General features: G+C 41.0%; 1 protein-coding gene across 1 annotated transcript; it reads left to right on the top strand.

Annotated features, from left to right (window-relative positions):
* The first annotated feature begins 4703 nt into the window (after positions 1-4703).
* CILP2 (cartilage intermediate layer protein 2) lies at positions 4704-22643 on the top strand. Its single transcript, XM_075190074.1, has 8 exons — positions 4704-4809; positions 11699-11968; positions 13658-13840; positions 14653-14802; positions 15824-16093; positions 19330-19438; positions 20018-20175; positions 20257-22643. The coding sequence occupies exons 1-8, from the start codon at positions 4704-4706 to the stop codon at positions 22641-22643; spliced, it is 3633 nt and encodes a 1210-aa protein (XP_075046175.1).
* Positions 22644-72089: the final 49446 nt, after the last annotated feature.

Raw genomic sequence — 72089 nt, forward strand, 5'->3', positions numbered from 1 at the left:
TCCTGCTCTCCTGTTGTCCCCAGTCAGGGACTCCTGCTCTCCTGTTGTCCCCAGTCAGGGACTCCTGCTCTCCTGTTGTCCCCAGTCAGGGACTCCTGCTCTCCTGTTGTCCCCAGTCAGGGACTCCTGCTCTCCTGTTGTCCCAGTCAGGGACTCCTGCTCTCCTGTTGTCCCAGTCAGAGACTCCCGCTGCCTCAGTCCGGGACTTCTGCTGGCCCAGTCGGGGACTCCAGTCCAGCTAGTTCAGGTAATTCATGTTAATGTTCTAGGATCCCCAAGTCTCATGTTCTGTGCTCCTGCCTCTTCTTCCACTAAGGTTTCTACTACTCCATCATCTAAAATTGCCGGGACTACTGATTCATCCTCTGTTCCAGAATTCCAACCACCTTTGATGGGGACATTACTCAATTAAGTGCCCTTATGAATATTTGTTTATCCTATTTTCTCTCCATACCAGATCTTGTCAATACCCAACGCAAGTAAATATACTTACTGTCCAATTTTAGAGGGAGATCTTTAGAATGGGCAAATCCCTTTTTTTGAGACCAGAGATCCTATTCTCACAAGTTTACAGCTTTTTACTGATGCTGTGATTGAACAGTTTGCTCTATCACAGGTCCTACCTACAGTGCTTCTATGCCATCTTATATTTCTCCAGTTATCCCAACCTTTTAATTGTCTTTGTGTTCTGTCCTATTTAACCAGTCCTTTATTCCCAAAAAGGCTCACAACAATAGATGGAAAAGGAAGAGTAAAGGAACTTCTGGGTCTCAGTATTCCTTGGGTGCCGTCTCTGTACTCTTTCCGTTCCTAGACGAGGACTTTGCAGGTACATTCCTAATTCTGGACTATGAAGAAAGAGCACAGAACTTGTGTAGTCCCAATCGTTTTCAAATCAAAGCGGATCTCAAAATGCTTTTCAATTTAAATCTGGGTGTACGTACACTCTACCTAAACAGTTTTGTATGCATCCTGATGTGACCTTATATTGCACATACACCTATCTGTATAATGCAGTCTGTTCTATCTATGTAAGGCAATTGCCTTACATAGATAGACAGAGCAGACTGTGTGAAGATACCAGGTTTTCTGACCCAATTCTACCCACTTCACTCTGGCTGGCCACCCACGGGTGCATTCCTATGCCAGGGAAGTCTACCCAGTACCCTCTAAGGTTCTTATTAGTCACACAGGCAAATGCAGTTAGAAAAGTATAACAGTACATTTATTGTAATAATGTGGCAACTGGCTTCTAGTGCTAACTGCTTTGCAGAGCCCTGGAATGTATCACAATATAGTTCCCCTGCAGCTCTACCCAGAGAGGACCTGAGACTGAGTGATCCCACTGCTGCCACCAAAAATGTGAAAATACCAGGTTTATTTGGCCCAATGTTACCCACTTCACGCTGGTTGGCCACCTACGGGTCCTTACTATACCAGGGAAGTCTACCCAGTACCTTCTAGGGTTCTCAGTCATTCAGGCAAATGCAGTTAGAAAAGTACAACAGTACATTTATTGTAACAAAAGCAATCACTAGATTATTATATACACACAGTAAATAAATGCCAGACAGGTTTACCACATTATTATTATTATTATTATTATTATTTTTTATTTATAGGGCGCCACTAGCTATCCGTAGCGCCGAACAGGGACAGACAGAAACACGATACAGGGTGAGACAGCACGGTACAGTTAACAAAAAGCACAGTAACTCCGAAGCTCAATGTACAGCTAGATGAGAGGTGAGAGCCCCAAGCGGGGTAGAGAGAGGGGTAGAAGGGCAGGAAGACCTCGTGGAAGAGACAAGGAGCTGAAGAGCAGAGTTAAGGTGGTGGAGAACAGAAGGAGAGGAGGCCCTGCTCGAAGGAGCTTACAATCTAAGGGGAGGGTAGGACGGACAGAGACGCAATGGTAGGAAGAGGGAATGGGGAGAACAGAGGCAGAGACGGAGGAGAATGAAAAGGAGGGAGGTAAGAGGCGGACAGGAGGGAGGGCAGGAGTGGGAGGGGGGTAGGGGGAGACTGGGAGGAGGTCAATTAGGTGGGGGACTGGAGGGCTTTAAGGAAGAGGTGGGTTTTTAAGGCCCGTTTGAAGCTAGACAGGTTGGGGGAAGTTCTGATGGAGCGGGGGAGCTGGTTCCAGTGGAGGGGGGCAGCGCGGGAGAAGTCTTGGATGCGAGCATGGGAGGAGGTAACCAGGGGGGAAGAGAGGCGGCGGTCGTTAGCCGAGCGCAAAGGGCGGGATGGAGCGTGAATGGAGATTAGGTTGGAGATGTAGGGAGCAGTGGAGTTGGAGAGGGTTTTGAAAGTAAGAGTGAGGAGCTTGAACACGATTGTGTAGGGGATGGGGAGCCAGTGGAGGGATTGGTCGAGGGGGAGACAGAAGAGGAGCGGCGAGAAAGGAAAATGAACCTGGTGGCAGCATTGAGTACAGAGCGAAGGGGAGCGAGATGAGAGCGGGGGAGGCCAGTAAGGAAGAGGTTACAGTAGTCCAAGCGGGAGATAATAAGAGAGTGGACAAGAGCTTTAGTGGCATTATCTGTCCCTTATCCCATTAGCTTAAGAAGTTACAGTCACCTGGCTGTCCGGACTTGACAAACCGTGGATCTGCCGATATAATTCACTGGTAGAGAACGACAACTCTAAAACCAGCCACCCTGCAGCTTCCAGTCCCAGAATGAATATACCCCCCCCTTTCTGGGATGGCTCCTTATATCTAAGGTCTATTTTACACAGTGTTTTTCCCTCCCTGGGCAAACGCCTGGGTCTATCCTTCTTAACCATTGGTGGGTGCTGTTTCAGGGGGTTGGAGGGGCAGTGGAGATGATCTGTACTTCCACAGAAGGTCCCCTGCTGGGTTCTAGACAAAATGTCTGAACTAGCCATGTTGAGAACAATGGATACTAATTGACCTTCCCCTGTACCTGTATCTTGCAACCTGATCCCTACCCATAACCCCTCTGACTTCACTTTAAGGACAATGAATAACAACCTCACTGCTACATCAATATACAATACACAATATACATATTTACAATGAGCTATATATGAGATAGGGATCTGTACTGCAAATTACTTTGTCATTAATAGACATGGAGTTCTGGGAAAATATACAACCTAATATGTATATTCACCTCTGAAGAAGTAGATATGTTGCAACCACTCGCAGTTCTCTGCCCCTCCACCTGTGTATACTGTATATTAATAAACATGGTATAAACTGACTGTATATCAGGGCCGGATCTAGAAAAATGCTGTACCCGGGGCGATTTAGGGGGGGGGGCGATTTAGGCCCCGCCCCTTTCTAACATCTTAGGCTGCTGACGGCTGCACATTATGTGCAGGTCCGTCCAGCCGTGACAAGCAGGGACAGTGTGCTGCCCGGCTGCTCTGACTGTGTTTGTCAGAGCAGCCGGGCAGCACACTGTCCCTGCTTGTCACGGCTGGACGGACCTGCACATAGTGTGCAGCCGTCGGCAGCAAGTGTCTGCTAGGGGGGGCGATCGTCCCGATCGCCCCCGCCTGGATCCGCCACTGCTGTATATAGTGATGCATGCAATACACACTCACTGTATACTGTAGATTGATAAACATGCTACACATTCAATGTATATACTGATACATACTGTTAAAAATGTTAGACTCTCATAAAACTAAAATATAATTATAATCAGAAATGCATTGTCAATTGTCATTACTGAACTTGAAATGAACTACTATATAAATTCAAACCTTAGAAGAGCATGCATCCTGCACATGTTGCAAATTATTATTTCACGGCTTAGAATTTCATTTCACCAGAATACTTATTATCGTTTATTTATATGGTGCCAATCATATTATGTAGCATTGTACAGAGAATATGTAATCATTCACATCAGCCCCATTGGAGCGTACAGTCTAAATTCTATAACACATATACTTGTTTTTATTGCATTGTGAGGACCCATGTCTGGAACATAGCACATAGAGACACACCTTTGCCCTGTCAACAGAACAATCATATGGGTATGTGTTGGAGCTGTTTGTCACCAGAGTTACCACTTGAGATTTACAAGTTGGAGCGTATCTTCTGGGAGATGGTAATGCTGCCGGTGCATCCTGATGTCATGCCTACATAGTGCCCTGGGCGAGATAGGACATTGGCGCCCCCCATAGATGTTGTTGTCATATCTGTCGCCGCTCCATGGTGGTGGCCAGCCTACTGTAGGGGTGTGACTAGTGGTTTCTGAATACTAGACCACACTCAAACCCCTACCTCCCCATTCTTCATGCTGTGGCTTCTTAATGGTCTTTATGTAATTAGCCTCTGTGGAATCACATAACTTTCAATGCATCAGCAAACAGCAAAGCTCCATGAAAAGTCTGCACCAATTAGGATTTTGTGAAATACTTTTATCTATAGGAAACTCATTACAAACAACACACACACACATATATATATATATATATATATATATATATATATATATATATATATATATATATTAGATATACAGGGCCACCGAGAGAGGGGGGGGCTGTTGTGCCAGGGAGTCTGGGGCTGCCCTGCCGACTTCTAAATTTTTTATTTATTTTTTAATACTTTTTCTTTTCCACAACTTTTTTTTCCCACAACTTTTTTTTTCCATGTGCCTGGGGAGGGGGGGAGTTTGCGGCAGCAGTTTTGCCGCCCGCCCATTCCTCTTGCGGGTCTGCTGATGGCGCATGACTATGACATCGAGCGAGAGTGCCTTGCTGTGCTCTCGCGTGATTTTCAGGACTCCTGCTTGTTTACTGCAGCCTGTGACCGTGCCTATAAGGAGCGTGAGTCACGAGGCTGTCTTCGGTGCAGGCTGCAGCAGGGGACATCTGCTTATGTGAGTAAAACTGGAGGATTAGAGGACGCATCACATGACACGCGATGCAGCCGCATCCAATGACGTGGCCGCATAGCGTGTCATGTGATGCGGCCGCCTGTGCGCTGACGCGGCCGCATCCGGTGTCATGAGATGCGGCCCCGGGTCAAAATCAGGTAATTTGCCATCCTAGGGGCGGCCGACCGGCCTTCTGGCCGGCCCTAACAGCGCTAAAACTGAGCGGCCCGGGGGACTGATGCCCCCCTGCCACCCGGGCCAGCCTGCCCCTGATATATATATATTATATATATACACAAGAGTAGTAAAAGAAAATAGTTGTATTCCCTGGATCTCTAGTTGTATTTCTAGGATCCTGGCCTGCGATATATGGGTCAGTCATTCTAGAGGGAGGTTCTACAAAGCAGGTAAAAAAATTGGCATATATATATATATATATATATATATATATATATATATAGCTGGATTGATTGCCCCATCGTGCGTTACTATCTATCTTGTCTGTACATAATTACCACAGATTTTTTTTCAGATCTCGGGGTAACGGAGTTGGGAACTACATTATGGATCAATGCTAACCCTAGAATGGTTAGAATACTTTACTGGACTTTAGGTATAAGTGGGGAAGGGGTAAAAGGGAAGAAGCCTGCAATGTAAGCCTGGAAACCTGCACAATAAGTCTAGAGGCTATGCGTAACAGCATGGATTGTGATCATCACATGAGACCCTTTCTGTAGACCCACTTGTTTCTTGGCGCGGACGTGGGCAGTGGTGAGCGACATGGAGACTGCTCCTATATACTAAGCGATTGTCCCTTGGAGTGTGTTGCTGTTTGGTGGTAAGAATCTTAACCCTGCCTTGTTGTCCCATGTGCAGTGCTTTTCTCTGCTAGATTGGAACTTTATACATTATTGACAATTCCGTGTAAATACCATTCTGATTTGTAGGTTTCTCCATTTTATATTCCTTATGCATTTTATATTATCTCCTTATGGACACCAAATGTGTGTCTCTATTTTGTCTAATATAATACTGCAGATGCATACTGTACAAGAAAATTGGATGAATGTGTGTGCACACATGTTGTTACCATTTCATTTTATATGAAATGGTGTCTTTTTATATTGTATACAAAAGTGGAAGGGTCACTGGTCTTTTGTTTCTTAAAGTCTGCAACCCACAGCCCTCCTCAGTTATCCTTCAGTTATCCCCCCCCTCCTCTCTCCCCCAGGTGTAAAGGGGAGTGGTCATGGGCCTTTTGTTCCTGCAATTCTGTCACCACCCCATGTATCTCTGCCCTTTCCTCCAGCACCTCTCTCTCAATCCCCCCCGTCCAACCACCAACAACTCTCCCCCTCCGCTCTGGAGTAATTTACCTTCTCAGCTTCTCTTCTTCTGTATGCTTCTACTTGTCTGCTTCTCTGTTTATTCTTTATTCTTTTCTGCTTTCGCTTGCCTTTGTCTTCTTTCTGGCTCCTCTCTGTTCCTCTTGGTCCACAGACTGGTCCAGCTCTACTGCTGGGCAATGAGGCATCACCACTGGTGTCTGAACCACTCTCCTCCGAAGTGTCAGTGGCATACTTATTGCCCATGCTCTCCGAGCTATAGTTGGAGCCACCAATGGGCTCTGTCATGCTCCATGCTCCACTGTCCCCACTTTACTTTCAGCAGCAGAAGGATGTGCACGTGTCTTATTCCCGTTTGGTGTAAAAAGGCCAGGGAACCTACAATCTCCTCCTCTTCCTGTTCGTAGTGGGACATATGTATGGATGGTCAACAGCTCTCTAGTGGTGGCGTGCATACACACTCCCCTTCTCCATCGGATACACGCACACGTTTGGTCTGACAAAAGTGACTCTTGGGGACATGCAGGATTTTTATGCTGAGCATATCAGCAAGAGGTCCCCTGCATTGATTAGCCTTGAGAAGCTTTGTGGAGACCTCATTTTTTGTCCCAACTATGACAAAGGTCCTCACAGTGTTGGTGTGTAAACAGGTCAATGACCCCACAAGTATAGGAATGTAAGTACACACACACACACACACACACACAGACAGACACAAACAGATAGACACACACAGACTACGGTTAATTTTGTAAACAGCCAATTCACCTACTTGTATATTATGGAGTGAATAACCTGAATGCCGCAAAAGGTTTCCCCTTCAGAGCTGTATAAAGTGGAACGTACCTAATCTCCTGCTTTTCCTTGTAGCTTTGATTATCTGTTGCTGCTGGTGTCTTAATTGTAATTGTTGCCTGGACGGATTGTCTTCATAAACAATGAGAAGTTAGAATTATTAATATGACATGGAATACAAAGTGAAAATTCATTCAAAATGTGTTATCACCATTATAAAGAGTTTACCAGGGCTGTCATGTGTTACATGTCCATGTTTTAGAAGAATTATTGTGGTGCTCTCATTTTATAAACATACTGTTTAATAATAGTGGTTAGCGAGGCCAGATTTGGAAATTTCCATGAACTGAGAACAATTTCTAAAACAACGATCAGATGGTAGTGGGGAAAAGACATGAATCCCAAAGTGAACAAGATACCATCTAAAATATAGGTTATAGCAGTGGTTACCAAACTTTTTCAGTTCGCGGCACCCTTAGAGTCTCCATAGAGTCTGTGACAGCGCTGCGGCACCCACTTTGGGAACCGCTGGTTTATATTAATCTTTCATTTTATTACATATTGAAGTTTTAGGGAGTTTTGTACATATCAAAAGCTGGGAGACTTCTGGAAGTGATGCAGAGGTGAAGTCTCTGAAGGGCTCAAGGAGGGGGAAGGGAGGGAGGGAAGAGAAGGCACTTAGGATAGACCAGGGGCGAGGCCAGCCAGGAAGAGCAGCAGTATAGCCCAACCCCCTCCTAAGTGGAAAAAAAATTGAACAGGAGGAAAGCCCCAATTTTAATCAGGCCCCCCAAGTACTCCATAATAGGACTACCGTACCACCAGCCGCCCTTGCTAATTGGAGCTTATATTCTAAATTCACTACCACATACACTGAGAGAAGCCAATTAACCTATTACTTACAGAAAAACTGCTGATTTCTAGTAGATTTTAAATTTATACTGCAAACCTCTTGGAAATTTATAGATTTGAAAACTCATAGCTACTGATGTCAATGTAAAACCTCAGATCATATATCATGAATTTAATGAATAGATTTAGGTTTAAAGGGACATCACCTACAAACAATTCTGCTTAGTTTTAAAGTGTTACATTTGATGTGAATAGCGTGCAGCACAGAAAACTTGTGTGGGGGGCATTGCTCTAACAAGAGTGGAAGTAATGTGAACACAACAGATCATAAAACCCCCGCTATGGAGTGAAGTGAGGGGTATTACATTTGGGAAGCTGATACATAGGTATATGGATACACTAGTGTGACTGGATCACTTATAAGTAATTTATAGTATAAATGTATTTAAAGGAAATAGTGCAGGGCGCTTATTTATACAATTGTTAATGCACTTATTTTTGATATTGTGTATATTGTGGTATAGGGGACCAGAGCAGAAAATTTGTTTTTTTTTCTGTTTTAACCTAGCTATAGGAAATGCATTATTTCTGATACAATAAGCCTTTGTTTAGGAAGTCCTTTGTGTATTTTGGTGTAAGGAAATGCCTTGTTTGGGGGTTTGCAACTTTTTTTCTTGGGGAATTCTTTTCTTTGGAGGAAATGTGTATTCTGCAACTGTTGGAAGAAAGGACCCATGTTAATTATACCTTTTGATGTGTGAGGGTCTAGCACCTGAAGGCATAGGAAGGTTTCATTAGACTGCTATTAGATTTTCTCAGTGTCTGAAACAAGATCCAGGAAATCACAGCAAAGTTTTAAATATTGTTAGCTTTGCATTGCATGTAAATCCATGTTTGGGTAAACAAATTGTATCCTGATTCTAAAAATAGCCTCTGAAGCTGTGTCCAAATCTGTATAAAAAGCCCTGTCTTGTATTGAAAATTGTTCTTTTGATTCCATCTGACCTGAGCACTAGTACCTTCAATCAGGGTGACTGCAAATAACCATCACTTGGTAGAAAACATCTTCCATGCTGAAAATCCTGTGACTTACAGATTAGACCCAAAATCCAATCCGTTCCTGGCTGTTTCTGAGGTTTGGACCCAGCAACCAGTATCACCACTCTGCCCGCTACCCAGCAGCTCTGGCCAGTGTAATAGGCCAGGGGGGATCCATCCACAACAACCCTGATTCATAGGAAGTACCAGCCCAGGTACAACAGTAAGTCAGTTGCCAAGAAGAAACCCAGTACTGAATACCGGTAAAGGAGTCCAGTGGTGGCAGCATTTGTAAGCCCCGCCTACTGTGGCAAGAGGGCACAATTGTGATAACGAAAGGGAACAGTGGCAAAGTACGCCCAGCCAGTTCCCAGCAGCAACAGACACGTTGGCATAGGCGGTCCTCCCTGTAACAATCCGCCTGACAGATATACATATACACCTTGCAGTCTATAAGGCTTATTTACAACAATACAAAAGTGCAAACTTATAGTCCATATGCTCGTTTATGATGTTCAGCAGTAATTTTCACAGGGAATAGTATGACTCTGCATGCCAAGATAGTGGCTGAGGTGTGGACAAATTTTTACAGGAAAATCCTTTTCTAAGTGTGGATCATTGCCACAATCTGACTTCTACACTGAAGGGCATAAATTAGATTTAATTTTGTGAGATGGGATCATTTAAATTACATAAGGTGGAGAGAGCACATTTACAGGGGCGTAAATGTTTGTTGCAGGATGGAGTACAAAAGGTCTTCAATTTTCTGCCACCTCTGAAGACCCAGATATCAGGTTTTGTCCCTATACTTATAATGGAATGCATATTGGACATAGGTCTGGATGCTTGTCAGTGGGGCTGAACAATCAGTCCTCTATGCATGTGCACCATCATCCTATTTACTTTTACTGAGAATCAAAGTGACATTGTGGTTAGCATGGCTGTTTTGCAGTGCTGGGGCCTTAGGTTGGATTCAGACCAAGATCATATTTGCCTGGGGTTTGTATTTGTTCCATGTTTATGTCTTTTCCTCCAGGCACTCCAATTTCCCGGTACGGTACCATGAGATATTGTACTTGCAGACTTATTTGCTTCTAGCTGAACTGACCCTATGTATATGTGCCTATGTGCCTATGGTAGGAAAAATACATTGTAAGCTCCACTGTGGCAAGAATAGGTGTTCCTAAATAAAATTTTCTCATTGTATGTTGGCTCTATACACAAAAGGATAATGATAATAATGTCCATTTACCTTCTACAGTGTATGAGGTAGTATATTGAAATTTTCCTCAAGGTGGTATTTCAATGTTCCACATAATGTAATCAGCAATAATCTGAAGAGCAAAATTTCAAAAATTACATAGTCTAGATGACTGAATATACAGTTCAGATCTTGATTTAAACAAATTGAAAAATCTTGGATTTTGGTTATGCATAAAACCTTATTACTGAGCAACAGATGTTTCTTTGAAGCTGGTCTGTTTTGCTTGGTCTGCATGGACTGTCAGTCACTGTTCCTTCATTAAGCACATACCATTGAGATGAAGGGTTTATGCTCCAGCAGAAATGTCATCCTTTCTACTTGTAGAATGATGATTGTACAATAAAGTATTTGGGGGAGAAAAGCTAATCTAAAACATTTTAGTTCTGCATGCATGACATTTTCTCTGAATATTTTCAATGGTCCCCTCCTGTACTTCATAGAACTGTAGCAGGTTCTGGAGACTCTTAGGTGAATATGAGGAGGTCGGCAAGGAAGCCTTTGGGCCTGAGTCATTAAGGAACGTATCTGCCAGTTTTGTGCATATTGTTCGCAAAAATCACGCTGCGCATGCTCAGAACTGGGCGATATGCAACAGAATGCAGCCATGTGCAAGTCTAGTGCTAACAACACTTACTGCAGCCTACGGTTTAAGGGAGTGAACAGGGTGGGGAATGGGTGGAGTCACGTAGGCAATATACAGTAAGGACATTCCCGTGCAGCCACATCCAAGTTAAACTCATACACACAGCAGTCCGCTAGTTTTCTACCAGATCTCTTGCTCCAACAGGAGGACTAGTTTAGGTTCCGAATACAAGTGCTGACAGCTGAGTATGTATGGGAAGACATTTCTGCAATCAGGAGCAACTGTAAAAATGTATTTTATATAGAGATTACAGACAGCCTAATAAATGTTTTTTCCAAGGGAAAAGAAAACTAAATTTTTCAAAAAAGTTCCATGTATAATCATAAATGACTTTATTAATGACAGGTAACATTAATTGCTTAATATTTTTTTTCTCCGGTGTGTTCTTTTGAGATTTTATATTCCACACAGGTATATTGTACATATCCTGCAGTGTCTGGTCTAGCACAGTAGAGCAAACCTAAATACGTAGACAGCACCACACGTATCTTTAGATCCGCTCCTTGTTGACTTCGGGAGTATGCAGAGCTGATTTACTTGTGGTTTAAAAAAACGTGCAATGTGCTCATTTTGCCTTAATGAAGCAGGCGATTTGTCTGTATATTAGGATGGCAAAATTGCAACTAGAAAAAAATTATCCAAAAAATAATTTTGGTTTAATAAGTTTTTCTATTAAATTAATTTTGCATAAGTAGCTTAGTTATTTAAACTCCTCATGGAGGAACATGTTTAATACATTAAAAGTGTGCACTATTGGTCAAATATTATGTGTTAATAATAAACTTTCCATATGAAAAATGATTATACTGTTAGATACAAATGATGTGTGTGTTCGTACATCAGTGTGTCCCACCCTGATCTCTATATCAAGTCTTATGATTTCATTATCTCGTATCCTCAGGTGCTACAGAGTGGTCCTCTTGGTTTAATGTAGACCATCCAGGAGGTGATGGAGATTATGAAACAGTAGAGGCCATTCGCTTCTATTATCCACATCGCTTGTGCCTTCAACCTATTGCTCTTGAAGCCAGAACGACAGAATGGGCCACCCCAAAAGAAAAAAAGGAGGTTGTACACTCTAATCCAAAAAAAGGCTTCTGGTGCATCAACAAAGAGCAACTGAAAGGTCAAAACTGTTCCAACTACCATGTTAGGTTTAAGTGTCCACTCGGTAAGTAAGAGTTATGACCCAGACTTACCTATCAATTTACATGATTGTTTTCTTCATAGGGAGAAAGAGACGTTAGTTTTAGATGGGGGTAAGGATGAAAGGTGGGTTGAGGGATTTAATAAACTGACTGCTTCATACATCTCTGTTGAATATTTATTCAGGCTTACTTTTTACTTTTCTTTAATCTGAACCTAAGTGAACTATTATTATAATAATTGGTCCAGGATGGCAAACAAATAATGCAAACATTGTCTTAGGACAAGTAGGAAATTACATTACTACATCTACCAGTAAGGCAGCTGATAAATGTAATGGCTCATTTAGCGGTGGATATATATCTGTATTTTGTTTATTTTACTGAAGGTATTGCATTCCTGTACTGTGCATTTCTAGCTGGTGCAGTGATGCGAATGATGATTATAACTATCAGCAGCACTATCTAGCCGCTTTTGATTGGTTGATTACATAGTGACCCTTCCAGTAATTAGAATATTAATAATGTGGCTATATTATATAACATTGCAGAGGGTCTATTTGTATCACTTAATTGACATTTCCATTTCGACTACTGCAGATAGGAAGGAAAAATATGCATTTGATTTTCAAATGGGAAAATAAAATATGTTTATATTCAATTTAATTTGTAGTTGTGATTTTATTTATTTCATTTCATATTGAAAATTTGACTTTTGTATTTATTAATAGCAACCCAGACAAAATTATCTTGTCTATATGACATTTAATTATAAATAGGGAACTGCACCTTTCGCATTTGCAATTAACACTGCCAGTCTCTACCTTATTTTGGATCTTAAAGTATACACACTTGTACGCCTGATGTATGTCTTGAACAAATGCTTCTGTTTTACAGCTTGACGCATCTTGAGGTGCGTCAGACCTAACAGATACAGGAAAATACATATTATTTTATGTGTGTCTTTTCCTGTGTACGTTCTAAATGCAAAAGCATCCACCTCTAAATGAGTCCCTTATGTTTACTTATGAAAGCAAAATAGAACTCATACAGTAGCTTAAATACAAAACATTTAAATAAAAAACAGTGACAATTCTGAGTACTGTGCTGGGACCATGGACAAAAATCCTGGCATTTAATAATGCTATATACACAAAAGAAGAAGAAATTCCTAGATAAGAAGTTTCAATTGTGATGGGATGTCCAGTAAACCCTGTGGAAAAACAAAATCCAGGGCCAGAATGGTTTAGAAATCAATATGCAATGCAATTACACACTTCATTATGGTCTAAGCCAGTGATGGGCAAACTTTTTCAGGAGCGGGCCAAATAAAAAAGAAAAACATTAGGCGGGCCAATATAATTTATTAAAAAACTCAAATATCGAAATATATAATACAAATTTTTATAAAACTAATGTGATGAATGAAGCTGTGACTGCATTTCTATAAGTTCCTCGTATCTATTTTTTTTATTTAAATATAAAAACAAATAATTATATTTTTATAATTTAATGCATATTTTAATGAAATTTTTTAAAATATTGGTGGGCCGGATAGAACCTCTAAGTGGGCCGGATCTGGCCCGCGGGCCGTAGTTTGCCCATCATTGGTCTAAGCAAAACAGAGATTTGAATATAGATAATGTATGACTACAGTTGTATGGTCTATGGTTACAAAAGCCAATTTAACTTATATTCACATTATATAATTTCAGATGTGCTGTACTGGTCACATTGGTCTCCATGGAGTACCTGCTCTCAGACAGGCTGTGGAGCAAAAGGCATCCAGATCAGACAACGCTCCTGCACCAGTGTAAAACCAATAACTACACTGAGTTTAGAAAAATGTTTGGGACAGGCCATAGAACGAAGGGTCTGCATTACCAGCCCATGCATGGGTGAGAAATACAAGAGCTAGGAATCTGAGTAGTACATAGGTGATCCACAAGAGGTAGTGAGAGATAATTAACATAACTTAACTCTCAACTGTGAACAAACTGACTGCATGAACTGTATTTCATATAGTAATGACAACACAATCTTCCCACATAAGTTTTACAGGAGCCTATTCTGTCACCTGGGGACCTTGCTCCTCTTACTTGCTAACTCTCCTAACTCAGACTTCCTAGTCTGCTGCTTCCGGGTTGCCTTCATTCCTCTCATCCCTTCATGACACTGCTCCAGTCACATGCAACATACCGATGGACAATTCACTGTCTCTATGAATATCAAAACACTTATCTCCTGAAATACTTTGTACTGCTATGAACATTCCGATGGTCCACTTGGCTATGTGTTGTTTTATTGCTGCCCACTTCAAATCTGGGCACCACGGACAAGCAGGAAATGAAGATTGCTAACAAATAGCTGCTCTGATCCTACTCAAATAGACCTTAAAATGTCAAAATAATTCTCCACAATATTTTTAACCTACTTATAACTGAACTATTTGTCCATTCTGCCTAAGCACTGTACAATTATATAGAGGCTATTTTAAAGATTAATTATTAAGCAATCATCCAGTACCCATACAAAAAAAACTAACATCATATACATTTCTAAAAACCATGATCCACCAACTGTAAGTGTGCTTTATACAGATCAGTTGAATTTTATACATAACTGGATTGCTATTAAGGTAAAAGGCAGCCTGGAAATCTTGTTTTAAATAATGAATTTTATATTCTTATCTGCTTACTGTGTGTTATAGGAAAATGGTCATCCTGGAGTGACTGGACGCCTTGTGTAAAATCTTGTGAAGGGGGGAAAAGTGTCAGACGCCGTACATGTTCCAGTAATGCGATTCCTTGTTCTGGACGCTCTTATCAAATTCAAAAGTGTAGGAGATCTCCATGTACAGGTAACAAATTATTTCAAAGTATATCCTCTATGTTAATAATTATGCAAACCCAGTTATAATAATCTCAGTCAGTTTAGTAAAACTGGTTATGCCCCAATATTAAAATAGAAACCAGCATCAGTACAGTACATTCAACAGAAAAAAAAATGATGCAGAGGTTAGGGGGCCCCAGGCTCCCTCTTCCCCGCCTACCTGCACCAGGACCCACAGTTCACTAGTTCTGCCTCTGGCAATGTGGGCTGTTGTTCAAAGAGCATTTCTTTAAAAAATAAATAAAACAAAGGCCTTTGGTTTCATACAATGGCCATGTAGCTTTTTAAGGGGATCAAGGTACAATATTGAGTCACATATATTTTAGAGGGTGGCTACATAGACCCACCTTGTCACCGTAGATTCAGTATCTATACAGAATCCTTGTAGGCAGAAAGTGTTCAGTTTTCCACATATAAGTAGTGTCTCATGAGAAAGCATATTGAGCAGTCCCTGCAAGGATAACTGCAATTAATGCTAGAATGCAATAATCTTTTAGGCGCTTAATAGTGACTTACATATGTTATATTTTTCCTTGGTATAATAGTGGGTTGTAAGTGTACAATCTTTATGCGGCTTTGTTGTAAGTGTATCAAATTGTTTTTTGCACAAATTCAAAATGAAACATATATCATTAATCTATTGTAGTCAGATGAATAGTGTATTTTTAAAAAGTATCACCAAATACATTTTCTTTCTCTTACCAACCCAAAATTAAATTGCCAAAAGAGGGTGCAGTGAGTTCCAATCTCTGTAAGAAAATGCTTTATAAAAACATTAACAAATTAACACAATAATATGAATATATACAAGAGAGTGCAGATCACTCTATCCCATATAATGTTAATTTGCTTTATATGTCCACCTTCTGTTTTTACCTATTTTAGAGAATGTAAAAATGTAAGTTTATGTTTTATATAAATGCAAAACTAATGAGTTTTTTCCTCCTCTATGCCAACTTGTAATCTGTTTTGGCCAATGAAAAACAAAGAAGTATGCACTGGATGCGCATGTGTTGGTCACACTTTGGTGGGCAAAGTCCAAAGCACCCATGGGTATGTACTGCACAATGCCAAAGTGCATATGAATGACAAGATTGTGGGTACAACCGATCTGCACGGCAAGTTCAACTTAAAAGATGTCTGCACAGATGTTCACACAAACATCACAGTGACGATAGATGGATTCTCTTCTGTAACCTTGAAAAGCATTAAGAATGAGTACAACATCTCCTATTTTGAGGCCTTTTTGAAGAAATTAGGTAGGTCAAATATGCATGATGACTATATGAATAAGGTGTGCCTCGATTGGAAATTAAGGGTTATATATATATATATATATATATATATATATAAAATGTCATATTCCAAACCTAAGCATTTGGAAGCTCTCCTGATAAAGCACAAAATAATATTTAACACAGTGTAATATTTATGAACTTTCTAAATAAAGTTGTAGAAGTTCCTGCTTAACTGCCTGCAAATACTGTATTGATGATTCCATCAAGAAACATGTTTTTTATAAAAATATCTTGATTCCTGGTTTTCAAAGCTTGTAGAAGTGACAGCTTGGCCAGTTTATTTAAACTAGGGTTCCTCAAATCCTGGCATCAAGTACCCAAACAAGCCACATTTTGAAGGATTCTGCATAGGTCAGTTAATTTATTTATTAGGTCAATAATTATCCAATGTGTTTCCATATAGGAAAATCTTCTAACATGAACTCTTTTGGGTACTTGAACACGTGATTTGAGGAAACATGGTTTATATAACTCAGATGAACTTGTAGATCTGTCTTTAAACATAACACAACAGCTATATAGAAGGTGTATAACAGGTATAAGTGTACCACACCAGCATTCTAGCCTAAAAAATATTTCTGTAATTAGTGCTTACACAGGTATTTGCATATACTAGACATAGATTGCAAGCTGGTGAGCAGCGCCTTCTTACTTCTCTGCCTGTATTACCCAGTATTGTTTTAATACTGTTTTTGTTCCTATTTATAAAACACTATGGAATTAGATGGCAGTATATAAATAAACAAGTTAACCCGTGCATGATACTCATGCATTCTAGTCAAATCAAGCTACTTAAGGTGTTAAAAAGGTTCTTGTCATGCATTTGGGCCATAGCCCAGGCCTCCTCAGGGGAAGAGCGTTACTTCCCGACGTAAGCGCTCTTTTTTAACGTGGTTTTGTCCACATGTCACCACCTCATCATTCTTCTCCATCACCTCATCCTCCTCCTCATCCGCTCTGTCATCCCCGGCAACCACCAACCACTCCCCACTGTCACCCCCGGCAACCACCAACCACTCCCAACTGTCACTTCTTCTTCAAGAAATATATATATATTTTTTTAAATCTTTATAAACACTTTTAACAATTAACAAATGAAATTAACAAATTAAAAACATCTTAGTATACCAAATTTCAGCCCTTTCTGAATTTTTTTTTCCACACACACTAAGAATTTAGTAGGTCAGTGTATAACTCAGCCCAGCAGGTGGCGCTGCAGCTTGGTTTTATTTTTTCCACACACACACAGACAGACTAACACACGCCACTAGACATTTATATTATAGATGTTGATGATAGGTTCATATTACCTATGTGTACAGACTACAGGCTTTGCAAATTTAGGTGCTTGTGATCAGGGCTGCCAAGAGGAATTTGGGGCCCCGGTATAGCAACTTTCTGGGCCCCCCTCCACACATAGTAGGAGAAGGGATATTTGCGCCGTTGAAGGGGACGTGGTCGCATAGTGATGGAGGTGTGGCCAACATGGGCTGTGGCTGCGCCTCTTTACACATGACATTATGGAGGGAATTCAATTAGCCACAAAGTGTCTCTGGAACGTCTGTGAGATAGATTTGCGGCGGAAATTTTGTCAAAAATGTCTGTGTGCCACATCACTGAAATATCAGCAATCAACAAAATATGTGTGATAAAACTTATCACAGATACATATATGTTTGTAAATGGTCCGATAATGAAACACAATTGTAAGTGTATAAAAGAAATGGCTGCCTCTAGGGGCTCTGCAACCCCATACAAAGATAAACGCACAATAAAAATTAAGAGGCGCTCAAAAACCCTTAAACATAAATTCAATAATGAGAGAAATTTTGTGCTGCACACACTGCTGGCAATTAAAGTTGGGATCTCCGCTGTGAGGTGTCCCGTGAACTTTCCTATATATATAAAATTATGTTTTTTTTATAATGTATGTATTATATAAAAATTAAGAGGCGCCCAAAAACCCTTAAACACACACACACACACACACACACACACGTTTAAGGGTTTTTGAGTGCCTCTTAATTTTTAGCGTGCAATATATAAGACATACATTATAATAAAATATAACATTTAACACGCCACCCCCCAGCCACATCACACCACCCCCACAAAAACATTACACCACCGCCACATTACACCCCCTAGACACATCCTAGCCCCCCTAGACACATCCTAGCCCCCCTAGACACATCCCAACCCACCCCCAGACATATCCCAACCCACCCCCAGACACATCATAAGTCCCCCCAGCAAACATCATAACACCCCCACAACCCCAGTCCAGCTCACTTACCTAAGTTGAGCAGCGAATGCTTTTAAATTGCCTATTTTCTGCAGTTTGTTTCTGGACTCATGATCATTCCTCCCATAAGGTGAGGCGAGATCACCACAATCCTATTTATGGCAAACACAATATTTTAACCTTACCTCCTAGTCCATAACTTGTCCCCCAAGCTCCGGTCACCCTGATCTTCTTCCTGCAATTGATTGCAGAAAGTAGAGCAGGGTAACATGAATCATAGCAGTGAAGTGACTAACAGTGTGAGTATAGTAGGGACGGAAGAGGGATTCTTACTCATGCCCCTACTCCCAGAGGTTGGCTGGCAAAGCCTGGGAGGGGGATGTGAGAGACTTCCCTCAGCAGCCAATTAGAAACAGTGACCCAGCCTAAGGCAGCCCACTATGGGACTGACCCAGATGGCAGCTGCCCCCCAGCACTGCCAACCCCTGCCTACTCCACTCACTGTGTCAGTCACCATAGACCTTACATAGTGATAGTAGGAAGGAGTCTACCAACTTGTATCCAGGCCAGGTCTTATTGCTTCAATTTTAGGGAATTGGAAATGATTCTTTAATCTTAATAATCTATAAGTCCCTTGTATATAAATGGATCTGACTAATTGCATTTCATAGTAGCAATATGATCATACAAACCAGCTTGGTTTTCACATTCATTCAGTCTCAGTCATACAATACTGGCTGATCTGTAGTCCATACTGTAGTCCATACACATGTGTATGTTGGTATCCAAATGTGTGGGAGCACCACTCGATAATATAATAATATAGGAGATTATAAAATTAATAATCAGGTTAATGATAGCCTGGTGCAGTAGAAACTCCTTTGAATTGTAACAGGCCTTGTAGCTGTATCATAATGCTGATAATACTATGCTTGCTCTTATACATTATCAGAAAAGCCATTCATGGTGCAACATCCATACTCAAAAATCCGAAGAGAAGGACACAAGGTGACACTCTGTTGTGAAGCTACTGGAAATCCAGTTCCCTTTAAATATTACTGGTAAGGAATTAAATATTTTACTTGATTTGATGTATAACACTAGTATATTGCATTCAAATGGCGCTGAATTTCTGTTAAGTATTCATTACAAGGAAGATTGCTATCACTGTCGATTAAAAAATGTCCCCTTTTGTTATTTTTACTTTATACTGTGTCAAAGACTGCAATGTATTCTTACATGTATCGATCACTTTTTAGTTAACATTGAGTGTATGTTAAGCAGCCCATACATGCATGGATTTGGATAGCCATCTTAATTGTTTTAGAAAAAAAAATTACCACAAATGCCTGTGTGGACCAAATCAATATCTGGGGCTGGTGAAATGATGATTGTGACTGTTGGAAAATGTAGTCAGACAATAATTGAGATCTAAGGATGTTTGCAACCAGTCACACTTATTGTGGCCCATAAGACCAGTCGATTTTGACTGCAAGCACATGTGGCCAAATTTGATATAGATCTGGCTACTCGCCCTTTTTTTTTGGACCATCAAGTCATCTAGATTTACACATTAGAAAAAAAAACTGGTAGCAATCTCACTGAATCCTTTGGGTAATAATTTTTCTTTTCTCGTACAGGTATCACAATGGTACATTACTGGATAAACACAATTTCAAGTATGACAAAAATTTAACTCTGCAAAATATTCAAGCAGCACAAACTGGGAGATATCAATGCAAAGCCAGCAATGGACTGGGTGTCATCAAGTCCTCTGTAGTCAATCTAATAGTCATAGGTAACAAAACAATGAATAGCTTGCAATCTTTTTTTACATTGCTTAATTTCATTCTTTGATTATGATTTCTTTTTGTTCAAGGTAAAGGTGAAACCCGATGTAATAAGTCCCCAGATGAACATTTTATTAAGCTACCAACTGACTGTTTTCAAACTGAAACTGGCTCTCTTTACTATAATGTAGGCAAGTGTCCTAATTCACAGTGTGTAGACCATCTAAGCTCTGACCTGCAGTGTAAAGATGAAGTAGACTACTGCTGTGGGGTCAAGCAAATTAAACTGCAAGAGGTAAAGTGTCCAGGATACACTCTGCCTGTCATGGTTGTTGTAGAATGTGGTTGTGCCCAGTGTATCCAGCCTAAGGTTTTAGTTCGTGGACGGGTGACTGCTTATGACACTGAGGAGCCACTTCGGTTTGGGAAAATCCTTGTGAATGGGGAAAATATGGGTTTTACAGGTTTCAAAGGAGAGTTTATCCTGGAAGTGCCAGTTGGAACTAAGAGGTTGGTGGTCACATTTGTAGATGGTCAACAGAAATTTGTTGAGACTATAAAAGTTATTCCATTTGATACAAAAGGGAATACTCTCTACCAGGATTTGAAAGTAATGAGAAAAAAAGACCCAGTTGATCTGAATCCTACAGTGACAAATGTAATTTCTCTTGGAGAGATGCTTGGAGAAGAACCAATTGGTGAGATATTTATACCACCAAACTCCTTCATCAAAGCCACTGGAGAATCCTACAGTGGTACAGTCAAGGCAAGTTTAACCTTTCTGGACCCTAGGAACATCAGCACTGCCTCCGCTGCTTCAAGTGATCTTAACTTTGTCAACAGAAATGGAGATCTTTCTCCACTCAGGACCTATGGAATGTTTGCTGTGGACTTCAGGGAAAAAGGTACTAATGCCTGGCTCCAAACTGGGAAAGTGGAGGTGCGACTGGATGCAGAGCAAATTAAAATGCCACAGCATCTCAATGAAATGAAACTTTGGTCTTTGAATCCACAGACTGGACTCTGGGAAGAAGAAAGTCATTTTCAGGTAACAGGGCATATCAAAAGAAAGAGGAGAGAAGAGAGATCATTTTTAATAGGACAGTTGGAAATACGTGAGAGAAGACTTTTCAACCTGGATGTGCCAGAGTTCAGGAGATGCTTTGTTAAGGTACGAACCTACATGAATGATAAATTCATACCCAATGAACAATTAGAAGGAGTGGTTGTGACTCTTATAAATCTAGAGCCTATGCCAGGATTTTCATCCAACCCTAGAGCATGGGGTAGATTTGACAGTGTGATAACAGGAAGGAATGGAGCCTGTCTACCGGCTTTCTGTGATGCTCAGCAGCCAGATGCATACTCTGCATATGTTACTGCTACAATGGGTGGTGAGGAACTTGAAGCTGCTTCATCTTATCCCAAATTAAACCCCAATGTTGTCGGAGTATCTCAACCTTATTTATCTAAACTCAACTATCAACGAACTGATCATGAAGACCACACTGGTAAAAAGACAGCTTTCAAAATTAACCTTGCTAAACCAAACACAAACAACATTGAGGAGACTAGTGGTCCAATATATGCCTATCGAAACTTGCGAGGATGTGAAGAAGCTGCAATCTCAGACAATCACTTTCGTTTTTATAGAGTAGAAGAAGATAAGTACGAGTTCAATGTTGTCCCATTTGATGAGACAGACTTGACCTCATGGATTGGTGGCTATCTGTCTTGGTGGCCAAACCCACAAGAGTTCCGGGCATGTTATATAAAGGTTCGGATACAGGGTCCACAGGAGTATATGGTCAGGTCACGAAATATTGGAGGAATTCACACACAGACTGTGGGTCACCTATACGGATTGAGGGACACTCGAAGTGTTAGGGATTTGAAAGTGGATAGCAGTTCTGCAGCCTGTCTGGAATTCAAGTGCAGTGGAATGCTGTATGACCAAAATTTTGTGGATCGCACACTAGTCATAGTGACTCCTCAAGGAAGCTGTCATGTTGTAGAAGTCAATAAACTTCTGGAAGACTATCTGATTCGCCACCCACCACTTCCAGCAGGTAATGACACTGGGGTATTTAATATGTTGGCGCCTGTTGACCCACTAGGACATAACTATGGAATTTACACAGTTACTGACCAGAATCCACGACTAGCAAAAGAAATTGCCATTGGGCGATGTTTTGATGGCACCTCCGATGGTTTTTCCAGAAAAATGAAATCCCGGGTAGGAATTGCACTCACTTTTCGTTGTCAGGAAAAAACAGTTACACAAGAAAGCTTCTTTCAACGTTTACTTAACAACCCAGGGGAAACTCTTCGTGAGATACGCCGTGGCATGCAAGAGAATGAACAGAGACAACAACCTGCACGCATAGTGCCTTATCCAGCTCCTGGTTTTTCCTCTTCTAAACATGCCAGGGAACCCTCTGTCAACCTAAGAAAACCGCCACTGCCACAGAAATGAGGATGAGCATAATTTAATATGTATGAACCCCACACAAAGTCTTGTTAACTCAAATGGAGGGGCATATTCAATTCTCGGTGGAAACGCCGAAAATCTTGCGGTCCGCGCACGATTACTGTTTGCGCGGAAACACAGTTAATACGGTAATTCACTCGCTGGATTTCAGCTCGCAGCTCCCTGAGCCGCGAGCTGAAATCCAGCTACATATTACCGTATTAACTGTACTAGTTTTTCCGCGGCGCGGAAAACTAACAATTGAATATGCCCCGGAGAGTCTAAAAACAACTTATTGCCACTGTACAAATATATTGGAAGAAATCAGTGATACTTAAAAACAAATTATGAAAGTCAAATTATTAAGAGTCTTTATCTTCAGGTAATTAAGTGCTGAATGCAAATCAGTAGTCAAACTCTTTTCATATGATTATTAGTTTTCTTGAAAAAAGTAGGTACAAAGTTTTGTCCTTCACAGATAACATCAGGTCTTAAGCAACTTTGGGTACAACAACAAGGCAAACTTATATGGGCCCTGATTTAATTTTTTTTTCTCAGCTGGGGCTATTTCTGTGGTCCTACCTCCTATTTCTCATCACCACAGAGCTCCATAGCCCCAATCTACTATCTGTATAAGAAATGTAAGAATTAAGTGTACTCTATCAGTTATTTAAAATGATTTTTGTTTTCATGCTGGCAGGCATACATAAGAAAAAAAATGTGGTAGTTCTGGGCACACTCTATAAAAAAAGACATTTTGGAACTAGAAAGGGTTCAAAAAGGGCGACAAAATTGATAAAGAGAGTCATTAAGCTGTGAGAAAAGGTTAGCTAGTTTAGGCATGTTTACTTAAGAAAAGAGGCATTTAAGAGGAGATATGATTACTATGTACAAATAAATACAAGGGTAAATAAAGAGAACTTTCATAGGAACTTTTTACCCCAAGGACTGTACACAGGACACGCGGTCACCTCCTAAGGTTAGAGGAGAGGAAGTTTCACAACCAGCAAACAATGGGGTTCTTTACAGTAAGGGCAGTCAAGATATGGAATTCACTGCCATGGAAGGTTGTGATGGCAGATTTGATTGATATGTTTTAGAAAGAGTAAGACAAATTTTTATCGGAAAAGGGTATCCAGGGTTAGGATCGTTAATTAAAATGAAGGATTGTAGTGGATCCAGGAAGAAAAAGGACTGCAATATTGGGTCACGAAGGATTTTACCCAATTGAAACAGATTGACAGTTGCTTCATCTGGATTAATTAAAAATATAAGAGAGGGATCGCAGGAGATCCAAAATAGGTTGAGCTTGATGGATTGGTCCCATTTTTCAACCTCGTTAACTATATCACTAAATTATGTATGTTACTATGATGAAACAAGGAGCATCCTGACAGTCAACACCCGAGCCTATGTTTCCTGTTCACAATTCTGATGGGTTGATTTTCCTTCACATCAACACATTTGTACATTCCTCTATTACCCAACACCTACCAAGATTTATGTTTCAAACAATGGGTGATGATGATAAAATGAACAAAAGTTACTCCTAGTGGTGCTGCAATCTAAAAATCACTTTATATTATCTCATCATATTATGAAACCTGTTTAAACACTACAAGCTGAAATTCACTTACTTTCCACATTAATAAAGTTGTAACATTAACAAATCCTGTTTAAGCTATTCCACACCATGAGAGATTGCAATTGTATTCTAAATTGTCAGGGCCGTCTTGCATCAATTGAAGTAATTAATCCATAATCAATAATAATTATATGTCCCTTAGAGAGAAGGCTGTAATCCCACATAAGTGCAAACTCACAACATACTCCTTGTAATGACTGTATACAATGACTGGATTCAATTTAAGAGATAATAATACCATATCTCACATCTACGCCAGCCTGCTGGTGGTGATATGGGTGGGGTACGGAATAATGATGCTGATTATTCCGACAACACTTACCCTGACGTCTTCACACTGAATGGCTCCTTTCCGACGAGGCTCCAGGACGACTGATGTGCCAACCGACAGGAAGCAACCGCGATGTAAGAAGAAGCCGCCGTGATTTGATGACGTCACTGAGACCTGAGACGCTGCTATCGGTGCTGTTAAGGGGGTAATTTAAGTATGCAGGCATGGACAATGTACAATGCTTTGTAAAGTACATTGTCCATGGCCGCATACTTACTTTACCCCCTTAACAGCACCAATAACAGCGTCGCGAATCTCAGTGACGCCAAGTAGCAGCGGCTTCTTCATTCATCGCTGTTGCTTCCAGTCGGTTGGCACATCAGTCGTCCTGGAGCCTCGTCGGGAAGGAGCCCTTCGGTGTGAAGACATTAAGGTTCGTGTTGTCGGGGTAGTCAGCATCGATATGCTGACTACCACCGGGTGATGGCTGATATCTACACATCCCATATTACTTTAAATAAGTCATAATAACATCATACTTTAAAAAATATCACGGGTGTGCTACACTAGTTCTCATATACGTCAACACAAGCCTAGTGGTTTCCCTACTCTTCAATTTTACAGGATTGTAAGACCAAAGGATTTAGCTGCTAAGGTCTGGAAGTGCCTGAGGGAAACAGAATGAGGCTTGTCAGTAATCATTTTTATTTATAGATACAATACCAGAACAACAAAAATAATAATAACAAGCACACGATTAGTTTAACAATATCTGATTTAAGAGCATCCCTTAAGTGAGAGGATAACGGTCAACTTTAAATCTGAGCATACTGATCCAGAAATGTTAGTCAAATAAAATCTTTTGAATATGATGTGATCCAGCAGTGACAGGAGTTATAAGCATACCTAATAGTATTTTCTAAAAATTCAATGTCTTCTGAAAAAAAACAAGATATAATGTGTGTGGGTACCGCACAAATAAATTACTGATATTAATGTTGGAATGTGTTTAAACCAAAAAGTGCCAAAATAAGAGGGGAGGGGATTAACATAGCTACAAACAGATTTTAGTTATATATTATATTACATATTATTGTATAGACGGATGCCTGAAAGCTCAATGTTATATTTGTTTCAGTAATACCATACAATGGAACCTTGGTACTTTCTGAAATTTATGGATAACAGAAAATCCAATAATTAGCACATGTTATATGTTGACTTTCTAGTTGGACTAACTAACTGTAGCAGGATAACTCACTGCTAAAATACACCAACCGATATTGATGTTTTCAGTAGATGTTAGCTGTTCGGATTCAGAGAAATCAGACAGATCTAGGATTTGGGGATCCGAGTTTAAACAAAACACAACTCGATTCTTTGCGCCAAAATTGGTTATGAACACAAGGCAGAATGTCTTTTCCAGGAATTTTTTTCTCCAAGTTTTGTATCAATATTTTCTCTATAAATAGCCACCCCTCATTCTCATCTTCCATTTTAGAACAGATGAAGGTGGCTTGCTGGATGTACTCCTAAAGTAACATGTAGAGAGTGACTAGAGCGTTAGACAGGGTCAAATAGCGAATTTTACACAGACAACAATAGCTATATATACACTAAATGGACAAAAGTATTCAGACGCTTGACCATTACACCAACAGGGACTGTAATGACATTGTATTCAAATACATATACTTTAATATCTAGTTGTTCCCCCTTTTGCAGCGATAACAGCATCCACTATTTTTGGAAGGCTTTGCAGAAGATGTTGGAGTGTTTCTGTGGGAATTTGTGCCGATTTATTCTGTAGAGCATTTATGAGGTCAGGCACTGATGTTGGACGAGAAGGCCTGGCTTGCAATTTCCGTCCCAGTTCATCCCAAAGATGTTCGATGGAGTTGAGGTCAGGGATATATGTGGGCCAGTCAAGTTCTTCCACACTGAACTCATCAAACCATGTCTTTTTAGTCCTTGCTCTGTGCACTGATGCACAGTGATGTTGGAATAAAAAAGGGCCATCCCCAAACTGTTGCCACAAAGTTGGAAGCATAGCATTGTCCAAAATGACTTGGTATGCTGAAGCATTAAAATTGCCCTTAACTGGAGATAAGGGCCCTAGTCCAAACCCTGAAAGTCAGCTCCATAACATTATCCCTCCTCCACTATAATTCACAGTTGGCATAATGCAGTCAGGCAGGTAACGTTCTACTGGCATCTGCCAAACCTAGACTAACCCATCTGACTGCCAAACAGAGAAGCGTGATTTGTCACTCCACAAAACACGTTTCCACTGCTCCACAGTCCAATGTCGGTCTGCTTTACACCACTCAGTCTGACACTTGACATTGTTCATGGTGATGTGAGGCTTACATGCAGCTACTCGGCCATTGAAACCCATTCCATTAAGCTACCACACAGTATTTGTGCTCACATTAATGCCAGTGGAAGTTCGGAATTCTTCAGCTATGGAATCAGCACAGTGTTTGCGACTTTTACGCCCCATGAGCCTTAGCAGTCGTTGACCCCGCTCTGTGATTTTACGTAGTCTTCCACTTTGTGGTTGATTTGCTGTTGTTCCTAAACTATCTAATAATATCACTTACAGTTCACTGTGGAATATACAGCAGGGATAAAGATTCACAAACCGTCTTATTGCAAAGGTGGCTTCCTATAATAGTACAAAGCTTCAAGTGGCTGAGCCATTTTGTATCAAAAATGTTTGCAAATGTTGACTACATGGCTAGGTACTTGATTTTATACACCTCTGGCAACGGGTCTGATTGAAACACCTCAATTCAATAATTAACAGGTGTGGCAAATACTTTTGTCCATATAGTGTGTGTATGTATGCATGTTTATGTACATATATATATACACACACACATATTATATATATATATATATATATATATATATATATATATAAAATGTAATTTTGATAAACAGGGTCCTGTTGCTGTATGACTCTGAGCAGCACGCCCCACCAAAAAAACAGTTAGATTTATTTCATTTAAAATCTAGTTTTTCTAGTGAAAGAAGCAAGCTTGTGAGGGTCAGTTTTGGTGACATCTTTAAAAAGCAGGCAAAAAACAGGGTTTGTCTGTGGGCAGCATCCATCAAAATACAAATATATTTATTTCTTTTAAAAGCAGTTTCCAATCATGAAGATCAGGAGGAGATGTATCTAGCTACCAAAGACCAGTGGTGAGCTAAACACACTTAAAAAGAGAACCATCATGACATTGTAAATATAAATTGTAGATTTTATAGCAACATGATGAGCAAGTCTAACTGCTATATTATTTTTTATTGTTAAATAAACAATGGTATATTATCATAAATTGATGCTACTTATTATCATTATAGAGTAGAGCATGTTATTTAGTCAGTAGAAATACTTACATTCTTCTTGTTTAATTTTCACAGTCATCTGGCTATACTAACTTCCTTTAAGATAACTGACAACAGCCTTTTACTTGTCTTGAGTAGACATCAGGAAATTAGCTGGGATGTGTTTGAAAGCTGAGCTGTGAAACGTTATCCTCCCACTGGAGTGAGAGAGCCAAGATGGCATTCCTGATCAATCCTGTGTCTTGCCAGATTTGTAACAATCTTTGCTATAGATCTGGAAGCAGTAATGTTCTGGTAGCATAAATCAAATTATTCCACACTATTATGGAACACTGCATCTGTATAACACACTCTTTGGGCGGCTTTTTGCCTTTGAGACAAGTAAATAAATAGTAAATTTTTGTGTGTGCAATGTTACATGAGATTGTACTGTTAAGTCTTAATGTTAAATTATATCAAGTGCAATTGCTTTTTACAGCAGATAACCTAGATACAGGGCCAGCTCAAGAAAATGCAAGGCCTAAGATAAATGTAGAACATGTGGCCTAAATATCTACACATTACAATTTAAGGATATCACCAGGGTCTCTCTGAAAATTACAGTTATACAGCATTGGAAAGTTCCCATAGTTCACACAGCAGACTCCTATAGCTCCTTCCCCTGCTTGTTAGCACCATTTCACTATTTACTAAGGCAATGATGGTAACCCAATATACTTCAAGGGCCACATGTGTGGCCCTCCAACCTCTACAAGGACCGCACATTACCCTTAATTTCAAAACTATTTTGGCACCTCATCATCGCTCATCCAAAAATGCACTGACATGCCCATCTGTACCAAAATTCCACCAGATGCCACTTCGATCTGCCACCTGCTCCAAAATAGCCCCACATGCCTTCAGACCCTCATTTGTTATAAAATCCCAAGTCAACATGTTTTCCTAAACTCCCCCATGCCACTCAGCCCTGCCCTACATGTCGCTTATATGCTACTCAAACCAACCCATATGCCACTCAGATCCACATGCTTCTCACATGCCCCTCAGACCAACAAACATGGCATACTTGCCATAATCGAGGCTTATTCCCTCTAGTCAAAGTAGGTTTAGTTTCTCCAAAGTACCACTTGCTGTATTAAAGAAAGCTACACTCATCCTCCTGTTATGCTCAGGTAATGTTAAACTTAACCCTGGTCCTATACAATCAATTTGCATCTGAAACCATGAAGTTTAAATGTATCAACCTTAATATATGAACTCACCTTAATATAGACTTGGGCTATCCACACAGAGCCAGATATACTGCGTATCTGAATCTGCGCTTTGTGATTTGTCTATCTATGTCTGAAAAAGTAGCCAAGATGCCTAATTATCTGCTACTCAGAGGCAGTAGTGTAGCCATCTATTTTAACAGCATGTTCAGGGTCCATACTTTTGACACTTAATCAGCTGCTAATACCTTTGAATGCCCATCAGTTAAAATAACTACATCAGTGATATTGCATGTTATAGAATGTTATAGACCACCATCTTCTGAGTCACAGCCCACATAAAAACTAGAAAGCGTTATTGGTTTACAGCAGTAGTAAAAAAAATAGGTAAGCTCTGGAATCTGGCATGCAAATCCCACAATACAACAGACAATTTTTCAGAACAATACAAAACTACTGTACTAAACTAATCTAGGAAGCCAAGTTCAACTTTTATCACTTTGAACTCAATGTTGCCTCCATCTGCCCAACCAAGTTCTGGTCTACAATGAAAAATCTCACTGGTAAATACTATAAAAAACACTTCTAACAATGTAACTATAACAACAATAAAATGAAATAACAAGCCTTCAATAACTTTGCCGGCACAGGGTTAGAAATTATCACTCACCTGCACACATCCTATTCTCCCAGCTCACTAACAACCTTCCCAATCGTGTGCCCCAGATGCAGTTTTTTTAAGTTCTATTGCCTAATTAAAAAGGATGAAGAGCTCCTCGCCTAGTTGAACATCAGAAAAAGTGCTGGCACTGATACCTTTGACCCATGATTTCCCTGGCCGTACCTATAATGCTCTATTCAATTTGAAGCTAACTGGATTGTCAAAAAACTGTTTTGACCTTGTGCAACTATTATCTAAACTGTGTACACATTCTAACCCCCTAAAGCTTTGACGATTTATCCTTTCACATTGCTTAACAATACCTCTTAAAGAGTTCTTCCCCATATTTGAAAGATTATTAGCTCTTTAAGCAGTCATGGGTTCAAAATATTGAAATATCTACTTAAGAGACTGCTGCCCATTTTTATGTATATTTATATATTTTATTAATCATATAAACTGTGTTTTTATGTTTTTCCTTGAGTTTAAGTGATATATGTATTCTATTACATGGTTGTTTGTTTTAAATGAATAAACAGATACTTATTTCATTACTACCATTGGTCTCAAAATCACAATTTGTCTGACAACCAAGTAAGCTACAAGCGCTCTTACTCTATTTCTCAATATTTTTTTATTATTTTATTTATAGGGTTTGCAGGCCCCATAGCAGCTACTGCAACTAACTTACTATACAGCGCTAAAAATAAATCTTTTTGGGTCTGCATTATGTCTGTTCAAACTGTGGAAAACATGTCGAAGTCGTATAATTGGATGAAAGAAAGTATATTGATTAATATTATTTTACCGTGCGATTGCGATCAGTACGCCACGTGTACGTGTCATGGCGCGATCGCACGATAAAACACGCATGCATACACTCGCACTTTCACATTCATTTATTTATATATTTCATATTTATAATGGTTCCATTCCACAGTCGTTTATGAGTAGATGGTATTTGGTTTATAGGGATATATATTATAAGGTTATATGTACACTTTAGTGATATTTAAGGTTCAGGTTACAAGAAACATATCATGTTTAGTATCATTCTAATCCCCAATTTATTCGCAGACATCCGGTGCAATCGTCAAACAGAATGCACATTGCGTATGGTAGTTATAGATTGTAGGGAATAAATTATTAGAATGATATTGTCTGTGTAATGTAAACAGACTAGTTTAAACTGGATTCTGGGCGGGAAAATCGGAGTGCATCATCTGGAGAGCAGACCCCCACCCTTGGAATGTTGACCCCCACCCTTGGAGGGGGTTGTTTGAACTGGCCAATGACCTGCATTGCACTGGACCCTCCTGAAGCCTGAACCTATGGAAGCAAGCCAACTCATCTGTATTGTTTTCACTGTATCACTAAATGTTTATATACAACTCTCTGGAACCAGATAAACAGTCATCTCTGACCACAGTCTTCTGGACTGAAGGACTGTAGCTGGTACCAGCGGAGCACAGCTGAGCGCAGCGGGCGTGGCATATGTATGTATGTATAATATATCGGCTGTACTGTACTTATTTATTGAACTGCTAAACTTTTGCTTTTACTAAATAAATTGCTTGTGCTTTGGAACCACATAAATTGCTTAGACAATGCTTATTGGAAAACGATGAAAATACTTAAAAACACGTTATACTATTATTTAAATCTGGAGACCCCAGTGATCTAAACAACTGCAAGCCTACATCTATTATTACAGTACTATGAAAATATTTTGGAAAAATCATGAATGCAGTGGGTTTTTCCATGGCGCTACTTTTGGTGTAGTAGGAGTAATAGGGGGTTGTCAGTGTCTGTGAGGTGGGGTACTTGGGAGAAGGTGTCGTGTGGCTGGTGTTTGGTCTTGGTTACCTTATACTGGTTGTTGTCTGCCGAATTCTATTGTGGTGTCTTTTGCCCTTTTCGTTTTGTTTGATTGTTGTCTTGATCAGCTTGTGGGGGAGAGAAAAGGTGGTGGGTGAGAGAGAGATAGGGGTTGGGGGGTGGGATTGGAAACAAGGGAGGATGCTTGTAGGCAGGCGGGTTATAGACAATATACTTTCACTTTTTACTGCTGTACGCACTTATACTATTGCTCTTTTGCAGTTGTGCGCAGGGTAGCTCTTTTTTGTTTGGTGTTGTGAGCTCTTTTGCGTTTTGCGCACTTTTATAGCTCTTTTGCGTTTGGTGGTTCTAGCTCTTGTGACTTGTGTATATTGCTATTCCTCTGTGCTGTGGCTATGAATATAGCTCTGGTGGTTATAGCTCTTTAGATTTACTGACTATAACTCTTGGTTGTAGTGACTATAGCTCTGGTGGTCTATAGCTCTAATGGTTTAATGATTATAGCCCTTGGGGTGTCCGTTGCAGCACATATAGTGATTAAAGCTCTTGGTTATTTAAAGCACTAAGTTATGTAGTTTGTTTCACAAGCTAGTTAGGTAGTGGTGATTGGTGTTGGTAGTAGTGGGACTGGTTAATTGTGTACTGGATTATGTAGATAGTGTAGTTTATAGCTCTTGGGGGTGTGTAATGTGTGCTGGTTGAAGTGTGAGTAGCTTGGGGAAAGTGCGTGGGCTTGCGTGTTATTGTGGCTATGTTTGCAGGTTAATGTTTATTTTTCTCAGGCTGCTCTTATGAGAGCAATTGATTTTTCTTTGCCTGGTCTCAGTGGTTCCAGATAGCTTTCGATTGTGCTCGCTCCCTTCGTTAGTGTGTGGTGAGCGGCTCTCAGCTGGCAGTCCTCGGCTGTGCGTTCCACTGCGCTGCACTTCCAGTTCTATGTGGAATACATGGACTTCCGGTGATTTAGGCAGTGTGTTGGTTCGGGGTAGAGATGGGTAGTTCACGAATGATTAGTTCAAATTAACTAATCTTCAAAGTGAAATAAATCATTTAGTTCACAGCTCTGGCAAAGATTAGTTCACCAGGAACTAAAACAAGTGGCAGGAGTTAGAGATAAAGAAGAGCAGCTCCAGCAGCCTCACTCACTGTCTCATTCACACTCTTTTGTTTCTATTCAGCTTTCTCATTTAATACGCATGAGTCAGTACCTCTAAACTACCAAAGGTGGCACTGCTGTGCTCAGACATTGTGTGAGACTCTGGAGCTGATCAGTGACTAAGCCATGAGTCATTCTCCTCGCTCAGGAGTTCAATAGTTCATCTAGTTCATTTCACTCAGTGACTCATACGAGTCTCCAAATCATTTCACTCTTCGAATCTTACCGCTCTTCGAATCTTTCCACTCTTCAAATCTTTACACTCTCCGAAACTTTTCAATCATTTAGATTATTTAGCTTGTGAGTCACAGGATACATTCCCTTCCCTGTCAGCTCAAGACACACTGCACTGCTGAGTGCTGCATGCTATATACTGTAGTTCTGTTTACTGCACCATATATACAGGGGAGATGTATTAAACCTTCAAGAGAGATAAAGTGGAAGCGTTGCCCATAGCAACTAATCAGTTTCTGTCATTTTATAGACTCTGCTAGATAAATGACAGAAGTTGATTAGTCATAATTGCCAACATTATGTTGGTTACGTCTGGGAGTTCCTGGAGCGGGGTATTGGCACAGGGGGTGGCGCTTCGTAAATTGCGCCATTTTGGCCCCACCCCCAGTGACATGATGCCTATTTGGGGTCTTTTTACAGCTGTAAAAATTCCCCCCCTAAGGTTTGATACATCTCCCCTATATCCTGATTGCATTGATCTCAATTTTAAAAGTTGCTGTCCCAACGCGTTTCATCCTTTGAGGACTTCGTCAGGGATCCCCACTGCAAACTAGTACCCACAGACTTGGAACCCCTGTGAAATCCGCAAAGGCAGCAACCACCACCACACAAAACAATAAACAAACAAGCAGAGACGTCCAAGGGGACCACCACAAATTACCCCCTAACCCCCAAAAAATCATGAATGCCCAGTTGAGACCCTCTCGAGATAATATTAACCTGCTAAACCCATTGCAGTCTTGATTTAGAACTGAACATAGTACTGTTAAGTCCCTGGCCAAGAAGACAAATGATTGGCTGAGCCAGCTAGAATACAAGAAGTTTGTCTTAGCTGTAATTCTAGGTGTGTGACACAACCTCCTCCTGTCTCCAGTAAAAGTTATTGGTCTAAATCATAACTCCTTGCATTGGTTCCACAACTATCTTTGTATCTGGTAGTAACAGGTACAGATTGAAAGTGAACTTTCTTCCTGTAATCTTTTAAAAATAGGTGTCTCAAATGGATCCATACTGAGACTACTCTTATTTGTAATTTCTATCATAAATATAGACTTGGGCACTAATAAGGTGATATATCCAAATAAATAAAAGGAAAAATGGCGCTAATGGTGATAGCTAGTAGCTCAATATAGTCCAAAGTTTACATCATATTCTTTAGGTCTTAATGAACAGAAGAGAGCATATATCCACGATGAAATGAGAGACCTCCTCCTCAATCAATCCATTCTGTATACATACATGAGGAAAAAAAAAACAAACATAGCACAGCCCGTAGTATCCAAACATCTGTTGTTAATGTCCCCTGAGATACCCGTGCGTTTTATACTTAAAAACACCTCGTGATGGGATATTCTTCATAACCCCTTAGGGGTATATACTCACTAGACCACAATTGGTATGAAGCGTATAGAATATCATATGGTTTTCATAAGGGGACCTTAATTTCACTTCACAAGATTCCTCTCCGTTTGGACCCCGTTAGATAACATGCATATAGCACAACATGTAGTTTCCACAAGGGGATCTCTATTGCACTTTTCGAGATTCCTCTCCGTTTAAATAACCATGGAAGGAGAAAAGATGAAGTCCATAGTGTAAAACCACATAACACTTAATTCCATACACATTAATATAAACATAGAGATCCAATAAAAAACTTTTTTGACATCCGTCTCCGCAGCAAGAGGGAATAGATGGACTCTTACCCTTATCACGCTCGTTTATTCCATCATATTAGATAATCCTCGCAGAAGACATCCCGGGTGGTACTTTGGCGACTCAAGCTGTCCGGACAAAAAGAGTAAAGTCCAAAACGATCCCCCGCTGATGCGTGTGACGTCACCCACCTACGTCTGCCGACGCGTTTCGATTTCAATAATCTTTATCCAGGCATGGTGGGTGGACAAAGTTACAATCCTTTATGCTCCCATAGAGCCAATCATCAACGTTTTTAATGTAAAAAACTTTATAGATAAACTATAACATCCCACTAACAATAAGAAACACTTCCCTTATCATCAGTTTGTTAAATAAAATCTGCATAATATACATAAAAACTTCCACAATACACACATATGGGGATAAAAGGGATAGACTTAAATAGTATCTTTACAGCATACTTTAAAACCAATGAACGTGCCATACCATAATACATACCTCTCACTTAAAAATATCCTTATTTCTTAATCTATGGGAATGAATTTTAATATTTAACCTCTATTTCTTTAGATTATTCTAAAAACCATTTGTCCTCAAAATCTACATTGAGGCCTTGGGGAGCTAAAGTGCCCATATCATAAATCAGTCTCATTTCTGTTTTGGCTAATTCACTGAGGGATTCTTTTTTTCGCCAATTCCCCACAACTTTTTTTATACCACAGAACATTTTAATAGAGCCAATATTACACTCATGGGAATTTTTTACATGGGAGGATAGTGAATGATTTTCAAAGCCTTTTTTAATATTTCTAACGTGCTCATTCCACCTTTCCTTTAATTTTCTACTCGTCCTCCCTATGCATTGCTGACCACACATGCATTCAATCAAGTATATACAATTTCTGGTATCACATGTTATGAAGTCCTCTATTTTGTAGATATATCCATTAGAATTGGATTTTACCTCTATAACTTTTTTGGACACACTTTTGGTATTTTTGCATGCTGCGCATATTTCACACCTGAAAAATCCTTTATTTTTAATGGACTGTTTCTGTGGTTTGGGGATAGTACTCCTAACTAAAAGCTTCCTAAATGTGGAAGCTTTTTTATATAAAATCTGGGATAATCCTGAATAACTTCCTCCAGATCTACATCATTTTTCAGAATGGGCCAATGGCGTTTGATGATCTTTTCTACTTCTCTATATTCAGTATTATATTGTGTAATAAATGGTAAATTGGACCCTCCCATTTGTGACTGAGTTATGCTCTTTTTCACTCTGGGGACCATTAATCCTTCCCTTTCCATATTAGAAACCCTAGTGAGAGCTTCATTCAATTTTTCCTCTTTATAACCCTTTTCCAGAAATTGGCCTTTCAAAATTTCAGCCTGTTCTTGAAAGGTATGGACTTCTGTGCAATTACGTTTTACTCTTTGAAATTGACCCAATGGAATATTTTCTAACCATTTAATATAGTGGTTGCTGTTCATAGGTATAAAGGAGTTGGCATCCGTTGGTTTATTATAATTTTTAGTTAGAATTTTCCCCTCTTGGATGTAGATATTTAAATCTAAAAAGTTGACTTCTTCCTTACTAATGTTAAAAATCTATTTAATATTCAAAGGGTTACTGTTAAGCTTTTCACAGTAAGTCAACAGGGAGGTTTCATCTCCCTTCCACACAAACAGGATATCATCTATAAAACGATGCCAGGAAACCAGGTTCGCCCTTATGGTGGGGTCTCTCCAGATGTAATTCTCCTCCCGCCATCCCATAAATATGTTTGCATAACTTGGGGCGAACCTGGTTCCCATGGCAGTCCCCTGTAACTGTAAATAAAAACAATCCCCATACCAGAAGAAATTATTTTTCAAAATTAACTCTATTCCTTCTATTATAAAATCCCTTTGATTTTCATCAATATTGGAAGCGTTTAAAAAATATTCCACAGCTTTAATACCATATTCATGCTTAATACTGGTGTATAACGAACATACGTCCGCGGTCACTAATATATATGAATCATCCCATTCTATCTTTTTAAGTTTTTCCAGAATATCCAAAGTATCCCTAAGACATGACTTTATAGAGGACATATATGTCTGTAAAGATCTATCCAACCCTTGTGACAAATTAGAAGTAATTGAATTTGTTCCTGCCACTATGGGCCTGCCTGGGGGATATGAGGCATCTTTGTGAACTTTGGGGAGGGTATAAATAACATCCAAGAGGGGAAAATTCTAACTAAAAATTATAATAAACCAACGGATGCCAACTCCTTTATACCTATGAACAGCAACCACTATATTAAATGGTTAGAAAATATTCCATCGGGTCAATTTCAAAGAGTACAATGTAATTGCACAGAAGTCCATACCTTTTAAGAACAGGTTGAAATTTTGAAAGGCCAATTTCTGGAAAAGGGTTATAAAGAGGAAAAATTGAATGAAGCTCTCACTAGGGTTTCTAATATGGAAAGGGAAGGATTAATGGTCCCCAGAGTGAAAAAGAGCATAACTCAGTCACAAATGGGAGGGTCCAATTTACCATTTATTACACAATATAATACTGAATATAGAGAAGTAGAAAAGATCATCAAACGCCATTGGCCCATTCTGAAAAATGATGTAGATCTGGAGGAAGTTATTCAGGATTATCCCAGATTATTTATAAAAAAGCTCCCACATTTAGGAATCTTTTAGTTAGGAGTACTATCCCCAAACCACAGAAACAGTCCATTAAAAATAAAGGATTTTTCAGGTGTGAAATATGCGCAGCATGCAAAAATACCAAAAGTGTGTCCAAAAAAGTTATAGAGGTAAAATCCAATTCTAATGGATATATCTACAAAATAGAGGACTTCATAACATGTGATACCAGAAATTGTATATTCTTGATTGAATGCATGTGCGGTCAGCAATACATAGGGAGGACGAGTAGAAAATTAAAGGAAAGGTGGAATGAGCACGTTAGAAATATTAAAAAAGGCTTTGAAAATCATTCACTATCCTCCCATGTAAAAAATTCCCATGAGTGTAATATTGGCTCTATTAAAATGTTCTGTGGTATAAAAAAAAGTTGTGGGGAATTGGCGAAAAAAAGAATCCCTCAGTGAATTAGCCAAAACAGAAATGAGACTGATTTATGATATGGGCACTTTAGCTCCCCAAGGCCTCAATGTAGATTTTGAGGACAAATGGTTTTTAGAATAATCTAAAGAAATAGAGGTTAAATATTAAAATTCATTCCCATAGATTAAGAAATAAGGATATTTTTAAGTGAGAGGGATGTATTATGGTATGGCACGTTCATTGGTTTTAAAGTATGCTGTAAAGATACTATTTAAGTCTATCCCTTTTATCCCCATATGTGTGTATTGTGGAAGTTTTTATGTATATTATGCAGATTTTATTTAACAAACTGATGATAAGGGAAGTGTTTCTTATTGTTAGTGGGATGTTATAGTTTATCTATAAAGTTTTGTACAACATAAAGTTTTTTACATTAAAAACGTTGATGATTGGCTCTATGGGAGCATAAATGATTGTAACTTTGTCCACCCACCATGCCTGGATAAAGATTATTGAAATCGAAACGCGTCGGCTGACGTAGGTGGGTGACGTCACACGCATCAGCGGGGGATCGTTTTGGACTTTACTCCTTTTGTCCGGACAGCTTGAGTCGCCAAAGTACCACCCGGGATGTCTTCTGCGAGGATTATCTAATATCACGCTCGTTTATTCCATCATAAGGGTAAGAGTCCATCTATTCCCTCTTGCTGCGGAGACAGATGTCAAAAAAGTTTTTTATTGGATCTTCATGTTTATATTGATGTGTATGGAATAAAGTGTTATGTGGTTTTACACTATGGACTTCGTCTTTTCTCCTTCCATGGTTATTTAAACGGAGAGGAATCTCGAAAAGTGCAATAGAGATCCCCTTGTGGAAACTACATGTTGTGCTACATGCTTGTTATCTAACGGGGTCCAAACGGAGAGGAATCTTGTGATGTGAAATTAAGGTCCCCTTATGAAAACCATATGATATTCTATACGCTTCATACCAATTGTGGTCTAGTGAGTATATACCCCTAAGGGGTGATGAAGAATATCCCATCACGAGGTGTTTTTAAGTATAAAACGCACGGGTATCTCAGGGGACATTAACAACAGATGTTTGGATTCTACGGGCTGTGCTATGTTTGTTTTTCTTCTTTCCTCATGTATGTATACGGAATGGATTGATTGAGGAGGAGGTCTCTCATTTCATCGTGGATATATGCTCTCTTCTGTTCGTTAAGACCTAAAGAATATGATGTAAACTTTGGACTATATTGAGCTACTAGCTATCACTATTAGCACCATTTTTCCTTTTATTTATTTATAAATGTTTATGTGTTTGTACTCATAGGGGTTGTGTGTACTTAAAGGGAAGGGCTGCTTTGTGGTGTTGACTGCGCGGATATACTCCTACTAGTGTTGTATACTAATAAGGTGATAATTCATCATTTCATATATGATATAGTGATCTACCTAAATTGCTTAACTCTGGATTGCGTGTGTAGCGATTTGCAAGCTGACTTCAAAATATTTCAAGACTAATTTAATGAGAAAATTGCAACTTAATGCCAAAAAAAGGCAAATGCTATTTTCACCTATTAACCCGGTAGCCAACCCTGCTCTATCCGCTATCACTACATTCGTAGGAGACACCCAGGAATATCTATGTTACGACTCTGCCTATAATTTGAATGTAGGAGCAGTACCTCAATTTCACCAAAGGTGCTGCTGTTCTGCCCCTGAACTGTTCACCTTGCCTATAGGAGTTAATCTCCTTACCTGATTAGTACCAGCACCTGTCTCACGGCTTCATATTCCTGCTTCAATCTGTTTTCTGTGTAGTTCATTTTTTATACCCAGCTGCTTGTCTGCTGTTTATACCCTGTTCCAGTTTGCTTCATTGCTGTCTGATCTCTCGCTGTAATCCTCTGCCTGATTACCGGACTCTGCTTGTTTGCCTGTTGCCCTGACCTCTGCCTGTTCTCCGAATTATGCTTGTTAGCTTGTGACCCTGACCTCTGCCTGGCTTCTGGATTCTGTTTGCATGCTTGTTGCCCTGACCTCTGCCTGGTCACTGAACTCAGCTAGTTCTGCTTCCCTGGACTGCCTTGTGCCTCTGGCTAACTGGAATCCCGATCCTGGCCTCCCTAATCTGGTGTCTTGTGCCTCCTGGTAATTGGGTAATTTAATCTACTTGTTCCTGCATTTTGAACTGTATTTGCCATTTGAATCATTTCTTGGAATCTGTTACTTCTGTGGACTATTCTTGTCATTCATCACACCTGCTCATACTTGTGCATTGGAGTTTACCTGTTAATTCCTACCTGAAATCAGCATATTCCATGATTTTAATCCTTGTTCACATATTTTGTCTAAATAAAGACACTTGGTTTTTCTACTGCTATTTAAGCGTCCTGAATTCACTAGGAATCATAACAGTCTACAGAACTTCAAATTAGGGATGTTCACTGACCCCCGTGATTTGGTTTTGGATCTGTATTTACTTCATGTGTTGGTTTTGGTTTATGATGTGGCAAAACCACCCTCACATGCTTTGGTTTTAGACCTGTGGTTTTTTTTTGTAAAAATTGCTAAAAATTTCTAAAATCACATAATTTTTATCCAGTTTAGGCCAAAGACTGTAGCGAACTGGCTGTTTACTAAGCAATAGAGCAACGGTACAAACACACAGCAGTTTAAAGCAAATCTAGGAAACATTGCCACACAGCAGTGGCAGAAAAGAAAACTGGTGCAAGATGGAACTTTCTATTGAAACTCCCACCCAACCTTATGTTGGATTGACATAATATGATTGATGGGCAGCAGACTAGTCAAGGTTATAAAGTTGACAATATAATGGCATTGACGGTTTTATTAGGACAACAATTGAAATGTAGACAGTATTTATTAGGTTGACAATTCAAATGTAGACAGTATTATCCAAAACCCTAACCCTGTCCCTATCTCTAGACCTGTCCCTATTGATATGTCCGTATCTATAGTCACCAATAAATATTGTCCGATGTGATTAATGTGGTTCCAAAGCACAAAAGAGATTTAATAGCAGAATATATCAGAACACAATAATTATAATGCAAAGTACAACTGATACATACACCCTGGGTCCAGGAACAGTCCGTCAAAGCTGATGTCTGTTGGCAAAGTGACCGTTCCTGAATCAGAGGCCAGTTTATATGCTGTTTGCCTTGAAAATAGCAATGATGATGTCACAATTATATACAGAAAATAAGAAAGTTCTTCATTGGTCCAGGGTTTACGATGTTCCAGTAGACTGCTGGTCATAGGTTAGTTCATTTGATCTTCTTCCAAAGGTGGGGGGAAACTCACTCCAACTGTTGCATTTGTGTCTTCCTGACAAAAAAACTGTTTAAACTGACCCATAAGCAGGGTGCTTTTGAGTATTCGTCTCATACTACCTATAATTAGTGATCGCTAGGTGCGGTCGCTTCTCTGTTGAAAATGGGTTTTCTGCTGGTGAAATATGGATTAATATGAATCCAAACTCCATACGTTTTAGAGGATCTGAACTATAAATACCTTTACTGTAATAGTATCTATGTATAAATAATCTTTAATTCATTTATTAATAATCGAGTGTGGATTTGAACTTTAGAAAATGTGTACTATTTATAAGTGTAAGTGTTTGTGTCTTGCCCGTGCGATTGCGCCATTAGACATAGTGCACAAATCGCAGCCACACGATAAACCAGTATTAATCAATTTAGCCGACCTCATTCAATTATGTTTTCAAATTCTGTTTCTATATCGTAGGTTAGATTATTGTTTTTATAAGGGTTAGGGCCACAAGCTAGACTGGCAATCAGTTAATGTTCCCAGAGGCCATTATTCCAAACTGTTGGGGAGTGTGGCAGATCTAACAAATTGACTGCTGAAACCCCATTTTGACGTTTGTACTTTCATGTGCGTATTACTTTAAAGGCTTTATATAACCAAGGTATTTCGCAATGCTTATATAACCAAGGATATATCCACATACCACATATTTTTCTAGGGTTGTGTTAAAAAAATCATATACCTTGGGGGTTATTCAATTGCCCGTGTTACTGTTAAAAGTAACGCGGCCTGTGCATTATTACTGTTATTACGGTAGTTCTAACGCCGGCTTTTTGCTCGCAGCTGGGACCAGATAAGTGTGTCCAAATGTATAGTTGTAAACATTGCATAATTTACATAGGTTTTATCTCTGGAAATTTGTACTCCAGAAGCAAAATAATTTTTGTTTTTTGTTTGCTGTTTAATGGTGACAAACTACAAAGTTACTGTTCTGTTTTACAGAAATTAATTCTGCCTGTTTTTATTCTGTGGGCTATATGAAGTAAAGTAGGTAGAATTCTTCATTTCTTAGGATGTTATATTATGAGCATACTTAGTGATTATTTCGTGTAATCCTGTATCTGGATTGACTGCTTTTATGCATGAAGCTGAAATTGAAGCTTTCATCCAGACAGGCTCATACCACAGTGACTGACATTTTTTCACACATATAGCATAACAAACACTGAACAATAGCTGGACCAGTTCTGTTAATGTCTTCTTATTCCATCATATGCATTTGCCTTCTATTTATATATCCAGAAAAAAGATTATAGAACTGTGCTTTACTTTCCAATGCGCTAATTTGCATACAAGTTATATAACCAATGGGTTTGGAAGAGTTAACAGACTGACACTGGATGCTCTGCCACGGAAATACCTCACACTTCATTGCTTTGTGGTTTGCTGTGTGTTTACTTGCGATGTTCCAAAAGTCATTATACTGGGCTGAAAATGTTAAGGTTCAGTGAGGTCAGTGAGGAAAAAATCTTGTTTTGGCTCAAAACAGAAAGTAAAAGTAGCAGTAAATTGGGCATTTTTTAGGGAAGTATGTCACCTTATGTATGAATAATAAAACAATTGTTCTTTCCCTGCTTCAGAGTGATAGAGCCTGGTTCATTAAAATACATAGGGAAAATATTGTTGTTGCCATCATATGGCATCCGGTAATCAGTCCTACAGTACTTGCTGTACTTGATTATTTTTAAAGTTGGGCAATTGTGCTTGTAAGTGTTAAAGGTGGCTTGTCTCCCTAACTTTTACTGATGCAGCAGTAAACTATGCCATAATATTAAAACCAGTGACAAGTGAAGTGAATAACATTGATTATTATGTTACAATAATGTCACCTGTCAAGGGGTGGGATATATTAGGCAGAAAGTGGACAGTCAGTTCTTGAAGTGGATGTGTTGGAAGCAGGAAAAATGGACAAGCATAAGGGTCTGAGTGACTTTGACAAAGGCCAAATTGTGATGACAGGGTCAGAGCATCTCCAAAACAGCAGTTCTTGTGGGGTGCACCCGGTATGCAGTGGTTAGCACCTTCTGAAAGGGGTCCAAAGAAGGGCAACTGGTGAACCTGTGACAGGGTCATGGGTACCTAGGGTCATTGATGCTTGTGGGGATTGGATGCTAGTCTATCTGGTCCAATCTCAGAGAAGAGCCACAGACTGGTCAGAGTGCCTATGCTGAACCCTGTCTACCGCCGGAAGCACATACAATGGGCATGTGATCACCAGAACTGGACCATGAAGCTATGGAACTTAGTACAGTTGTAAAAAGCAGTGACATCACAAAGATACACAGTTACAGTATTAAGGTCTTCATTCATAGGTTGAAGGGTCCTGACCTCCCAAAAACTCTACGTGACATTGGTGTATTCCTCTGGTCATTGTTCCTTGAGACTGCCAGGTGTCCTCCAGATTCCTGCCTCTAGACCTGAATAAACTGTTTTTTATGATCCCTATGAACTCAATATTTGGTGTATGAAAACGCCCCCCCCCCCCCCCCCCCTAGTAGTGAGTTAGGGGTTTATGGAAAGAGCAGTGATTCAGACTGGTTACTATTGGGACAATCCAGCACAGTTTGCTAGAGACAGAGTGAGAATGAGGAGGGGCTGTAAAAAGGGGGGTTAAAGGAGAAGAAGGAGACAGAGAGAAAGAGACAGGAAGAGAGGAGAGAGATGATGTGAGAAGCTGGTGACCTTCCAGGCTCCCCGGCATTGCCTGCAAGTGCGGTGACTGCGCCAGGGCAAGGAATGTGTGCCCGGAATAGAGAGTCCCCAGAGCAGAGACTCCTGGAGAGAAGGGGGGATTGCTGCAAGTGGCAACATGCAAAAAGTGCACAAAGTGACAACCTTGTGTCCCACTACTTCCAAAGAACACCTGCATGTACAGGGACCTCCTGGTCATTTACACCCATGCCCATCAGCTAGCCAGGGCTTGAGAAGCAGGTGCACTATGTACCCTTTGCACCCCACACTACACACAGTAACAGGGGGTTACATATTTATAACTAACGTTCTCATGCGATTGTGAACAGAATAAGACCAAACTCAATGTAATTAATATGTTGGAAACAGTAATTAGCTTTTTTACCACATTATATTTTATATTAAATAAATAGATTAAACTTATTTGCATGTTATTTGCTAAAAAAAATGATTTCATTGCGTACTAATCGTATCGCAACCAATATTGTTGTACAGAAAATATTGATTACCACTTTCATCCAATTGTTAAACATCAACAGTACACATACAGATTTTACACTCACACAAAATAAAACGTTTTGAGGCTTTTCTGTAGTTCTGACAGGCTGTCTCAATTCACAATCCTCTAATCCCAGGATCAGGAACCACCAATATCCCTAAACACAGAAATAGTTCAATCTAGTTAAAAACAGGCAAAACACTTGGACAAGTGGTGCAGAGAGTATTAGGAGTATCCTCAAAGCATTTCATCTTAAAAGAAACCTTCCTGAGGAAGTCTTTTAAAACTAAACGTGTTGAGGATACTCCTAATACTCTCCGCACCACTTGTCCAAGTGGATTGGTCTGCCACTACACTAATTACACTATATTTGGTATCCCAATTATTTTTAAATTTTGGGACACACATGACTGGAAACTACAATCATCGTTACCTCTAAAGAATCTTACCTGTCAAATTTCATACTAAACCTGGTCGACCCGGGTCTGCAAAAAAAATAAATGTCAACTTGCCATTAGGCTCGTAGTATTTCATCCACGCTAAATCTCCCAGCTGAAATTACGTCATTTCTAATGGTCAGGTTGAAAATGATTGATTTAAAGCAGCAATAGCAGACCATACGCCTATATAATGTAATCCAGGCGTAGAGTCCGCTATTGCTAATTTAAATGCATAATTTTCTCTCTGGCCAATAGGAATGACGTAATTTCTTCATGTAACCTGCCGGAAAGTGAGCGATGAGGAAATACAATACATTTTTATTCTTTTTTTAAAAAAATTCATCTTTTTTTTTTTACATTTTTTTTTGCACTAGTCGGTGAGACCCGGGTTGAAAAACCCAGGTCTCACTGTTCATAGTGCAGGCTTCCCAGGTCAGACCTGGGAATTACCCCACCAAAAGACCCGGGTCTAATTCCCAGGTCAGCCGACCTGGGAATTAGACCTGGAGTCATTCATACTGCAGCCTCGATCCAGGTTGCCAGGGCAAAAAGCTGGGTCGAGGCTGCAGTATGTAAGGGGCAGGGCCGGATTTACCGCTAGGCAACCTAGGCACCTGCCTAGGGCCTAGCGGCTCTCGGGAGGCACAGCTAGGGGGGACAGGAGCAATTCGGGGGAGGGGGGGGTCGGGTGCCGCGAATCGGGTCCACCCAGCCTCTTCTCCTCTCAGTGTCTCAGTGATAGAGAGAGGAGGAGAGGCTGCCGGGACCCAACGAGCGATCACGTTTTTTTTTAAATTTGGACTGACTGAGGAGGAGCAGCGCGCCGGAGAAGAAAGGCAATAGAAAGGTAAAACAACGGAGGGACAGAGGTGGTGATGGTGAAGGGGCACAGAAGTGGTGATGGTGATGGGCACAGAGGTGGTGATGGGCACAGAGGTGGTGATGGTGAAGGGCACAGAGATGGTGATTGGCACAGAAGTGGTGATGGTGATTGGCACAGAAGTGGTGATGGTGAAGGGTACAGAGGTGGTGAGGATGAAGGGCACAGAGGTGGTGATGGTGAAGGGGCACAGAGGTGGTGATGGTGATTGGCACAGAGGTGGTAATGGTGAAGGGCACATAGGTGGTGATGGTGAAGAGGCACAGAGGTGGTGATGGTGAAGAGGCACAGAGGTGGTGATGGTGATTGGCACAGAAGTGGTGATGGTGAAGGGCACAGAGGTGGTGATGGTGAAGAGGCACAGAGGTGGTGATGGGCACAGAGGTGGTGATGATAAAGAGGCATAGAAGTGGTGATGGTGATTGGCACAAAGGTGGTGATGGGCACAGAGGTGGTGATGGTGATTGGCACAGACGTGGTGATGGTGATTGGCACAGAGGTGGTGATGGTGATGGGCACAGAGATGATGGTGAAAGGGCACATGTGATATTGTGAAGGGGCAAAAGTGACAATGAAGGGGCACAGTGTGATGATAGAGGGACAAAAGTGACAAGAGCACATACTTGGATTTGTGCGTATTATTTTTGCAAACAACTTAAGTAAGTATTTCTGCCCTGACTTCAATATTTATTAAGTTGTTTTGACCCAACTACTTAAAAAAACAGGACTGCTTGGTAATTATTTAGGGGTGCCTTTTTCTGCAGCAGGGTGGCCTTGCTCTTTTCACATGTTAGGTACGCCCCCAAAGATGCAAGCCACGCCCTCACCTCCTTTGGCGGCGTGCCGCTGCTGCGCGGCGGCACATGCTTTCATATCTACTTAACTATAGGGGAATATGGTAGGCATGCGGTGGCACATGCTTTCATATCTACTTAACTATAGGGGTATATGGTAGGCATGCGGCGGCACATGCTTTCATATCTACTTAACTATAGGGGTATATGGTAGGCATGCGGCGGCACATGCTTTCACTTCTACGTAACTATAGGGGTATATGGTAGGCTGCAAAAATATAGTGCTATGGATTGTTTCAGGGAGGGGGCCCAAAAACAGTATCCTGCCTAGGGCCCTATGAGGTCTAAATCCGGCTCTGGAAAGGGGTATTACTGACATGTACATCTGGTACATTTTCAATTGACACCTTATAGTTCTGGGTTATGTTCTCTAAAACACTACACTAATATAAATATTAGATCACACATGGTCAGTAAGATGAGCAGTATACTTCTTTCCTCAGAACAGCTTCGATGCCGGTGCTTTTGACTGATTCAGTCATTATACATTTGCTCCCGAGGAAGTCCCACGGTGTTGGGACGAAACGCGTTGAGCTATTGATTCTACTGGCATCATTTCTGTACTCCATTCTGTATGCATATGACATCTCTCTGATCGATTTCACAATGATGGATTGTTGAATTTGAGCATACTTACGTCGCTTACATAACAGGATTTCTGGTACGCAGATTTTTTGTTTCCATTTGGAGGTGTATACTTAATATTAAGTCAATTGGTTTTTGGGCTTCCACTATTGATAGTGGTGGAGGATTCATCACAATTGGTGTTATATTATACGACCATACCACACTATATGTGCTTTTTATATTTACACATTGTCGTCATCTTGTGGGCGAGGGGGAGGTATTACCTCTGAAGAGGAACTCCTACCATACTACATGATCCTTGAATCCTTACGGTACGCAGTTTATTACATCGTCCCCATTTCTATCTGATATTACACATTGGGCGCCCTACTTGTTTTTTCTATCAACACACACACATATATATATATATATATATATATATATATATATATATATATATATGTATATATATATAATTGTAGTGAAATCAATTTTTTGAACAAAAGTATTTAGCACAGGCCAAACCAAATGACACCCATTTGGTGATCCAGGTATGCTGGCACCCTTCCCATTCTTTCCTCCATATACATATCCTTGCGTGCAGCATCTGTGGATGAGAAAGTGCAACATTATAATTGCGGGAATTTTACATTTGTAAACAAATTAAACATGCTTTAAATACAGAGTCATTGTTGATAATTGGTATTTAGACATCATCATCAGTTATTTATGTATGAATGTTCATTTACAGCGGCAATGTCGGGTTAAGTGTTTAAACACTTAACCTGCAGGGTTCCGACATTGCCGCTTTAAATGAACATTCATACAAGTCGCAAGGACATTAGAGTTTAGTGTCGAAGAGCTGTGGAATCGGAATAAGTTGCGGTCAGCATGTTGCTCCCATCGGTGATGTGCACTGTGGTTTTTCTGGTAAATTTGCTTATATTTACATTGATTTTTACTCAATTAGTTTTTTCTTTGTAGGTGTCCTCGCTGTCGGAATTCTCGCCCTCGTTTACGTGCACCCAACCCAGCTCAGCTACAGACTCTACAAGCAGATATAATTTTATTACGATCTTAGCTTGCTCAGTTTTCTGCCTTACTTACCCTTACCCACTAAGAAGACTGACAGATTTTGTTTCACACAATTCAAATACTGCTGATTTGCCTTAATCAACTTTCTCTGCAGTTGAGTCTGTGCAAACTGCGCCTCTTAATAGTGCTATTACTAATCTGCAGTTTCATCCGCTTGTCCCAAAGTGCCAGCTACTGTTGCCTATCCAGAGGTGCCAGTCTCTGCCTTCAGCTCCAAGGTACCAGTCTCTGCCCCCTGTTCTGAGGTGCCATCCAGTTCCAAGGTGCCATCCTCTGCCTCCAGTTCAAATGTGTCACGCAGTCCCACGAGTCTCCTGCCACTGCCTCCGGTCCCGAATCTCCTGCCACTGCCTCCGATCCTGAGTCTCCTGCCACTGTCTCCGGTCTGGAGCCTCCAGCCTCTGCCTCTGCCCTCAAGTCTTCAGCCACTGCCTCCAGTCCCGAGTCGCCAGCCGCTGTCTCCATTCCTGAGCTACAGCCTGCTTAAGAGAGGGCGCTGCCCCTAAAGCCCGCTCCAGAAATGTTGCTGATTCGGGTAATACTGAGCTGTGTCTTAGTGCTGTCCGCTCTGGGGCTTCTCACTGTGCTGCCCAGTCCGGGCCTCCTGCCAAGACGTCTGCCCAGTCCAGCCTCCTGCAAAGTGTCCGAGCCGTCCCTTGCCGAGGGTGCCAAGTCCGAACCGTCACCTTTCTTTGAGGGGCACCTTTCCCAACTTAGTGCCCTTCTGAGGTTTTGTGCACCACATATTTCCTCTGTACCTAGCCTCGTTAATGACCCTAAGAGACAGGTACTGTTTCTAATATCACATTTTAGAGGAGAAACTAGGAGTTAACCTTGCTGCACTAATTATCCCTTGCACATGGGTGACTCTCTACTTATACCTGTCACTTCCAGCATACTTTGCTGGTTATTGTTGTTGCTGTTCCATGTTGCTGTGCTGTTCCCTGTTGTTCCCTGCTGTGCTCCTGGTTCACCCATTCCCTAGGATTTCTTCATACTACCTGTTTACCTGCATCATCCGTCTTCCTGGTATTTGCCTTTGCAATTGTGTGATGGATTATACCCATTTGGCACTGCAAACGCCTTTTGGTGGCATTGCAGGCAAACTGATGTATAGGGTGCCCCATTGATGTATACACGTGTTTAAACCTGAGATAGGGTTTTTTCCCTTCAATAAATGGACCCTTACATTTCCTGTCTCTTTAGTAAGTGGACTGAGTGTTAAACACTTTTTCACTGTAAAAGCTCAATATATGCTATATTGCTAGCAATAGTGATTACTATATTGTAGGGAGTTAATAGTTTTGATGTGGTATTAGGTGCTTACCTGACAAATTGTGAAGTGCATGGATATATTATGCTATAACCAAAGGTAGTAGACAGAATTTGTCAAAGTTTTCATATAACAAAGGGCTTGTGGGTTTGGCATGAGGAAGAGGTGGGATTAGGAGCCTGGCATTGTCATTTCCGAATATCTCTGTGGGCTCCCTAATAAAGTCCCTATTGTTTTATGGGGATAAAGTGTAGACAGATGAACAGCCCATATGGAAGACTGTACTAATGAGGAACACAGATATTTCATTTTGGAATTCAGAAGCCTTCAAATAACTTAATGCCTTGTCTGCAGACAGGATGAGCACATAAACCAGCTAGAAAACAATAATCTATGTAAACATAACAGAGGCAAAATACTGCTTTTCTTTGATTTTCAACTATTTAACTGTATCACTACTGTAAAAAAAATTCTTAAGTACTATTACGGTACATAGTTGCCAAAATGTTAAAATATTTTCTAGTGACGCTTAGCTGCTTAGCCAGTGCATCCACGCAGGTAACCCACGTTTCTATCTTGAGTTATATTAAAATATGCTTTTCCATAAATATCAACTTATTAAAGCTGAAGAAAGAATTTCATCAGCTATGCAGAAAAATGAAAATTTTATAAAATAAACCTGCTAATTTCCAAACAAAATAATCCAGGGAACATTCCATGGGTACAATTTTAAAACTTGAGATTGCCTTAGATACTTCGGACAGTTGAAAATTATGTAATTTCCATAGAGCTAAATATAATAAGATTCCCTATATGACTGCTAGCAGTTGCCTGACAGAGTGATGGATGTTAGGAGTAGAGTTAAACTGCTTAAGAAGTGTAGTGTAAAAATCTAGTCTTAATATCTTAAAATCTTGTCTTAATAGGACATGTACTGCATGGGCAGCACGGTGGCTTAGTGGCTAGCACCTCTGCCTCACAGCATTGGGGTCATGAGTTCGATTCCCGACCATGGCCTTAACTGTGTACTAGTAGGTTAATTGGCTGCTATTAAATTGCCCTTAGTCTCTCTCAGTCTGTGTGTGTGCATCTTAGGACATTTAGACTGTAAGCTCCAATGGGGACTGATGTGTGAATGAGTTCTCTGTACAGCTCTGCACAATTAGTGGCGCTATATAAATAAATAGATGATAATGAAGAGTAAAGCTGGGTACACACTACAGGTTTTTTGTCCAATAATTGGAAAAATCAGCCGACATCTGACTGTTTGGTCAGATATTGTGTAGTGCGTATACTTACACAATGATCTACAGTCGCCCCAAAGTGCCAATCATCGTGTCGTTTGGTTGGTCGTACTGTTTAATTTTTGCCGACCAATCACCTTCCAATCCTGCAGTGTGTATGAATTCACCCGACTATCGGACAATAATGTATCTCAGAGTGACAGGTCTCATTCACCTTGTCTGCCTGCTGCTGATCTTGTCATGATCCACGGTTTCTGTCAACTGTCTGCGACTGTTTTGCTTTAGAGAAGAGACTGATATTGATGGTAGGGGCTGCTCCCCCCTCTCTCCCCCTGCACATGTAGTCTTAACCCTCTGTGTGCTGGCTGGAACGGATAAGATTAGTGCAGTATGAGGAGATTAGAGCAGCGTCCGTTCCTGGGGTTAAACTTCAGCTGCCAGAGATAAAGCTATCACACTGTATTTACAGCCAGCTTACAGTTCTGCACTCGGCACAGTGCTGTGTCAAGACAGGCTGCCCAATACAATTGCCGGCCTGAATGTCTCTCAATGTAGACCTGAGCTGTCACTTTTGCCTTTTATGGACTACCTTGCAGCCGATAATTTTGACAGATGGAGAGCAGAGATCTGATGATAATCGTGTATAGTGTGTACACGTCAATCGGTATGCTGATCGGGATTTTTTTAATTTATTCTGTCGTTGGTATATCGTTAATCGTTTACTTTTCTGTAGTGTGTACCTTGCTTAACTAAAGTGAAGTAAAAACAGGAGCAAGATCATAAATGCATTATGGACACATCTGAATAAAGTATACCCCAATTTGGCAATATCCAGGACTTGCAGTTTCATTTTAATACCAAAGGCAAGTGTGTCATTATCCTGCAGCTCGTCTTCTTGTCACTGCCTCAGTCCCTGATGGCATCATACAAGGACCTCTTAGGTCCACTGCAACATGGAGCTGGCAGGAGACAGATATTCATCAAACATCTCCAGTTTAATCTCTATTTTATAGTAAATACATTGTTAGTCAATTCTTGGAAAACTGGGTGTAGAAAAATTGTCATATAATCTACCATTATTATTACCATCATAAGATTATTTTTCCACAACTAAATGAGAACATTTTATTTTATAATAAAGTGGTGAACAAGGTTTTGGTGAGTGTTTTATTTAATTAAACTTAATTAAATTTTTTGTTTTGGTTACTGTAGAACTACTTGTTCCAGCATGCATTGGCATGCTTTTGATACTTTGGAAAAGCATACTAGTGCTTGTAGTTCAATATCAGCTGCTTATGCCACTATTTAAGCAGCTAGTACTGCTTATACGGTTTAGTGAGCTGTGAGGATACCACCCTTAGCTGGGATGACAGTTACCCTCTGTGGGATTCAACTCACTCGGGTAGACCAGAATATATCCAAAACAAGACTTTATTATGACAGCACAACACCACAAGATGTTCACAAGTTACAGGGTAAATGGTAGCATGTATCCTCCAGCAGCCTCTTGCAGTCAGCACTCCAAAGTAATAATCTCTGTCTCTTTCAGGGTCTTATCCTCCCGCAATATTACCATTACCGATTAGCAAAACAGTTAGGGTGTCCCCCAGCCTGGGATACTGGCTCACACCGCCCCTGGCCTTGTAGGGTTTCCTCCAGCGGCACCACAATGTCTGGCCCAGAATCCTGTTTGCTGATGTCTTGTACACCAGGATCCTCCAAACTAGAATAGCTCCCCTGGCATTCTCCTCTCCCTATATTATTTTCTGTATACACAGGAAGTAGGGTCAAATGTCTCAAACTTCTCTTTTACAGAAGGGGTCTCCCAGAAAACACTTTAGCTGCTAGACATACTGTCCCTTTTATCTTGATGATACAATATAATGGCTTGACTCAATTAGCTGTTTTGGCTGGATACACTACACATGGGGTTACAATAGCACATCAAGGAATGACACTGCACGCTTACATGAAACAATAAGACTTTTGACACATTATATCAGCAGTGTTACACAATATAAGTCTGTGATACCTTTTGATACAATAACATTTATATTGATACATATTGATACATGGGCTGCCAACTAGTTAACTCAGACATTGTTCTGATTACAAACCAAATCAAAGCTGCCCCTCATAACAATGGACATTGGAGATAAATGGTAATTACACTAGCTAGCACAAGCAAAATGACTGCTGCTGTTCTGTTATTTTCACACAGTATGGCAATATTCTTTATATTTATACTACATACAATATCGCAGGTAATAGCAAGGGCAAAATGTACCAAATAACATGAAATAATAATACACATAATACACCGATGCTCTGGTGTATATACTTAGACTAGGCCAAGGATTAAAAAGTACATTAAACCGTGAGAAACGGGTGATGAATACAAAGTTCTCAGTCCAGTAGCACCCCGTTTCCTCACATGAGCTGTTAAACGTATAGATTCAAATGATTTGAACCGGCAAGATATTAAAGCTATATTGATATTATATGATATAATATCATTTATGGACTGCAAATTATATGGGGCCACAAAGAATTTATTGATGTGCAAATGTGCATAACTGTACATAACTTTGTACATAAAAAGGAGAACGCCCACACTCAGGTCTGAGTGTAAATTTGAATGATGGCAAAAGTAAAAATGTCACCAAAAAGTTCATCCTACTACAATTTCAAGACCAACCACTTAATTAAATATTTTACAATTTAGCCACAATGGTTTGATTTAGCCTAATTTATGTAGGAAATAAAAATTTGATTGAGGCGACATTGAAAATTCATAACGTTACTATCTTAGCCCCTATAGGGGGAGTGTGTAGTGTTGGCAAACATGTGCACTAATGTCAGGGATTGATAAAGCTCTGCTCACAGTGACATCACTGAGACCAAAGGAGCGAGTGAAAAGTGACAGTTAGGTGAGAGGAGTGACTTTAAACTGGCAGTTGAAGGGTGGCAGTTGGTCCCTGTCAGCATAGAAACCTGTGAGTCTGTCAGGGAAGAACCCTGTCATGTTGTCAACAGAAAAAGTCCTGGGAGTCTTTGAAGAAAATCAGCTCAGGAGGAAACATCCGGTAGGAACAGAAGAGTATCAGCTCTGACAGGAGGTAGAGCCCAGTCAGACTTGTCAACCTGTCCTGTGAGAGAAACAGCTGAAATTTCAAAACTGACACCAGCGATTTGATTCTGGAGCCTTTTCTACCATAGTCTACTGTTTCATGGAATTGAGAAGTGGAGAGACATATACTTGTCCTTAATTTCCTCATAAGATCACTTAACTGCATTTTATTGCTAAATAGGCATATGTTGATGTATAACCTGCTAAGTTAGTGGATATGTGTTGAGTTTAGAATGTGCTATTTTTAGACATTAGTACAGTTGGAGAATAATTGCAAGTAAGACTTTAAGGTAGAGGTACCTCTTGGCTAGGGTTATAAAAGGTTAAGTTATTGCATTGTATTCTTGTACATTTACTATATTTCATCTGTTTTAAAGGGGTACTTTTACAGTTTATATAAGATATATTCTATTTTGGTATATATAAAGTCTAATTAGACATGAAAATCCTTTGAAAGCACGCGCCCAATCAATAAAAGTGCTGGTGCAGCTTTTAAAGACCAATTTGCCTATTGTTGTCTCTTTCTGTCTGTGCCTGTGGTTTTGTTAGCAGGGGGTGAAAATTTCCTTTGTCTTCCTCTGGTGTTGCTGCTCAAGAACACTACCCAAGGAAAAGCCTACTGCACTCAGACCAAAGTGGAGCCACTGCACTGAGAATAGAAATAAAGCAAATACCACAGGTCACAATACATAGACACCCAGCTGATCTATGGGAAAGGGGGTGCTACATATGGAACACCACATACAGGTCAATGATATCGCACACAGTCCTCGGCGTATACATTAGAGCACCACCAGACCGGTCTAGGCAACGGAATCTAGCCTTTAAAAGACCAAATGGCCCGCTCCACAACCAGTCTTGTGGCTGTATGTTCTGAGTTGTATGTGACCTCCTGCTCCATGCGTGGGTTCAAAATAGGAGTGAGGAGCCATGGGCGAAAAGGGTACACGTTATCTCCTAGAAGGGATGGCAAAAAAGACAAAGAAAAAAATATGAATGAGCAACTTCTAAGTCCATATAAAACACAATCAACATGTTGGATGAGAAACAGTGAAATATATACAAAGTAAAGCTAGTAGAGATATTTCTTTAGAGAACCTAAGAGAACCCTATTTTTTAATACAACCAGGGTAGCTCCTTTTAAAATGTTGAAAGAGATTTTTTATGGGTAGCTGTCCAGGTGGTATATCTAGTTAAACATCACACTTAAATGTAACTGTGAAAGATATTAGAATGCTCAATGATTATCTACCAATATACTTATCTATAAAACTAATGCCATGAATATTAACATTTTTATGAAGTATTTTTCGGTTGAAATTATTTAGTACCTAATAGCCAAGTGTCACTATGTGTCTTTGCACCCTTTTGCCTCTGTTGCAATTGTTGCAATCTTTGCCACATCCCTGATTGCCGGAAGGCAAAGGAGTCATGTGCACTCCCTGGCCCCACAGCTACCAGGTCACGAATCTGGAGAGACAGGTCACATATAGCCTGTACATTTATTGAGTGGAAATGCTGGCGATTCACATAACTCAAAGCATTCCCACCGGTGGCACCAGGGCTACATGAGTCCCATCTACTGCCCCTGTGACATGCGGAAAGCTGGCTATGGTCACAAACTGACGCTTTATGGGCACAAGGGACTCCTCATCGAGTGGCAGATATATTGCCTGAGCCGTGAAAGGAATGCCTGCAAAACAACCTTCAGCACATGACTGAAGGCCTTTTGGGACATTCCTGCTGCAACTCCAACATTGGTCTGTAAAGACCCAGTGGCACAAAATTGCAATACCGCCACCAATTTGGTCAATGGCAGCATTGTTGTCGGGATGTTGCGCATTGGCTCCAGGTCACTCTGCTCAATGAGCAGGGAGTTCAGGATGACACGAGGCAGGAGCCAATAATGACAGACCACCTTGGCATCAGACATCCGAAAGAGGCTGACACGTGCCCTGAAGACACTCTCTTTGGGCTGGCAACTATGGACTAGTTGCTGGTTTTGGAGGCGTGGACGCCTGTTGCTCTCCTGCGCTGGCACCTGGGCATCAGCCATTTATAAAAAGGCTATATTAGAGAGAGAAGGATGTAGGGATTAAAAAAATAAATACATTACCTCATCACCTTGAAACTTTCATGCCTGTTTGCACATGAAAGATTTACAATATACTTACACTTACAAGTGGGTTGGCAAAACTCATAATGGGGCTGTAAAATAAAAATAAAAATATTATATATATATATATATATATATATATATATATATATACATACAAGTTAACCCGTGCATGATACTCATGCATTCTAGTCAAATCAAGCTACTTAAGGTGTTAAAAAGGTTCTTGTCATGCATTTGGGCCTACCCAGGCCTCCTCAGGGGAAGAGCGTTACTTCCCGACGCAAGCACCCTTTTTTAATGTGGTTTTGTCCACATGTCACCACCTCATCATTTTTCTCCATCACCTCATCCTTCATCTTTATCGCCACATCTATCCAGATGTCTATCCAGACACAGGGATCTCTCTCAGCGGTCCTGAGTATCACACTCCTCTCGCTCTGTCACCCCCAGCAACCACCAACCACTCCCAACTGTCACCCCCGGCAACCACCAACCACTCCCAACTGTCACCCCCGCCAACCACCAACCACTCCCAACTGTCACCCCCGGCAACCGCCAACCACTCCCAACTGTCACTTCTCCTTCAAGAAATATATATATATTTTTTTAAAATCTTTATAAACACTTTTAACAATTAAAAAATTAAATGAACAAATTAAAAACATCTTAGTATACCAAATTTCAGCCCTTTCTGAGTTTTTTTTCCATACACACTAAGAATTTAGTAGGTCAGTGTATAACTCCACCCAGCAGGCGGCGCTGCAGCTTGGTTTTTTTTTACACACACACACAGACTAACACATGCCACTAGGCTTATATATATTAGATATATATATATATTAGATATATATATATATATATATATATATATATATATATATTTTACAAATAAAACAGGAAACACAATTATGCATTGTGCCACATGACTAGGCCATAACATGAAACAAAGTAAGAAAAAAAAAAGCTGGCACATTGCTACATATGTATGTATCAGAAGGCCAAAACACAAAAACCTAAAATATTATTGTACTTTTAAACAGCCACGTGTTTATGCCATAACATGAAACAAAGTAATAAAAAGAAAAGAAACTGGCACAAGCTCTTGTTCAGACATACCTAGAAACTGGAACAATCAAACGTTAGTCCTTATTCTAGTCTGACACCGAGTTCCATATAACTTACCACAAAATGTTGGCGAATCCTTTGATCAAAGTGTACTGGCACACCAGCAAATGTCAACAGAAAGCTATAGAAAAGATAAGAAAGCTCAATAAGTCATTCTCCTTACATGCTATATAAAGGGTGACACCTAGGGCCATATTACTTACTACAAAATGGAGGTTTCTCTGTCTTCAGAAAACCAAAGCACAAAAAACGGTAATAAAAAAAAGTGAACAAAAATTTTAAAAGCATACATACAAATTGCAGCATACAGCACATGCTCTAATCAGACTTTTTATAGCACTGTTTAATTAGCAGAGAATATGCAGGTGATTGGGAACCACAATATTAATAAGGTTTGTCCAAACCTGACTTGGAAGTCACTGCACGGTAATGCCCTCCTTGTGAATTGACTACAGCATCACGCTCTTTACCTCCATGTTCACACCCCAAAATCGTAGCGGGTAGTAAGTGGCCGTTGTGTTTGCAAATGTAGAGTATCTGCGTTTGATGATGAACTACTGTGTAACAAACTCCAGGGTAGGAGGTGGTCCACCCCTCCAGTTGACCGAAGAGGAGCCGAGGCGCAGGAGGACTATCAAATGTCTTTATTGTGCCAGTGATGTACACTTTTTACAAGACTGTCCACTCTGCAGACCACAACAGCGTACAGAACCATCTTCTGTTTACTCTCCTCCTCATTCCGTATTTGTTTGCACATCTCTTTCCGTTTCTACATTTCAACCTATTCTACTCCCTGGGATGAGGCCTAGCCCGCCAGCTCCGGACGCCTGTCCCGAGCCGCCAGTTCCAGCCGCCTGTCCCGAGGCACCAGTTCTAGCTGCCTGTCCTGAGGCACCAGTTCCAGCCGCCTTTCTTGAGGCGCCAGTCTCTGCCAACGGTCCAGAAGTTCCGGCCCTGTCCCTCCAGTTTGCTCCAGAGAGGGCCCAGTCACTCCAGTTCGCTCTCCAGAGAGAGCCCAGTCACTCCAGTCAGCTTCAGAGAGGGGCCCGTCCCTCCAGTCAGCTCCAGAAACATTACTACATTCAGCCCGAGTTGCCACACAGTTCGGTTCAGCCCGAGTAGCCTTCTGGCCTTATCCGGTCTGAGGCTTCTCATAGTGCTGTGTCGTCCGAGGCTTGTCACAGTGCTGTCTGGTCCGAGGCTTCTCACAGTGCTGTCTGGTCCGAGGCTTGTCACAGTGCTGTCTGGTCCGAGGCTTCTCACAGTGCTGTCCAGTCTGCTAGTCTGAGTAGTGTGCTCAGTCCAGTCATTCCGTCAGGTGTGCCCAGCTTGCCTCCCCAGTCAGGGACTCCTGCTCTGCTGTCCCAGTTGGTGACTCTACAGGGACTGCTGCCCAATTTAAGGACTCTCCAGAGTCTGCTATTGAGCCAGAGCGTCCAGAGTCTGCTATTGAGCCAGAGCAACCAGAGTCTGCTATTAAGCCAGAGCGTCCAGAGCCTGCTATTGAGCCAGAGCGTCCAGAGCCTGCTATTGAGCCAGAGCGCCCAGAGCCTGCTATTGAGCCAGAGTGCCCAGAAGCTTCTTCCGAGTCATCAGATCCTCCTCCAGTCTTCTTTGACGGACTCATCAAACAGTTTTTTATAGTACTTCAACTTTCCATGAAACAGTTTTAAGAATTTCCAGATTACTTTGCCAACCAATTTAAGCAAGTGGGTTCAATAATCATGGGTTTTAGAGGGGAGCCCCAGACTTGGGTCTCCATTCTTCTTAATTCCGATGATTCCATTATCCATAACACTGCAGATTTTGTTAATGCAGTTTATCAAAAATATTTTTCAACTTCCATCAAATCATCTGTTCACGATTCCTAGTTCTAATTCTAATTCCACGTGACAGGTGCCGTCCCATGTGATTACTTGTATAGGCGGCAGTCACTGATTCTCTGTCCGCAGAGCAGCAAGGATGTAATAAGGTAAGTGGCTGTGTCTGTCTACAGTGTCTGTCTACAGTGTCTGTCTACAGAGTCTGTAGACCTATTCACACTCACTCCTAGGTATAGGAGCTGATTATTAAACAACGTGTTCGGGGAAACACAGGGAACTACTTAATAGGCATTATAACGAAACTGGGATTCCACACTGACAACTAAGCTCAATCCAAAAAACACTTAAATTCAAAGGTGTTAGACAGTAGAATATTGATAACAAATACATTATAGTAAGAATCACTATAATACAAAATACCATTCTATTATTACTATCAAACGATGAACAAAATAAACCACTGAAAAATTTAAGTATTTCTGTAGCAAAATATATTTCAATTAAAACAAGATCTATAACAAATGTGAATGCTATTTAATCCTCAAAGTCCAGCATTAGAAGGACAAGTGTGTGCCTACAGTATGTATGTGTCTGTGTTGCTAAAGTGTGTGTGTGTGTGTGCGTGTGTGGCTACAGTATATTTGTGTGTGGCTACAGTATATGTGTGTGTGACTGTTTGGCTACAGTATATGTGTGTGTGACTGTATGGCTACAGTATATGTGTGTGTGGCTACAGTATGTGTGTGTGTGTGGCTACAGTGTGCGTCTGTGTGGCCCCATGTTCATGTAGTGTGCATGTGTGTGCGCGCAGTATTTTAATATAATATGTGAGGGAAGAGAGGATCTTAATATAGTGTGGGAGATAGGCTATTTAATGGTGGAGTGTAGGTGGGGGCTAATTATTTAAGTTGAGATGAAGGAACCTTTAATTTCATGCTGGGCTGGTTTAGGGCTATCAATTGAATATGGGACTGATTTTGGGGAGGAGGGCTATTTATTAAATGTGAATATGAATTATTGCCAGGGATGGTTGTGGAAAATGGCTATATTTATTAAACTTTAATGCTATTTAATTTATTGATGGGACTGTTTGGAGGGAGGGAAATATGTTTTGAGTAAATGGGTATACTGTTAATTTAATGTTGTGTTGGTTAGAGGTAAATAGGTCTACTTATTAAATGTGAATATTATTATTGAAGGGACTGGAGGGAGGCCTAATTATAAAATGTGAGTGCTATTGTTTTAACACCGGGGCTGGTTGGAGTTTTCTAAATCTCATGTACTTTTATTTTTTCAAAATAGGGCATCCAATATACCAGGATCAAGACAAGAAAAGAACTGAGCTAAAGAAACCAGCTGCTACAAGTGGTGAAAGTGACCAGGGCCCGATTAAGGGTTCCAGCCACCCTAGGCTATTACCGCCGCAGCGCCCCCCCCCCCAATATAAGTGTATAGGAATACTCCTGAATATGTATATTCAGGAGAATTCGCCAGCATTCAAAATTAGACAGATTGTGCATTCTCTCTTACCTGTTCTTGCTCTTCTCTCTTCCCTGTTCTTGCAGCTTTGTTGTCTTCTAGCTGGCTTCTGGAAAGTCGGGGTCCTGTTGTGAAAATATGCAGCAATTGTATTATAATGCTAAATGTTAACAAAGCCTGAATGATTAGGCTCCAAAACACAACAGTCCATTATGGATATATAAAACTACCCCATAGCACGGGCATATGTAGGCAATAAAATATATGAAAATTGTTGTCAAAGAGCTATAATCAAATATAAACCTCTATCAGTCCCATCTGACTAAAATTTTGCATTCTAATGACCCTAGAACCACAGAGACCATCCTCATAACCGTCACACAATACAAAGATTATGCCCCCCCAAAGCTGCTCTATTTTTTTAAATAGTCCCCTCAACCATTTCATCAGCCCCGTTCAGCCTCTTCAACTGACCCCATTAGCATTGTCAACTGCCCCCTTTAGCCTCTTCACCTGCCCCTTTAGAATTATCTGCCCCTATTAGCATTGTTACCTGCCCCCATTAGCCTCTTCTTCTGCCCCCATTAGCATTGTTATCTGCCCCCATTAGCATTGTTATCTGCCCCCATTAGCATTGTTACCTGCTCCCCATTAGCCTCTTCTCCTGCCCCCTTTAGCCTCTTTAGCCATTAGCATTGCTATCTGCCCCTATTATCATTGTTACTTGCCCCATTTGCTTCTTCACCTGCCCCTTTAGAATTATCTGCCCCATTAGCATTGTTAGCTGCCCCATTAGCCTCCTTTCCTGCCCCCATTAGCATTGTTATCTGCCCCATTAGCATTGTTACCTGCCCCCATTAGCCTCTTCACCTGCCCCTTTAGCATTATCTGCCCCATTAGCAATGTCACCTGCCACCATTAGCCTCTTTACTTGCCCCTTTAGCTTTGTTACCAGCCCCTCCGCCCCCAGACATTAGGACTTACCTGTTGTTCCTGGGCAGCAGTCTTCTCTCCAGCGCTATACATGACAGGCAGTCTGGCAGCGATCGCTGCTAGCTGCCTGTCAGCGCGGCCGCGGGCGCTTCTTACTGTGGTCACGTGAGATGTGGAAGTCCTGATCTCATGTGACCACAGTAAGAAGCTCCAGCAGCCGCGCTGACAGGCAGCTAGCAGCGATCGCTGCCAGACTGCCTGTCATCTAGTAGTCGGGCCGGCCCCTTTAGACAAGGGGCGGTCCTGATGATTCAGGACCAACGCTGCCTAAGTAAAAAAAAATTTACCTCGGGGACGCTGCGCCCCCCAGACTCCAGCGCTCCAGGCTGCAGCCTGATCAGCCTATTGGTTGATCAGGCCCTGAAAGTGACCAAGGCAGGTAGGAGAGAGCAGGACAGTCTGCCAACTGTTCTGAATCTGGTGGGGCAGTCCTGAATTTGGGTGACTGTCTCATTTAGTCAGGATTTGGTCAGACTGCAAGGACAGTTGGGAGGTATGTCCTGCTTCACAACGTACTGCTTGTGAAGGCAGAGCTGTGTGCTTCTAACAGTAGTGCCTGTGTATTTGTCTAAAATGATAACCATGTTACATAATAGGGGCCATGTTGTCTTAAATACCATGAGCCTTAATCCAGCTCTGGTTAGGGGAAGGGAACTGATAGCTGCTCCCAGTTCCCGGACAGGACACAGACTACAGAGCAAGCCGAGGAGCTCTAAGTATCACAAGATTTGGTAATCTTGTGAGACAAAGAGCTTTCCTGCTCGCTCTACAGGAAGTTCCCACCCTTATGGATGTCTGTAGCACCAGAAGCATAGATAAGTACAATGGGCTGGGGGTGTCATAATGTGCCTGGGGGGATGGCGTGATGTAGCTGGGAGGGCGTGATAAATGTAATGTTTTATTATAATATATGTATCAATGCCCCATGTTGGCCACACCCACAACACAATGTGGTCACACCCATTTCGACACCGCCGCTACGTGGCGGCACATGGTTTCTTTGCTAATGGAACTGAGATGGGCCTGTGTACTTTAAATGCCAGGGCTGATTTTTAGTCCCAGTCCGGCTCTAGTAGTTGCCTTACCACTTTTTTGGATAGGGGATAGAGGAGGGGGAAGACAGGGAGGGAAAAGGTGTGAAGTTAGTGGGGTAGGACTTATACTTTATTTATTCCATTGGGTGTACAGTGCGGTTTCCTTAAATTCCATCAATTCAAACCATAATAGGTAGTATACCATATATTTATCGCCTGAGGAGTAAATCAGGTCATCCATAGACATGTAAAAGTCTAAACGTTCAAATCATTCTGTGATAGAGCGTGCTGCTGGGGATCTCCAATGGACCGGTATCACAGTCTTTGCTGCGTTGGTGAGGTATTTCACCATCATTTTTTATATTGGGAAATCGGCACTTTGGTATCGTTCAGTAGCCAATAAGTTGGACAATTTGGTAAAGCAGATCCCACGATCGCGTTGGAAAGGAGTCTAGCAGTGTCCCAGAAGGACCTGAGTGCTGAGCATTCCCACGAGATATGTAACGGAGTTTGCATCTCCAACAGAGAACTGGTGTTTCCATTAACATTTTAGCTAGGAGGCTGGGACACCGATACCACTGAGATAGCACTTTATTTTGTGGTTCGACAACTTGTACACACACAGAGATGGCTTGAGTGCCCTGGAATATGTCACACCAATCAGGTTCAGGTATAACAGTTACCAGCTCACGTTTCCAGTCGCTAGTGAATTTCGGTAATTTGTGGAAGGAATGTTCGATCAATATGCTATAGATAGCGGATGAGGTATGTTTTGGGTGCTGAGGAGCTATACATAAATACTCAAATTGTGTGAGTGTCCACCCTGCCATCTCATGGAACCCTGGTGAGCCTATGAGGTGTCTCAATTGTAAATGTCTCCATATATCTGTATTGGCTAAGTCCCATTTCGACTGCAACTCAGCAAAAGGTTAGACACCTGGCGCATCCACCAGCTGGCTGATACGAATGACCCCTACCTGAGTCCTGCGATGAAAAGCCTGTTTTATGAGGCCGGGGGCAAAGTTTGGGTTGTCGAAGAGTGGAGTCAAAAGTCAGTATTTTGTTGAGATGTGTGGGTTAGATCGCAGCTTAGAGTAGTTTGTCAGGGTAGGAGAAATTGTTAGGTGCTTGATAATGGGGAGTGATGATTGCCAAGGAGTGAAGTTAATCTGTGTTCGTAGTGTATGTCCCTCAATCCAAACCTATTTTTTATCTGATCTACCTCTCGTCCAATCAAGAACTCTATTCAGCATGACAGCATCATAATAAGTAGAGATATGTGGTAGTTGTAAGCTACCAGCATGTTTGCGTCTGTAGAGGATGTCATGCTCCTACCTCTCCAAACAAAGTGTCGTATAGCCCTGTGTAATTTATTGAACCATGAGAAGGGGATGTGGGCCAGGAGCATATGGAGCAGATAAAGGACTCTAGGGAGTAAGTTAATTTTCAGTATAAATTGACTCTAGCTTACATAATAAAGTCCTTCGGGAGCCAGTCTCACAAATTGTTTTGAATGGTGGTAGTGAGTAAGAAACTATCTGCGTAGATCTTTGAGATATCTTTGTTTATAATCACCCTAAATACTTAAGCTGGGCAGGATGCCAGACAAAAGGAAAAACCGGCTTCAAACCTTCAACTACCAACGATGGCGTTGTAATATTAAGGGCCACAAACTTTGAATAATTCACTTTAAAGTTGGAGAAAATTCAGACATTAGATTCAGTATTGAAATTACAGGACTCCTGTGGATAGCACGGAGATCGTCTGAAAAAGAGCAAGTTTAAAATCTTTGTCACACAGCTTAAGCCAGAAATATCTGGATTCAGTCTAATGGACCGTGCCAAAGCCTGAATCCACAGGATAAAGATCATTGGGGACAGCGGACAGCCCTGCCTGGTCCCGTTGGTAATGTTAACGGGTTCTGACAAATCTTCATTAACCCGGACACTAGCCATCGAATAGGAGTATAACATTTGAATCCGTGCCAGACTCAAGGGACCCAAGCCCAATGATTGAGTATGGTCATCATGAAATCCCAGTCTACCCTATCGAATGCTTTTTCTGCGTCAGTGGATAACAGGATAGTCGGGGTATTAGTGGATATTACACACTGAATTTGGTCTATTATTTTTGTGGTGTTGTCCCGCGCCTCGTGAATTATCTGAGGTAAGAGTGATTTCAGCCTATTGGCTTTAAGTTTGGCATATAATTTTAGATCCACATTTAACAATGATATGGGTCTGTAGCTAGGGCATAAGGCTGGGTCTTTTCCTTCTTTTGCAATATGGGCCATCGGGGAATGGCGTGAAAAGTAATATTGTGCGGATATTGAGTTGAAGGCCTGAAGCATAAGTGACATTAATTGTGTTTGAAGGTTTTGAAATATGATACTGTAAAACCCTCGGGGCCTGGGCTCTTCCCGGGAAGGTGTCGTCTTAATTGCTTCCTCTAGTTCTCCAGGAGAGAAGGGGACCTCCAACATTTGTATATTGTCTGCATCTAGTATGGGAAAGTCAATCCTGTTGAGAAAATTGGCTATACATTTCCGTTTAAGTGAATGTGCTGCTGGGTTTGAATCGCTAGTAAGGTTTGAATCGCTAGTAATGTGTTTTGTGTAATACGTGCAGAATGCCACAGCTATATCAGATGAGGTAGCACATAATTTCCTGGTATCTGAATTGATATGTGGTATGTACAATTGTGCTCTTTGAGCCCTCAGAGCCCGTGCAAAGAGTTTACCAGGTTTATCTCTCCACTGATAGAACTTATTACGGCATTTACAGTAATCCAACTTTATTTTATCAGACATCAATTTATTCAATGCCTTTCTAGTTTCAGTCAGCTGGGTTAGTGTGTGTCTCCTGTGAGGCTTTATGTCTCCTCTCTAGGGATCTAATTTTCTCAAGGAGAGTATCTCAGTAAGCAATTTTTTGCTTTTTCATAAGCATGCCTAACTGTATGAGTTATCCCCGGATAACACACTTATGGGCTTCTCATAGAGAGATTTTGGACTTATCAGGAGTGTCATTCAATTGAATATACTCTATTTTCATCTCAATTTGGGCTTTGTTACAAGCGTCTTGATTAAGAGCTCATTTAGTCTACATGTATAGAGTCTGCAGCCCGGCTGGTGTAGTGAGATTGACATGTAAACCGGGACATGATCAGACCATGTGATCTGACAAATCTTGACTTATTTTAACAGGGTTAAATGAGTGTGGTGTAAGAAGTAGTCCAGTAGGGAATAAATGTTATGGGGGTGTGAGAAAAAGGTGTAATCCCGTTTCACGGGGTGTTTAAGCCTCCATGTATCGACCAACCGGTGTTTGTGCATGATGCGCCTTACCTTGCGATGTGCCTTTCCAGAATAACTTGCTGCCCCAGAGAAAGCATCAACAGCAGGATGGAGAATCCAGTTGAGGTCAATGCCTAAAATAAGGATACCTTCCCTCAAGGGATCTACCTTGTCCAATATGGTTTCTAGAAAGACAGATTGATTAGTGTTTGAAACGTATACATTTAAAAATGTTAAGAATTGGTCGAAGATCTTGCATTTTAAAACTAAATCTCTACCTGCTTGTAATTTATATATGGTAATATCCTTAATAGCGAGGCGTCTAGAGAGGAGAATGGCAACTCCAAGCATCTTGCCGACGGGATTATTACATGTAAATAGATGACGGTAATGGAGATTACATAAGCGGGATTCAGATCCTAGCTTAAATGCGTCTCTTGTATAAAGGCTACATCTATCTTTGTGGCTATTAGGTCTCTAAATAAGCGGGATCTCTTTTCCGGGATGTTTAGACCCTTGAAGTTAAGAGTCATACACTTCAGGCTAATGAGTGTATATGGCAGAACCCGTGGTAAACCAGGGTAGAAGTCCAATCAGCCCCAGTGAGTGGAGATGGGAAAGTGTAGGAAGAGGAGACGGGGGTGGGAAGGAGAGTTCGGAAGTAGAAATATGTAAATATTAATAACAACTGAATAAGATATCTATAGATTATGAACATGTGAAATAGACCGCTCCGGAGAAACACGAGGAGCCGTGACCCCGTCATGCTCCAAAAAGAATGTGTGCGGTCTGGGGGTACTGGGGGAGGGGGGGTTAATGACAGTGACATTTGAACAATAAAGATTTTTGTCTGTACTGCAACATGGGTATACTCAGGGGAGAATACCTTATGCAACAACTATAACTGTAATTATAAGAACTGAAAAAATTGCGAAATTGTGCTACATATAGGAACAAATTACGCATGTAAAAAACAAAACAAAACTATGCCCTTCTCAGTCATCTCTTAGAAGCTGTGGCATCTAGAATGGGTAACGGATAAGGGCACCATGTGCTTACCTGAATGAAGCGTGAAGTAGTCCAGAAGGTCTGCAGAGGAGACCATGTAGAAGTCTCTCTAGTGGATATGTGAAATGTCCTCCGTCAGGAGACAGAGTTAATACCTGTAAAGACAAATATTCAAAAAGAACGGGACAGCATATAACTTGCCGATAGGGCAGTCCAACATTGAGTAATAAAGAAGTCTGTCTTTGAAGAGCAATAGCTATATGCATTTCAAAGGTGGTGTCCTAATGGTAGATGGTTACATGTGATTCCTTGAAAAAACTCAGGTATCTTCCTGTGTTGGCCAGTTTTGGAGTTTTTGGGGTGTTTTCCTTTGTTTGCCAAATTATCAGAACCTTTTCTCGGTCTGTGAAGCGGCCAACGGAGTCATGTGTGTGGTTGACTCTAGCCATTCTGGAAGTGGGATATATGGAATGTCTAGAACCAAACAAAAGGCAAAAAGATCTGACTGATCCCTTAAGGTTGCTGATTCTCCCTCGTGGGCAACTTGCAATTGGAATGGGAATTCCAGCGGTACTTGATGCTTTTCTTAAGCAATTCCTCTGTAAGGGGCCTAAGCATTCGCCGTTGCTGAAGAGTGTGCCATGAAAGATCTTGAAACACATGAATTGCTTGGCATTGAAATCAAGACTGTCCAATTGCCGTAATTTTCGCAGGATTTCGTCCTTCTGTGTGAAGTAAGCAGCAGATGACATCCTTGGGGCGTTCCGAAGGAGCTCCTCGTGGCCGCAGAGCCCTATGGGCTTTATCAAAATAATTATATTGTCTGGTGATTGTTCCAGGATTTCATTAAACACTTTTGTGAAAGCATCCACCAGGCCTTGGGTAGGCATATCCTCTGGCAAGCCCCTGGTTCTCAGATTATTCCTGCAACCTCGATTGTCCATGTCATCTAGCTTGTAATGGAATCACTGTAGGGCTTTTGCTTGTGTGGTCACTGTGAACTGCAATGCAACATAGTGTTCGTCGTCCGCTTCCTTGTGCTCCTCCAAAGCTATCAGCTGTGAAGATACCGGGTTTATATGGCCCAATGCTACCCACTTCACGCTGGCTGGCCACCCACGGGTGCCTTCCTTTGCTAGGGAAGTCTACCCAGTACCTTCTGGGATTCGTATCGTCACTCAGGCAAAGGCAGTTATAAAAATACAACAGTATATTTATTGTCATACGAACAACACCAGAATATTATGTACACACAGTAAATAAATGCCAGGCAGGTTTACCACATCATCTCTCCCTTATCCCACTAGTTTAAGGAGTTATAGTCACCTGTCTGTCCAGACTTCACGACCCATGGATCTCTCTCAGCTGCATATATAGACTAGTAGAGAATGACAACTCAAAAAACTAGTCTTGCACTATTCATCAATGAAATCCCAGAATGAACACCCTTCCCCCTTGGAGTCGTTCCTTATATCTCAGGTCTAATTTCCACAGTCTTTCCCCTCCCTGGGCAAACCCCTGGGTCTTTTCTTCTTAACCATTGGTCAGTGTAGGACTAGGAGATTTGGACAGGGCAGTGAAGATGAGCTGTCCTTTCACAGAAGCCCCCTGCTGGGATGCAGACAGAACGTCTGGACTAGTGCTAAGGAGAACAATTGATGCTAATTGGCTTCCCCTACTTCCAAGGATAAGGTAGCAGTGAGCCCCTGCTAAAATTAACCCCTTACACTACTTTGTGATGTCACAGGGTCCCCAGCTGTTCTGTGCTTCCTGTAGAGGAAGGAGGGGGAGAATGAATGCAGCTCCAGCCCGCTCACCTGTATCCTGGACACCACCTGATTTTTACTCATAACCCTCCTGGCTTCAGTTTACGGACAATGAATAACATTACTGCAAATCATCAATATATAATAATCCACATTATGTGAGAAACGAGACACAGAATAGTCAGCGTATCACACTCGTTTCGTCACATCAGCCTATGACTTAGATGTGCAAGGTCTGTCTGAAGTATGGCAACTTCTTGGTGGACCACCTCCTGTAGATTGGCCTCCAGTGTTTTGAAGTCTTTTTTGGAGGGTACTTTTTTTTGCTGTTGGTAAAGTACGGAGCAGCTGCATGATCTGCGATAAATCTGGTTGGTCTTTGGTTGGTGATGACTCTGCAATCTGCGTCCTCGCTGAGAGAGGCTCAGGTGTGGATGGGTGGAATTAACTGCTAGATGAGGCCATGTCACTTGCTTCTGAGACAGTTGATGATTTCAGGAATGCACACAAATCAAAACATTGTGGAGTTGCTGTTTACTTTCTAGAGTCATTCTTGGTGGTTCCTTTCTTGTCTCTGCCCATCTGGGCTCTAGAATAATACACTTAGCAGTTTGCAAAAAGTCACTCACTTGTCAGTTGCAGTACATATGAGAATACATGTGTTGTCACTGGTCACTTCCCCCCCATCTGTGACCTTAGGCAGCCATAACTGCCATGGGATGGCTATGGTTACATTGGTGTAGCACAGATCCTATTGATAATGATATTTTCTCTGTTCTGCTTCTACTCCTATTGGTGGTGATACTTTTTTGGCGGCAGAAATTCACATAGAATGTAGTACAAGCAGGTAACCGCTAGGTGGCAGCCAAGTCACAGTGGGGCCAGGCAATCGAATGTGAGGATTGCTCCTTTTTATGCTCAGAATGAAGTCTAGCAGAATTAGTGTATCCAGAGGAATAAGTTTAAGCCTCTCTTGTTAGGTGGATGTGACTGGACCAGGCAGTGTGGACACTGTTCAATTGCAGCCTCTATAGGTTTCCATGAGGGGCAGTCTGCAAGTCTGGCAAGTAAGTGAGTGGGGAGTAGCAGAGGCATTCTTCCGCACATCTAGGCTCGGCTGCCACTCGGCGAATTTGGAGTGACTACAGATGAGGAAGCTATGCAGCCGATCTGAGGCCAAAACTTCCAGCTTTCCTGGTCCCAACCGGATTTGGCCGCCGGCGGTCTACTCTCCGGTCCGAAGCAGCAACAAGATGATTCAATAGCTAGTGGAAGGTAAATCTGGGTCAACGGGGATCTTCAAGGGTCCCGTTAAGGTGCGTCCGAAGGGATGTTTGGAGAAGCGCGGCGCACACTCGATCAGGTGTCAGACAGGGACAAGCTTAGTGGAGTCCAGCGGCCGCTCATATCACATCAAGAATCGGTTCCCCAAGGCAGGAACAATTCATGCAGCAGGGCGAGTGATTTATAAATGTCTACTAGCCTCAAAAGGTGCAATTTTAGAGGACCCGTTACCCGGAGCTCTGAGCCTGCACGTCTGGCCAATATGGCTTCTAGGCCACGCCCCTCAATCTGTCTTATTATGTCTGCAAAGAGTAAAATTAACCAGAAGGGAAAGTCCTTCCTAGTCTATATCAGCCGCAACAGACATCAACTTTGGTTGCTGGGTTCATGGGTGTATCATCATCTAGTCATAAAATAAAAAGTCCAGTTCCGACTTTAGGTTAGGACTCAGGCTCTGAAACCAAATTTGATATTCCTAAAGACTTAGTTGATGAGCTTGCCCATTCTTCTTGGGCTTTCGAAGAATTTGGTCTTGTCTGCACTCCATTGGAGCAGGGCTCAATGGTTTTTCCTAGAAGATCCCAGAAGAAGAAAAAACAGAAGAAAAAAAGAGCCGGAATAGAACCTTTGTGGAAGCATCTGGAATCCACTCCTTTAAGACAAGGGTAATGTTAGAACTCTGTGTTGGTCTCTGCAGTTGTCCTGCTCCTGGAAGCAGTACTGGATGCAGTACCTCCATGCCGCCAGAGGTGCTGCTCTTTTCCTATTGACATTTTCTAATCACTGGTAGGAGTTAATCTCTGCTCCTCGTTATTGCACACCTGTGTCACACATTACTTATACCAGCTTCTCACAGGTTCCTGAGTTGGTCATTAATGTTTGTTTGTCCCTGGACTACCTGCTTTGTTATTTGCTGTTTCTGTGGAAATCATACAAAACAAAACAAAAAGTATGGTCGCACACAAACTTAGGACCAATCATCTATAGTGGGTACTAAATGTAACCTCACAAAATAAATGGGGTGCACTCTAGTTTATATTTGGTCATAATCAAAGAAGAGAAAGAGTAAGTAGAGGCACTCCGGTCCCCAAGGAAATAATGTCAATTAAAACTAAATTTTATTAAATTCTTATTAAAACATCAATTAAAGCGGCGAAATATGGATAAAAATGTCAAATGTGTATGTAGTGTGTTTAAAATACAAGCACCCAGCAGTGGCAGGTATAGGATATCACAAAGGCCAGTTAAGTTGCATTGAATACATCCAGGAACGTATCACTTATCAATTAAAGGTTCCGCAATCAATTCTTAACATCAAAATAGTATCCAAAAACATATGGATCTACCTATGGCCTATTGAGAATGTATAACCTATAGGTCAATCCCTATGCAGTCCAGCTATGAAAGGGGGAATAAAATCTTGCCCCTAAATATGTGTGAACATCTATGTATGACCATATAGTTCAAGAAGTGGGAATATAGAGGAATTGAAAAGAGAAATGTGTCACCATAGTATTTAACTTATCGTAGGTAACACTAATTGACCTTGTCTGTAGACGTTTATATAAATGTTAGAAAAATGTGTCATCGTAATGTATAAATTATCATGGGTAACACTTGTAAAGCATTGTCTATAGACGTTCATATGAAACGTTTATTGTATCAGTTCTTTACTTGCTATGTGTAATAGTATTCTGAAATATCGGGTCTAAATAGCAAGAGACACACAGTTTACAACCACTCGAAAGGTAAATAGAACGTACGCTTGCACATATATACCAAAAAGTGATATTATGGGGTAACCTTATCACTTAGTGAGTGTATCACCACTATAACACCTATCAGAGTAGTGCAATAGCGTCGTTCCCATTATGACCCACTTAATTCACACATATAATCGTAGCTATAATATAAATCACTGCATCCCGATCAAGCGCATATTATTTGAGGGTAAATGGAATACCTCTTGCGCTTATTACTAAATATACGGGACTGCTAGCCACGGCATGCACCGCCGGGACCAAATGCCACTGTCGGGTGCTTGTGACGTCACAAATGACGTCACAAAGCCTCGACGTACGTTTCGCATTTTGCTTTCTCACAGAGGTAACCCGAGAGACGGTCTCGGGAAGCTAATATGTACACACCGTCCAATCCCCTAACAAGAAAATGATTGACGGAAAGAGTGACAAATCATGTCGCAGATCATGTTAGCATCCAGTGAGACACTAAGTCTCAAAATTTGCAGTATTAATCACGGAGATGTATTCGGAACAGTGAAATCCACATTATCAGTGTATGTAATTCACACTTATTACTCTAGTAATAGAAGACATTTATCGTAAAGTAAATATCCAGACTCTAATGCTCCATAAAGAAATGTGTTAT

Source organism: Mixophyes fleayi, chromosome 1 (genome assembly GCF_038048845.1).
Source record: "Mixophyes fleayi isolate aMixFle1 chromosome 1, aMixFle1.hap1, whole genome shotgun sequence".
In the NCBI taxonomy this organism is placed as follows: Eukaryota; Metazoa; Chordata; class Amphibia; order Anura; family Limnodynastidae; genus Mixophyes; species Mixophyes fleayi.

Excerpts from the sequence above, each read along its gene's own strand:
- CILP2 (XM_075190074.1), top strand. The coding sequence starts at position 4,704 with ATGGCGCATGACTATGACATCGAGCGAGAGTGCCTTGCTGTGCTCTCG. Across the intron at positions 16,094-19,329 it reads GGCCTTTTTGAAGAAATTAG|AAAAGCCATTCATGGTGCAA; the intron begins GTAGGTCAAATA and ends ATACATTATCAG. Across the intron at positions 20,176-20,256 it reads AGTCAATCTAATAGTCATAG|GTAAAGGTGAAACCCGATGT; the intron begins GTAACAAAACAA and ends TTTTTGTTCAAG.